This window comes from Perca flavescens, chromosome 7 (genome assembly GCF_004354835.1).
Source record: "Perca flavescens isolate YP-PL-M2 chromosome 7, PFLA_1.0, whole genome shotgun sequence".
Lineage (NCBI taxonomy): Eukaryota > Metazoa > Chordata > Actinopteri > Perciformes > Percidae > Perca > Perca flavescens.
Genome location: NC_041337.1, coordinates 3069263 through 3131662, shown reverse-complemented (window position 1 = coordinate 3131662; position 62400 = coordinate 3069263). Strand labels below are relative to the sequence as shown.

The 62400-nt window shown below is 43.3% G+C and overlaps 2 protein-coding genes and 1 long non-coding RNA gene across 3 annotated transcripts; 2 read left to right on the top strand and 1 right to left on the bottom strand.

The window, feature by feature from the left end:
• The first annotated feature begins 15069 nt into the window (after window positions 1–15069).
• LOC114558173 (uncharacterized) lies at window positions 15070–27071 on the top strand. The gene is made up of 3 exons (XM_028581963.1): window positions 15070–15184; window positions 16231–16535; window positions 26527–27071. The coding sequence occupies exons 1-3, from the start codon at window positions 15070–15072 to the stop codon at window positions 26905–26907; spliced, it is 801 nt and encodes a 266-aa protein (XP_028437764.1). The 3' UTR covers window positions 26908–27071.
• A 22901-nt stretch (window positions 27072–49972) lies between these two features.
• LOC114558172 (piggyBac transposable element-derived protein 4-like) lies at window positions 49973–51312 on the bottom strand. The gene is made up of 2 exons (XM_028581962.1): window positions 51120–51312; window positions 49973–51027 (listed from the first exon to the last, which is right to left on the bottom strand). The coding sequence occupies exons 1-2, from the start codon at window positions 51310–51312 to the stop codon at window positions 49973–49975; spliced, it is 1248 nt and encodes a 415-aa protein (XP_028437763.1).
• Window positions 51313–55142: 3830 nt separating this feature from the next.
• LOC114559129 (uncharacterized) lies at window positions 55143–55645 on the top strand. The gene is made up of 3 exons (XR_003693015.1): window positions 55143–55265; window positions 55366–55443; window positions 55520–55645. It is a non-coding gene; the product is annotated as an uncharacterized LOC114559129 (long non-coding RNA).
• Window positions 55646–62400: the final 6755 nt, after the last annotated feature.

The window sequence follows — 62400 nt, the reverse complement described above, 5'->3', positions numbered from 1 at the left end:
CTGGTAAATCTATCCATTAAACAAAGTTTTTTTTCCCCAATGCCTGGAAATCAGCTGTAATAACCCTTATTTTTAAAGCTGGAGATGCAACTAATATAACTAACTATAGACCTATTAGTATCCTCCCTGTTGTTTCTAAAGTAATGGAAAGGATAGTCTGTGACCAGTTGCTAGCCTATTTAAATTAAGGCCATTTTCCACTGCACCCCATACAGTTTGGATTCAGGAAACATGCCACAGAAACAGCTACTTGTTATTTTATTGAGCAAATAAAATCCAGCCTTGACAATGGAGGGGTTGTTGGGGCAGTTTTTCTTGATTTTAAGAAGGTGTTTGATACAGTGAATCATAATGTTTGGTTATCTAAACTGTCAAAGATTAATTTCTCTTCCAGTGCTCTGACATGGATGGAATCTTATTTAGATTCTAGAAAGCAGTGCACCAGGATTAATGATAGATGCTCCTCCTTTGCTAACTGCAGTACTGGAGTCCCTCAGGGATCTATTTTAGGACCAATTTCATTTAGCTTATATATTAATGACCTACCATTGATTTGCCCAGAAGTCCACATCCAAATCAGTGGCAGATCTAGAAAATTTTACATGGGGGGGCAAAGGGGTAGCGAGAGGTCTTGGTAGGGTGGCAGGGGAAGACGGTACATGGAAACCCCCATACGTAAACTGCTATGCCCTACTACGCCCCGCAACGCCCTGCTACACCCTAAACTGCTACAACTATTATTTTTAGTCATAGTTCCATTATCTTTTTTGTTACTATAATTACCATTATTATGAATCATAATTCTCTATATCTGTATATCTGTATCCATCTGTATCTAACCGGCAGCGGCCACCAAGACCCTGGATCTGTCTGATGTTTCTGCTCAAAAGGAAGTTTTTCCTCGCCACTGTTGCACCAAATGCTTGCTCTTTGGAGAATTGTTGGGTCTTTGTAACTTAAAGAGTGTGGTCTAGACCTACTCTATCTGTAAAGTGTCTTGAGAAGAGTGAACTGTTGTATATGTAAATATTTACATATCTAACCCTATAACATATACAACAGAATAGAAATAGCCAAAAAAAAAAAAAAAAAAGGTCATGTCACGACATGTTATGTTACTATACTGCAATTTATATGTAAGGAGAATATAAACCAACCATATGGCCCAGGGGTAACTGCAGCCTCCTCTTCCTCTCTGTCATCTTCATCTGCCTCCTCCTGATCACTCTCTGCCTCTGTCCCTCTCTCTGAACCTGCAGCCTCCTCTTCATCCCTCACTGTCAATTCTTCCTTTCCCTCTTCTCTTTCACTCATTTCTGCAACCCCTTCTGTGGTCTTCTCCTGCTCTGACCTGCCTGGTCTCTCCAGTTTCCTGTCTTCTCCTTCTTCATTTCCCTCCTTCTCTTCCTCCTGTGCACATCTCAGGATTTTCTTGGCTGGCAATATCCCCACTTTTAGGCTTCAGCTAATATCTCCAGCTACTCTGGCCTGCAAAAGTCAAGATGTGAAAAGCTCTTGTTATTCTTCTATTACATTACACTGTATGGCCCTGTAGCTAATATAAGTAGCCTAAAAAACATAACATCAGACGAGATTTATTACATGCACACATCAGTTATGTTTAGACTAGCCTTCTTAATCCCGTTGTGTTTGTTGTTTTCCCAGTTTGACAGTAAAGGATGTTGCCTGGTTTAATTTGTGCAGCGTTATTGTCGTGATATGTGAGAGGAAGTGGATTTTATAATACTCCTTAACTAATCATATACAAATGATCAGTCTCAGCAAGCACTGTGTAGCGTGTTGTAACGTAACGCCACCGAAACGGCGACCCTCTGTAAATGTTATGAATTCAAACATGCCAGTTTGTAATATTTTGTATTATGCTCTTCTTGTCTTTACTGAAATCAAACTAATCAAACAGCAGAATGCGCTTACAAACCAGGAGGGAGCGATTTGACTTTTGGCTAACGTAATGGACGCGCTGTTGTTGATGCTGACTCGCCTTTAGCAGACATTACATTTATTACAAATTTAACTTTAGATGAAACGTGTGTTTTAACTTCACCTGGGGAAACTGACTTCACTTTCCGAGGCTTGGCTCGGTCGCTCCAGTCTTTGCCGGGATGCAGGGCCACCACCCCGCAGCAGACTCGCTGTGTGCGAGCCAGAATGTGCGAACGCCTCTCTGGACGTTTGATGCAGGGACGTAGCTAAGTATTTGAGGGTCAGGGGGCTAAGATTACATTTACAATTATTATTTTTTATGAATATAAATTAATTGTTTGTTTCAATGTTTTAAGAAGCCTGTGCACATAGTGACAGTTTCTTTTTACAAGCAAAGTTTTTTGAACACCAAAGTTAGGGGGGCAGCTGGGGGGGAAAGGCCCTACAGTGGGGGGTCAGCTGCCCCCCCTTGCCACCCTGTAGATCTGCCCCTGATCCAAATGTACGCAGATGATACAGTTATCTACCCTGACAAGCCAGACCCACATCCAGATGACGGAGCTCGATCCGAGAGGCGGGATAAACGGTTGTCTTTCAAATTCCCTCTGCATGCAATAGGATAGCGCTACAACCAGGCAGAGCAACGAAGAAGGTAGCGGAGCTAGTTGATAGATTAAACTTTTGCCATATCCGGTCGGCAAAACTCCTAACACATCTTCCTTTTTTAAGAATGATTTCTGTGCCGTTCTTTGTTCTTTTATCAAAGAAAAGCTGAACTCCAAGTCTTCCAGAAGTCCGCTGTTCCCAGCAGCAGCAGCCATAAGGCCCACCCACCAACTCTATACACAATGTGATTGGCCTGACCAAAATTTGTTTTTTGCAGCTTGAAAGTCAACGGAGAGTGCCCAAATAAATTTGCTGCCACTAGGGGGAGTTTAGATTTCTAGGCTAACAGTTATCTATACCCATGCAAAAACTAGAGAACTAGCTGCAACAAAAGTTGCAGTTCTAACCAAAATATCAGACTGGTTAACTCTCAGTTGTCTTACTCTTAATGTAAAACAATTAATAGCAAAACAGTGGGTATGTATTTCTCTATCAAGAGGAATGTTACACAACATCAGCCCGATATCTGTATTATATGTGAGGTGATACATATTGTTGATCTGGGCATAATTATTGATTCTAACTTAAGTTTTAAAAAACACAAAAAAGATCTCCAATTGCATTTAATGATCTTCTCACATTTATCTTACTGTTCTACAAGCTGGTCCCAGGCAGGTAGGACGACACTAAAACCTTTATGTACCCTTTACAAACAAGCTGTGAAAGTTCTTGACAAAAAAACAAGAAACTACCACCACTGTACCATCATTAAAAAATACAACTTATTAACCTTTGACAGTTTTCTCTGTTTTGCAGAGACCCATGATCTTGCACCACCCCCACTCAAGCAATGTGTGTCATTTTGCAGAGATAATGTAAGGGTCACCAGGGCTTCTGTAAGAGGTGACTGTTACACTCAATTTAGGAAGACTAAATTTGGCCAATCAGCTTTTTCATTTACTGTAGTAGAAAAGTGGAACTTAATTCCACTTCACATTAGAGATTGTGTAAGTCTCAGCAGTTTTAAAATGTCTTGGCTGAAGGCGAATCAACTATGTGATCATTGATCTTTTATAACATGGAATGTATATTTGTATTTTGAGCTATGTGTGAGTACTGCTTGTTACATGTTGTTTGTTGTCAGGTTTTTTTCTGTTTTGATGGTATTGTCTGTATTGTTTATATTGTCTATAATGTCCTTTTTTCTCCCTTGCCCAGTGACCACAGATGTAAATTAGCTGTATAGCTAACTCTGGTACAGGTCCTGAACTGTGCATGGTCCCTGACAAATAAACTAATAAAAAAAAAAAATAGAGTGATGGGTGAAGACATTGGTACTCTAAGCCGCCATGCTCCTCCCATCTATGAACAAATATATGTGTTCATATTGTAGATGTGATGCTTACTCTTATTGACATGCCATGGGTCAAAGTCATGCCTTATGTTGGTGTAGCTGTCCATTATTTTTTCCAATGGATGGAGATCTGTCTGTTGACATGACTCCAACATCAACTCCCTTGGAGATCAGATGTTCCAGGCCTCTCTTAAACCCTATTGCCTCCATTGCTACAGAACTGGATGTTTCTGTGACCTATAGAATAACATTATCTTATTTGTCAGAACATGTGCATATAATCCAAAGCAACCAATTGCTTTTTCATAGCCATGCTAATGTCATTTCACACAAGAATCATGCATTCCTATTTACCTGGACCAATTCATAATGGACAATTTATTTTGAGGCGTCATCTTGGAAAGAGTAGGTAGAATATTTACTGCTGAAACCTGTTGGAAAATAAATACATTTACCTTCAATAAATATAAATGTTTATAAGCCGGTTTAATAGTCCAACCAAAATTCAATTAGTGATCCTCCTTACCTGGACTGTCACACGTTGGATCGCCACATAAGTCAATCTTCTCTCCTGCGGCAGACAGCTGAGTGAGTCGCTCTATGATTTTTTTTTGCTGTTGGTCTTTGTAGGCATAGTTTATGGCAGGAATTAGATATTTCGATGTTGTAGGCATGTTGTAGTACTGTGTTTTTCCAGGAATCGGAATGTTCATAAGATCCGCCCAGTCCTTTATGTCAGTGTATGTGGCTCCTGTAAACAGTGTTGCCGCACAGGTCAGGAGATTGTTTTGTCCCAGGTCTCTTTGGTCACGACATGATGCCCACTCCCCTGAATGTCCACGCAGGCGTGTCCAGTAGATTTTAAGTTGGCTGGCGCGTGGCACCATCCTTTTCTCTTCAATTGCTGTACCACATGTGTGGCAGTCTTGAAGAGCTCCAGCAAGTTGGACTCGTCCACTGTCCACTTTTTTCCTGCCCATCCATTGGTTGTCCGTTGGTCAGAAGCAGAGCCTGAACCTGATCCTGGGCTGGAAGGAGTAGTGTCACTCAATGGCTGAAAGCTGACATAAGCAGGATCTTCCTTCTCCATCTCCCCAAAGCTAACACTCAGATCATGAATAGATGCTCCTGAACCTTCCTCCATGTCTTCCTGTTTGTGTGACATGACATAGTTAGGTAATTACAGAAAAGAATCAAGCTTTTACTTTGGAATGTAATAACATTATTTTCAAAGCCAAGAGTACATGAAAAATATATACAGGAAGCCATTCAACTCACTTGTGACATAGTTCCACTGCCTGCATGGGTAGAACTCCAATGTGATGCTGATGCTGCACCCATATCCTGGCAATTTTAAAAAACAATGTTACTTCATTGTTGCCATGGGTGAATGTCAACCCTTCTTGAATATCAACTTGATGCAGAGCTTACCTCTGATAGTTGCTATATTGTAGGCAGCGCGAGATACATTCCAGAGGACGTTGGTGTTCTACATGGCCTGACTGAAGCATGCTCAGGAGTTGACAGCAAAAGTCTGAAGGCAGGTAGTTGACCGGACCTTCTTGACTGAGCTGCTTCTACACTATCTGTGTGTTGGAACCTCTTTGGGGTAGACTGTTGTGATGAGCGATGTGACAGTTACCGAGGCGTCGTACGCTTTCTTGTCAAAAGCCAACTCCCTTTATGTCTTCCTCTCGATAACCCCCGCATCTACTATGCCCTCTTCTGCCGTACGGTAACACCAGTTACCGTCATCGGAGCGGATGTTTTGATCTATATTAAAAGGAGTTATTTCAGATACTTCCCTGTTTGTTAGTTTATTAGAGAGTGTGGTGTATGTAGTATCAATGTTGTAATGTTGTGTGGAGAGGAATCCGCTGACAAAGTTTATTTACATCAAAGAATTCAGCATCAATTTATAGGCTCTGAAGAACCCGGAGAGGACCTCACCCCGATTCTCTGAATGGTCTCTCTCCAGTTCTTTGTGTGGAAAACGCATATCTATGCTTCATAAATTGGGTGGGATCAATAATTGACCAATGGCTACAAGCCAACTGGCCTTCTTTTCAACAAAGACATCTCTATCTTGGTGGCCCCACTGATAACACATTCCAGATGTTTCCTGTGGCCATTTCCTGTAGAAATGTGATAGAGTTCATTTGAATCCTCATACATATAAATAGTTAAGATATAGCTTAAATACAAGTTATAAAGACTGGTCAGATACTTCAAAAGACACACACGCCCGTATTAGAGGGGCTTTGATTACCACCCTAGATGTCCCCAACTCACGGGCTCTTATCCCCCTGTGTATTAAAAGCACTGCCCGAGGGATCTTTACAACCAAATGATTTTTCTCACGGTTTAAGGCCGCTCCTCCCAGGATCACTAACTCTCTCTTCATTTTCGTCTACAATCGTCTCTACTTTTTCATCATGAGATAGAATATTCAGCTCTTACTAGGGTTGGGTACCGAGACCCGGTGCTATGGCACCGACAGGTGCCTTAACGACTGTTATCTACCGGACCGAATAGCAACGCGGATTTCGGTGCCACTTAAATGCTTGCGCTTCTCTCTGATGCTCATTAACGGACGTTAGAGTCAACCGAAAAATCGCTGAACGGGACGCTAGTTAACACTACACTTGGCAGCAGGTAACGTTAGCCTACTGTTAGCTAGCAGCCTGTTAAAATGCTGACAACTAAATGGTGTAAAAGTTTGTCTGTATTTCACTGTGTAGGATTCCAACAGGGGGACGTACGATAGTCTGCAGCTGCCGTTGTCTGAAAAACAACACATGTTGCGTTCACTTGAAATACGCCTCGCCAGCTTCGTGCTGCATTCAAAGTTATTGTAAAATATCCTTTTCCCATGCAGTGGTTGTTTTTGTTGTTTAACAGGAATTTACTGGTGAAATAAGGAAGAGGCTCAATATTTATATAACTTTATATAATTTATTTATTTGTATAACTATTCTACTGAAATGGTTATCAGAAATAATTTATTTAAAAAAGACTAAAATGTTTTGACTAAAACTTGACTAAGATATATTGAGTTCTGTTTTGACTAAAACTAGACTAAAATGATGAGACTTTTAGTTAACTAAAACTTGACCAACAAAAAAAGAAATGTGAATGACTAAATATGACAAGGACATTTGGCACAAGACTAAGACTAGCCACGGGCGGTTAAAGAGGAGTCTGAGCTGTCCCCCGTGGGGGTGGCCCTGTGTAGAAAAAAAGAGAGAAAGTCTTCCAAAAAAGGCAAAAAAGATTCACAAGGTTTTTTGGTTCCCTAGCGCAACACAAGCTCAGGTATTTTTATTTTATTTGAAGCAGAAAATTAAAAAAGCAAATAAGCTCAATTGAAAGAAAATGAAAAATGCACTAAGCCCCAAACCAAGTATGTTTGATGAATAATTCCTCTGAATGCTGAGGTACTGAAATCCTTGCGTCCGTAGCACAAGGTGCCCTAACTCGATTTCCTGCCGGCGAAGCTCCCCTATTTATGTACAGTTTTTGGTTCACTTGGCGCAGCAGGGTTTGCTTCACCATTTTTTATGACCTTATAAGGTGACACAAGTTAATGCAGATACAAGTCAGAAACCACATGCAGGAAATTTCACATGTGACCATGTCCCGTCTCTATGCATTACACAATCTAACAGCCCAGTTCAGGGTCAGGTTAATGCACATACAGCTCTACACATTACACAAGCTAATGATAATACAGTTAAATCATGTATGACTGCCCAACTCCGTCATAATGCAATCCACACACATTTCTACGCAGTGAATATAGTAATATCAGTAATATAGTTTTAGCATTCTTACATGTCTAAGCAGTAATATAGTTTTAGCTGTTTGAGTGCAGCTAGTTCTGATATATTTTCTTGACCAGAGGGGTCAGAACCACTTGCCTAAAATGTGTAAAAGTACATTGATCAACACACATCTGAATGCACTTACTCACTTACAATATAAAGCATTGCAAATGAAACTAATGTACGCTACACATACCAAGATACTACAGATGTTGAAAACCTACACAACTTATTTCAGGATAAACTAATGGCATGCTTGGCATAAATGCTCCAGTTTAGCGTCATAGGATTTAGACCAGCTGTCCCAATTCAGATCAACTGATTGTGGCGAGTGGGACTCTTTTTGGTGTGGAGCGCCTTTTTGGCCCGCTCAACACCCAGACCCAAGGAAGACACCGGCAACGCCACACGGGGAATTTCACCCCGAGAATAGGATTTGACTAGTTAAATAGCTAAATCACCAAAACACAGAAAGCACACAGGTTCGATTTATGCACGAAGCCAGAGACGTAGTTCCGTTAAGACAATGATTTTATTAATACAATTACTAAAACATCAAACATAAAGTACTATTTAAAATACCGGACACACTAAATGTGGGAAAAAAGTGCTGAGGCCTTACCGGTGGAGGGACAGGGTCAAAGGGTGTGGGGTCTCAGGGAAGGATCACCCCAGTCACATGTGAACACACACACACACACACACACACGTGAAAAACTCAAAATAAACCAAGGGGGAAAACACAGCACACAGGAGGGAGACACCACCACCGGGACACTGACACCACCACCTTCGGCACTCAGCACCTATGGGAGAAGAACATTCTGTTATTGGGGGAAGGGAAAATGAATCAAACCAGCGCAAGCAAAGCAATTTTACAACCCTGGCGTGCACAAACAAACCAAATTCAGTGACTGTTTATGATTAAAGAAAATACACGCGATGCCACTGATATACATACATACATACCCGTCAGGGAGCTTCGCACCAATACACCGACAGTGCCGATAGTACAGCTACACAGAGCCTACAATAAAACGGCAGATTACTTAAACACTCATTTATTAAAATATTCAAAGAGGAGAAAGATTTGTCCAACCTACCAGCAGCAACACTCAATCCGGTTCCGTTAAAGGAAAGATCGGGTTTGTAACAGGGATACACTGCAAAAGACAATACACGCTGTAATGCCCATCCCAACACAACTGAGGCCTTTAGGTAACAAACAAATAAAAACACAGCATTACCTGTTGCACAACCGTGACTGCACCACGAACGCGAAAGGACCCAGAGCGGAAATGTGCTTCCAGCAACAAAGAGTAAAGAGGTCAAACCCCCTGCCTATATAGCATGCAGTTACTTCCTGATTGGTCCAGAGAGAGTGAGTGTGATTGAAACCACCTGCGACCAATCAACCTGCTACACAACCATCCACCACCCACACCAACCAACTACACAACCCCCCCAAACTACAAACTAACCTCAGCCACACTCCTATCACAGCACAGCCAGGTTAGCTCACCTGGACAAATTTTCCAAGAACCTTCCCCTGTCCACGTTCCCCCCGTTTATTTACACAGAGGCAATGGAAATGCAATCAACTAAATGTACAGTTTCAATTAAGGCATACCTACAGCTTTACTAGTGATGGGAAAACCGACTCTTTTACGGGAGTCGGTTCAATCGGATGGTCGTTGGTTAGCCTACCGAGTTAATAGATTCGGTCACCGGTTCGCGTGCCCTCGGCGGCGGGGGGGTGGGTGGGGTGGGTGATCGCGTTTAACTTTACATAACTATCAAGATAACATTACGTGTATTTGTATGATATAGGCCTAATACTTTCCCCTTGGTAATGTAGCATATGAATTTCCATGAACACAATTCTAAAATGCACGAGACATAAAGGCTTCTGCTATCGGTTGATAAATCAAACTTGCCGAGAACCTAGACACCCGTTTGATTACATGACTCATGCGTTAGGCACGGTTACGGTCTTGTTCAGTAGCCTGGTGCACGGTCTCCTGGTGACAGCCTACCTACCACGTAACAAACATTTAACTTAACATAACTCCTAAGATAACATGACGTGTATTTGTATGTGATATCCATCAATAATGTAATCTATTAATTTGTATGTACACAATCATCTAAGATGCACGAGAAAGGCTTCTGCTATCGGTTGATAGCACCCGTTTGAATATAGACTCATGCAGTACCCTCGGTTACGATCCTTACGGTCTCGTTCAGTAGCCTGGTGCACGGTCTCCTCATGACAGCCTAGCCTAGCTACCACGTAGCAACATTCACTTCTCTAACATTTAACTTATCATAACTACCAAAATAACATGACGTGTATTTGTATGTGATGTACTGTACTTCCCCATCGATAATGTGTAAATTGCCGTGAACACAATCCTCTAAGATGCACCAGAAACAAGGCTTGGTTAATAACTCAAACTTGCCAAGAACCAAGACACCGCTTGATTACATTACACTCGAGCGGGCCGGCCGGTTGCATGGTTACATTAGACTCGAGCGGGCCGGCAGGTTGCACGGTTACATTCGGTCTCGTTTGGCATAGGGTCTAGGTAGCTCATTTCCTGATTGATTCTACCACCACCACTCCAGTCCAGTGGAGGCGCTAATGGGCTATTACTACACAGTAGCAGAAGAATACCAGCTACACAACGGCCAACCATTGACATATATATAATGCCAACGGCACGAATGAAGTAAAAGAAAAAAACAGGAGTGAGTCAGTTCATTGACGTATGGCACTCGATTCTCCCGGCTCAGTGACACGAGTCGGGTTAATTAACCGGCTCTTCGGTCAGTTCGTCAACACTAAGCTTTACTGCAAAAAGGCTCAACTTTAGCAACAGCAAGCAAATTAAGTTTAGTGTTGCACCTCCCCCACCTGTTTCTACAAATAAACGGCTAGTTTATACAATTCCGGTCTAGTAGATCTATGTCCAAACAAATTCACACATTACCTCGTCCAGATTATCCACAACACATCTCTCGGCTCTCGGTACAGGACTTTTCTTAAGGTGATTCTTCTTTTCTGGGAGGGTTGGAGGCTCATCATACATGAAGTCATCCTTGTGGAAATGGTTACTGTTACTGACAGGTCGTCCATCTCTCGCAGCGTTTCTACCGGTGTTTCGACATCAACGTGTAATAATGACCAGCCACTGCTTCAATGTATCACTGTTCTGCAGAGGATGTCTGTGAAAACCTTCCCGGACTGTAGCGTTTCATTTTCTTATTGCAGCAGGGAAAAGCACAAACACGAACCATTTTCTTCTCTTCTCTTCTCTTCTCTATGCACACGTACTGTTCGCTCACCTTCATCACAACTTCTGATTCATTCACATCTCACGTGTACAAGGCTCTTGCTTGCAATAACATTTCATGCTAGATTCACTTGACATCTCAGAATGAAAATGCTTGAGCTATATTATTGGTAAAACTATTTAAAGTATGGGGACCCCTTCGTCCCTTGTAGTTAGTCACCCATATATTTTAATAAATAGATATAATTCATTCATTTCCATGTAATTAGATTTCACAAACGTAATTCCTATCGACCCATTGGGAAACCATGGACCACGGGAGATTTCAAGTCACAGTTCAGCTCATGAAGCACGGCGTTTGTGGTTCGACTGGATGAGATTGTTTTCCCAAGATGGTGCCTGCCTGTATACGTGAACAGTATTGTCTTTATAAACTATCTTTTTAATAAACTGTCTGTACAAGTTCTTCAATGCTCTTCAATGGATTACATGTAGGGATCCTCATTATGCTACCGTGGAAGTGTGGTGCTATTTTGAGCCTTGTAAGTGGTATAGAAATAGCGATTTCTTTTTAGTTTACCCGTGCCCCAACGACTAGCGTTATAAGCTAATTAGCGGTTTGTGCTAAAACTGGTCACATTCGATTAGCGTGAAAACATATCCCAGAGAACGGTTGACTCGGTCCACATGTGTTGTTAACCCCTAGGTTCATTCAAACTTTGAATTTAAGCAGGCAACTTTTAAAATCCTTGCTCGTTATGAGCTCTTTCCATCTTGGAAAAGCCACTCCAATATTAACTTTGGTTGCGTTGTTGTTGTTGTTGTTGTAATTCTCTTTTTAACTTCCTTGGCGACTCCATTACATGTCCTTGAGGATAGGCGCAATCCTCCATTTTCAGCAGGCTTTCAAATCTGCTCTATAGAGCTCAACGGTGACCACTTTTTGAACGGCTAGTTCTGGAAGTAATTTTCTCCATTCAATATGTTCATTGACGTTTATTTACATGCTGATATAAAGAGTTTTGAGCCTGAAACCAAGCCAACCAGCTACAAGATGAATCATGACCATATAAACATTTGATTCGGTGCAAAGAACCTTTTTGAAAACGTCAATAAAAAGGCAAAGGTACAGGAACAATCAAAGACTTCAATGGTAGAAGCTCGCTCTAGCCATATATAAGCAGTTATTTACACAATGCATTTAGCCTTGCACACAACACAATTATGATTAATAAGTGCATGGTTTGGTGCAGTACAATACTGTACAGTTTGTAATATAACATAATGAATGTAATTATTGTGTGTGTAGAGTATTTACTGTCTGATATTTGGTTTCAACGGTTCCATGCATAATAATAATAATTTTAAAAGAATGTCAATTTTACAACCTTCGTGGTGGATCAGCTGGTTACTTTTTATATAGCCTATATGAAGTAAAATCTATGGAACAGGTGACTTTCCACAATAGCCTAATTACTAATATATAGGCCACTAAACTAAAATACTTTCTTATAACCATAAATAGGTAAATTTAATCTGAAGCAACAGGCAACCAATTAATTGGCAAATGGCCCTGTTCTTCTGGCAGTCACACACTTTTATTTTGACAAGTAAATGTTACTTCCGGTTTGGCGCCCATTCATTTAAGTCACCTTTGAGCTTTACCATGTAAGACCACAAGGACATTATACTAAACCAAAACGAGACATTTGTTCCATCGGATTTTTAATGTGTATGCACATTTTAAAAATGAGTGTGTATTGTCTTTGTTGGTTTAATACGGAAACATTAATACAAAAATAACAAAGAAAAACTAGCCGTTACAGATTATTTTTATTTTTCATGGACTTGGAAAAATTCCTTTCATTTCTTCTACAATCTCTCTTAAATTAGTGAGTACAAGGGCTGTGGATCGTTATTTGGTTTTGTTTTAATGGGGCAACTGAGTCCAGAACAGTTTAGTTAAGGGCAGTAAAAGAAGCAGAGGTAAAAAGTTTAGAAAACGTAAAAGCAGAGAGATGGCCGCTCACCTTGGCCGTAGGACCATCCTGGCAGGCGGTGGGCATTGAGCCAGCCAGGGAAGGGTGGCCGCAGATGCTGACACTACCGCGACCCTGGTAGAGGGCAATATGTCAGCAGGGATACAAAGACTAGAGAGCCACATGATGGAAATTTGTTTTGACTGGGAAGCTGCTACGGAGGCAAATCCTGCAATCAGCTGATCCTTGTCTCGAATTTCAGACTTTAGACGGTGCATATCCTCCATTAAAAGTGAGTACTGAGATTTGCAGTCTAAACAGTCATTTTAACTTAACAAATGTGTTTTTCCTCCTATGTGCTGTATGAAGTTAGTCTTCATAAGGCTCCTCCATCTTGAGTTTTGATTTGAACCTTATTCTTGTCAAGAAACTACACAGGCAATTGGATGATAGTGACATCTATTGGACAAATGAATTAACTGCTTTGTCAAATTAAAACATAGTTAGGCTATCATAAAAAAAATGCATTGTTTGCATGATAAAATGTAATCAGGTAGGCTAATCCTCAACAATGTAAACATTTTTCATTGTAATCCGGGTTGATTATAGTTACTTGAATTTTGTAATCTGATTAAGTCATCCAGATGAAAAAAAAACTATTAATGAACACATATGGAATTATGTACTTAAAACATGTCTTATATTTTAGATTCCTAAAGGAGTGGCAACAAGCAGAAGAGATTTGTTTGGGCCAAGAAACACAAGGAATGGCATTAGACCAGTGGAAATCTGTGCTTTGGTCTGATGAGTCCAAATTTGAGATCTTTGGTTCCAACCGCCGTGTCTTTGTGGGACGCAGAAAAGGTGAACGGATGGTTTCTACATGCCTGGTTCCCACCGTCAAGCATGGAGGAGGAGGTGTGGTGGTGTGTGGGTGCTTTGCTGGTGACACTATTGGGGATTTATTCAAAATTGAAGGCATACTGAACCAGCATGGTTTGGGGTGAGCTGGACCGCAGAGTGAAGGCAAAAGGGCCAACAAGTGCTAAGCATCTCTGGGAACTCCTTCAAGACTGTTGGAAAACCATTTCAGGTGACTACCTCTTGAAGCTCATCAAGAGAATGCCAAGAGTGTGCAAAGCAGTAATCAGAGCAAAGCGTGGCTACTTTGAAGAATCTAAAATATAAGACATGTTTTCAATTATTTCACACTTTTTTGTTAAGTACATAATTCCACATGTTCATTCATAGTTTTGATGCCTTCAGTGAGAATCTACAATGTAAATAGTCATGAAAATAAAGGAAATGCATTGAATGAGAAGGTGTGTCCAAACTTTTGGCCTGTACTGTATGTGTGTGTATATATATATATATATATATATATATATATATATATATATATATGACATACATGATATACATGACTATTTTAAATAAGCTTACCCGGCTCAGTCTGTCCAGAAAGGGCCTCAGCTTGGTCCCGATGACATGCCATCATCAGGCCGTCAATAAGTTTTGTTCTGTAGTGGATAGGATTCTCTCTCTTGTCTCTCCAACTCTAGAGTTTCGTTAGTTTCTCCACTTGGATGTGGAGGAAGGTAGTTCACCTCTGCCCTCTTTGGTCGCTTGCAATTTTTGGCAGGATTTCTCTCATCATGGGGTTTCCTTTTCAAGGAGTTGATATCAAGCTCAGGGCAAAGAACTTCACCCCTTCTCACTTTGGAACGGTAATTAGCCATCTTGTAGCTAAGATGCTGCTGCCAACCGTACATGCCTGAATATGATGTTGCAGGCTCTTTTAGGCATGGATGCTTTTTTAGCAGAGCTTCTACAACTGCCAGTATTTGGAGACCAGAGGGATAGGAAGTGTAGTGGAATATTGCTTCAGCAAGTTTCTCAAGTACTGTATTTCAGAGTTCATGCTTGGATTTTGAAGGAGTGAGCCATCAGTTTCATAGGCCTTATTTCCTGCTTGAAGGGGCAGTTCAACATTATATGAAAAGGTGGGTATCTCAAAGATAGTTGGCCACGGTTCAGATTGAAACTCTGGGGACCTTGGTTAAATGATGGTGTCGGATGAATTAACCGAGGAACCGTCTTCCTGGAATGCCAGATCCAGTGGTACTGAAGCAGAGGAGGCAGCATCCTCATTGATGAGAGTCAATGTGAGAATAACAGAAGGTTAATTTCTAACAAGTTTGGTTGTGTCTTTCTTCTTAATGATAGCTGTTGACGTTAAAGTGAAGAACTGATTATCTAAATCTTTGTCCATGTACACAACAGTGAAACTCCCTTGGAGTTGAAAATGATTCTGTGCGGCTGCCAAAAATTTGTCAACCGTGCTAGGGATTCCATCTGGTAGGGTTAACTTGTGGACTTGGGTCTCTTCAATGATAACACGTAGTTGAGTTGGGGCAGACATAATCACAACCGTGGGCAAGTACAACTGCAAGAAGAAACAAAGACATGATTCTATTAGACAAGAGCAAATAAGATATCTCCCCACAAGAGCCTATGATTAACGCATGCTCTATAGATCAGAAAAAGTATACAATTAATATGTTTAAAACTGTTATGGGAGCGGTTGTGTTCTCCCGTCCTGTGTGTGTTCTCTCTCTCTCTCTCCCCCCTTTTCCCTGTCTGTCTGTTTTGCTGGAGCGGCTGAAAGTAGGTCAAGGGGCGTGGCCGGGCGATCTACCTACCTGCACGGCTGCCGGCAATCCTGCAATCACCTTCTGCTCAGCTGTTACGGATTCCCCTGATCACGGCTGCAGTATTTAGACTCGGTTGGAACCTGTCTTTGGCGCCAGATTGTTACAGCTACCAAAGTGGTAACTTGGCGCCCAGTTGCATCGTAATTTTTTCCGTGCTCGTATGTTTGCCTCGTGTTTTTCCTCGTGCTCCACTTACCTGTGTGTTTCTTTTTTGTCCTCTGATCCAGACCTACGCCACCCGACCTGTTGCCTTTAGACTGCTGGTCCGCCAGCCTTTCGTTTCTCAGACCTTCTATCTCCCTGCTTTGATTCCTGTGAGAGTTTTTTGGACACGCTACACTCTGCCCACACCCGCTGCAGTCCTGTCTTCCCCACCTGCGCAGCTAACTGTCCCTGGCTGCTTTGTTTGTCCTGTGACGATCATTAAAAGACTTTGTAAACGTCCGTGTTGTGATACTGTGTTCTGCGTCATAGCCACAGCCATAACAGAACTATCCGGCCATGGACCCTAAGGAGGCATCACTCACGGTTCGGGGGATGGCGTCCAGCACGCCATCCAGTCCCACGGAGCTCTATTGGGACAACATGATCAGTTAATCCGTTCACTACTAGACAACAACCAACAATTACTAGCTCAGGTCATCAAGCTAACTGCTGACGTTGCTACTCTGTCAGCCTGGAATCATTCTCTCCCTTCTCCTCGGCCTTCCAGCCCTCCTCCTGTCTCCGGATGTGGTGACTACACCTTCTTGGGAACCCCCTGTAACCTCGCCCAAGCTTTTCACTGGAGAACTGGATGGGAAGGCCAAGGAATAAATGTAGTATATTCGCTGCTCTGGAGGCAAGGCTTAGTGAATTTGAGTCACGGCTCCGCACCGTGGAATCAGAATCGTATGCTTCCGTAGCTAGCCAGCACCATGTGGTTAATGCGGACCACCATACTGTAGCTTCTCTAGCTGCTTTAGCTTCTGCTAGCTGTCCCCCATCAAACCCCGAGCAGCCGGGCGAGTGGGTGACTGTCCGAGGGAAGCGTAGCGTTAGATCTAGACCAGGGAGTGCACATGATGACGGTCGCTCTAAACCGGAGCGTCTTCGCCTCTCTAACAGGTTCTCCCTACTCAGTGATACACCCGCTGAGAAGCCAATTCTGGTTATTGGGAACTCTATACTGCGATATGTGAAGCCGGGCGCCCCAGCGGCTAAAGTACCCACGGTCATATGTGTCCCCGGGCCAGAGCGGGCGATATAGAAACCCATCTAGAGCTGCTGGCCAAAAGAACCGTAAATACAGTAAGATCATACTTCACGTGGGGGTAATGGTCGTAAATCAGAGATCACTAAATTGAATGTTGAGTCACTTTGTGCATACGCAAAGACTATGTCGGACTCAGTAGTTTTCTCTGGACCCCTGCCAAACCTGACCAATGATGAAATGTACGGCCCGTCGTCATCCTTCCACCGCTGGTTGTCGGGTGGTGCCCAGCTAACGATGTGGGCTATGTGAATAACTGGGGGCGTTCTGGGGAAAGCCTGGTCTGATGGAGAGAGACGGCATTCATCCCACCTGGGACGGAGCCGCTCTCATATCAAAAAAAATCTGACCGAGTTTATCAGACATAAACCATGACAACCCAAGTTTGATATTAGTAATCAGGGGTGCAGTGCAATACACCCCCTGTGCTTCCGTTGGAGCAGTCACCCACTCATAGTCTAATAAGCACGGTGTCTGTTCCCCGACTCAGATCGGTTAAATCAAAGGTAAACAAAAGATGCGCTATACTTAACAACCTAATTGGAATTAAAACGACTGCAACGATGGAACAAAATAAGAAAATTAGATGTGGACTATTAAATATTAGATCTCTGTCTTCTAAAGCATTATTGGTTAACGAGTTGATATCAGATAACAACATTGATTTATTTTGTCTTACTGAAACCTGGCTGGGCCATGAAGACTGTCAGTCTAAATGAAGCCACTCCTCCCAGTCATATTAATACTCAAATTCCTAGAGGCTCAGGCCGAGGAGGGGGAGTTGCAGCCATCTTTGATGCAAGCCTGTTAATTACTCCTAAACCTAAATTAAATTATAACTCCTTTGAAAGTCTTGTTCTTAATCTTCAACATCCAAAATGGAAAACATTACAGCCAATTATATTTGTTATTTACAGGGCTCCAGGTCCGTATTCTGAATTTTTATCTGAATTCTCAGAGTTTTTATCATGTTTAGTCCTTAAATCAGACCAAGTACTTATTGTAGGTGATTTTAATATCCATGTGGATGTTGACAATGATAGCCTTAGTACTGCTTTCAACTCATTACTGGATTCAATCGGTTTCAGTCAGAGTGTGCACAAGGCGACGCACTGTTTCAACCACACCCTCGACCTTGTGCTGGCATATGGTATTGAAATTGAGGATTTAATAATATTTCCAAGAGAATTCGGTATTGTCAGATCATTCTTTAATCACTTTCGAATTCTTACTACCTGACTATATTAAATTAGATAAAAGCTTCTACACCAGATGCCTATCTGACAGTGCTATAGCTAAATTTTTAAAGAAGATATTCCAACAGCATTCGACTCTATGTCATGCCTTAACATAACCGAGGACCTCTATGTTAACCTCAGTCCCTCTCAAATTGATACATTTGTAGACGGTGCTACGACTTGCCTACGGACGACCTTAGACTCTGTTGCTCCCCTGAAAAAGAAGATGATGAAGCAAAGGAAATTAGCACCTTGGTATAACTCCCAAACCCGCAAATTAAAACAAATCTCGCGAAACCTCGAATGTAAGTGGCGTTCCACCAAAGTGGAAGAATCCCGTTTCGATTGGCAAGAAAGTCTGAAAACCTATAGGAAGGCCCTAAGAAAGGCCAGATCAGACTATTACTCATCACTAATAGAAGAAAACAAGAACAACCCAAGGTTTCTTTTCAGCACTGTAGCCAGGCTGACAGATAGTCACAGCTCTACTGAGCCATCTATTCCTCTAGCTCTGAGTAGTGATGACTTCATGAACTTCTTTAATAATAAAATTACAACAATTAGAGATAAAATTCATCACCTTTTGCCTTCAACCTCTAACGGTTCACCTTTAAACGCAGAGTCGCTAGAAATAACGACTAGTCTCGACATATACTTAGACTGCTTTTATCCTATAGACCTTCAACAATTAATATTAAAGATATCCTCAGCATCATGTGTCTCCGTGAACCATCACCTTATCGTGGTGGAGAGGTTTGTGTGTCTCTGTGAACCTGAGGGCTGTGTTGTCTGGAGCTTTGTGCTCCTGGTAGGGTCTCCCAAGGCAAAGTGGTCTCAGGTGAGGGGCCAGACAAAGAATGGTTCAAAAACCCCAATGAAAAAAGCTAAGCAGAGATGGAGTGACCCTGCCCGGAGGAAGCCCGGGGCCCCGCCTGGAGCCAGGCCCAGACGGTGGGCTCGTCGGCGAAGCGCCTGGTGGCCGGGTTTGCCACGGAGCCCGGCCGGGCACAGCCCGAACAAGCTACGTGGCAACTCCTCTCCATCCCATGGGCCCACCACCTGTGGGAGGAACCGTTGGGGTCGGGTGCGATGCCACATGGGTGGCAGTGAAGGTCAGGGGCCTCGGACGGACCAGACCCGGGCAGCAGACGCTGGCTCTGGGGACGTGGAACGTCACCTCTCTGTGGGGAAGGAGCCGGAACTGGTGCGGGAGGTGGGCGCTACCGTTAGATCTGGTGGGGCTTACCTCTACGCACAGTCTTGGTTCTGGAACCATACTCCTGGATAGGGGTTGGACTCTTTTCTTCTCCGGAGTTGCCCAGGGTGTGAGGCGCCGGGCGGGTGTGGGGATACTCACAAGTCCCCGGCTGAGCGCCGCTGTGTTGGAGTTTACCCCAGTGGACGAGAGGGTCGCCTCCCCACGCCTGCGGGTTGTGGGGGAAAACTCTGACTGTTGTTTGTGCATATGCACCAAACAGGAGTTCGGAGTATTCGGCCTTCTTGGAGACCTTGACTGGAGTCCTGCATGGGGCTCCAGTGGGGGACTCCATTGTTCTGCTGGGGGACTTCAACGCACACGTGGGCAATGATGGAGACACCTGGAGGCGTGATTGGGAGGAACGGCCTCCTGATCTAAACCAGAGTGGTTGTTTGTTGTTGGACTTCTGTGCTAGTCATGGATTGTCTATAACGAACACCATGTTCGAACATAGGGATGCTCATAAGTGTACCTGGTACCAGAGCACCCTAGGCCGAAGGTCAATGATCGATTTCATAATCGTTTCATCTGATCTGAGGCCGTATGTTTTGGACACTCGGGTGAAGAGAGGGGCAGAGCTGTCAACCGATCACCATCTGGTGGTGAGTTGGGTCAGAGGGTGGGGAAGACTCTGGACAGACCTGGTAAGCCCAAACGTGTAGTGCGGGTAAATTGGGAACGTCTGGAGGAGGCCCCTGTCCAACAGACTTTCAACTCACACCTCCGGGCGGAGCTTTTCGTGCATCCCTGTGGAGGCTGGGGGCATTGAACCCGAGTGGACAATGTTCAAAGTTTCCATTGCTGAAGCTGCAGCGAGGAGCTGTGGTCTTAGGGTCTTAGGTGCCTCAAGGGGCGGTAACCCACGAACACCGTGGTGGACAACGGTGGTCAGGGAAGCCGTCCGACTGAAGAAGGAGTCTTTCCGGGATATGTTATCCCGGAGGACTCCGGAGGCAGTTGCAGGGCACCGAAGGGCCCGAAGGGCTGCAGCCTCTGCCGTGAAAGAGGCAAAGCAGCGGGTGTGGGAGAAGTTTGGAGAAGACATGGAGAAGGACTTTCGGTCGGCACCAAAGTGCTTCTGGAAAACTGTTCGCCACCTCAGGAGGGGGAAGGGAACCATCCAAGCTGTGTACAGTAAGGATGGGACACTGTTGACCTCAACTGAGGAGGTAATAGGGCGGTGGAAGGAGCACTTTGCAGAACTCCTGAATCCGACTAATACCCTCTATGTTAGAGGCAGAGCTGGAGGATAATGGGGGATTGTCGCCGATTTCCCAGGCGGAAGTCACTGATGTAGTCAAACAACTACACAGTGGCAAAGCCCGAGGGATTGATGAGATCCGTCCAGAAATGCTCAAGGCTCTGGGTGTGGAGGGGCTGTCCTGGTTGACACGCCTTTTCAACATTGCGTGGAAGTCTGGGGCGGTGCCAAAGGAGTGGCAGACTGGGGTGGTGGTTCCCCTTTTTTAAAAGGGGACCAGAGGGTGTGTGCCAATTATAGGGGTATCACACTTCTCAGCCTCCCTGGTAAAGTCTACTCCAAGGTGCTGGAAAGGAGGGTTCGCCCAATAGTCGAACCTCGGGTTGAGGAGGAACAATGCGGATTCCGTCCTGGTCGTGGAACAACGGACCAGCTCTTCACTCGCAAGGATCCTGGAGGGAGCCTGGGAGTATGCCCAACCGGTCTACATGTGTTTTGTGGATTTGGAGAAGGCGTATGACCGGGTCCCCGGGAGATACTGTGGGAGGTGCTGCGGGAGTATGGGGTGAGGGGTCTCTTCTCAGGGCCATCCAATCTCTGTACAACCAAAGCGAGAGCTGTGTCCGGGTTCTCGGTAGTAAGTCGGACTCTTTTCAGGTGAGGGTTGGCCTCCGCCAGGGCTGCGCTTTGTCACCAATCCTGTTTGTAGTATTTATGGACAGGATATCGAGGCGTAGTCGGGGTGGCGGGGTTGCAGTTTGGTGGGCTGGGGATCTCATCGCTGCTCTTTGCAGATGATGTGGTCCTGATGGCATCATCGGCCTGCGACCTTCAGCACTCACTGGATCGGTTCGCAACCGAGTGTGAAGCGGTTGGGATGAGGATCAGCACCTCTAAATCTGAGGCCATGGTTCTCAGCAGGAAACCGATGTAATGCCTTCTCCAGGTAGGGAATGAGTCCTTACCCCAAGTGAAGGAGTTCAAGTATCTTGGGGTTGTGTTCGCGAGTGAGGGGACAATGGAGCGGGAGATTGGTCGGAGAATCGGCGCAGCGGGTGCGGTATTGCATTCAATCTATCGCACCGTTGTGACGAAAAGAGAGCTTAGCCAGAAGGCAAAGCTCTCGATCTACCGGTCAGTTTTCGTTCCTACCCTCACCTATGGTCATGAAGGCTGGGTCATGACCGAAAGAACGAGATCCAGGGTACAAGCGGCTGAAATGGGTTTCCTCAGGAGGGTGGCTGGCGTCTCCCTTAGAGATAGGGTGAGAAGCTCAGTCATCCGTGAGGAGCTCGGAGTAGAGCCGCTGCTCCTTTGCGTCGAAAGGAGCCAGTTGAGGTGGTTCGGGCATCTGGTAAGGATGCCCCCTGGGCGCCTCCCTAGGGAGGTGTTCCAGGCACGTCCAGCTGGGAGGAGGCCTCGGGGAAGACCCAGGACTAGGTGGAGGGATTATATCTCCAACCTGGCCTGGGAACGCCTCGGGATCCCCCAGTCGGAGCTGGTTAATGTTGCTCGGGAAAGGGAAGTTTGGGGTCCCCTGCTGAAGCTGCTCCCCCCGCGACCCGACACCGGATAAGCGGACGAAGATGGATGGATGGATGGATATCCTCAGCAAAGCCATCTACCTGTCTCTTAGACCCCATCCCAACGAGGCTACTTAAAGAAGCGTTACCGCTGTGATAAAACCTCTTCTGAAAAAAACCCACCCTCGATCCTGAGGTCTTAGCAAACTATAGACCTATATCTAACCTTCCCTTTCTCTCCAAGATCCTTGAGAAGGTGGTTGCTAATCAGTTATGTGATTTTCTACATAGCAATAGTTTATTTGATGACTTTCAATCAGGATTTAGAAAGCATCATAGCACAGAGACGGCACTGGTGAAAATTACTAACGACCTTTTAACTGCTGCAGACAAAGGACTTGTCTCCATTCTTGTTTTACTAGATCTTAGTGCTGCATTTGACACTATTGACCATTCAATCCTGTTACAGAGATTGGAACACTTAATTGGCATTAAAGGAATTGCTCTAAGCTGGTTTAAGTCCTATTTCTCTGATTGATCTCAATTGTTAATGTTAATGATAAATCCTCCAAGTACGCTAAAGTTAGCCATGGGGTTCCTCAAGGCTCAGTGCTTGGACCAATTCTATTCTCCTTATATATGCTTCCTCTAGGCAATATTATTAGGAAACACTCAATTAACTTTCACTGTTATGCGGATGACACCCAATTATACTTGTCAATCAAACCGGACGAAACCAGTCAGCTAGCTAAATTTCAAACATGCATTAAAGATATAAAATCCTGGATGACCTATAATTTTCTGATGTTAAACCCTAACAAAACTGAAGTTATTGTACTGGGACCTAAACACCTCAGAACCTCATTATCTAAAGATATAGCTACTCTGGATGGTATTGCCCTGGCCTCCAGCACTACTGTCAGAAATTTAGGAGTTATTTTTGATCAGGATATATCCTTTAATGCCAATCTACAACAAACCTCAAGAACAGCCTTTTTCATCTTCGTAACATTGCCAAAATTAGGAATATCCTGTCTCAAAACGACGCTGAAAAACTAGTGCATGCATTTGTTACTTCCAGGCTGGACTATTGTAACTCCCTACTGTCAGGTTGCTCAAATAAGTCCCTTAAGACTCTCCAGCTGATCCAGAATGCTGCAGCGCGTGTTCTCACAAGAACTAAGAGAAGAGATCATATTTCTCCTGTATTAGCTTCTCTGCACTGGCTTCCTGTTGAATCCAGGATTGAGTTTAAAATCCTTCTATTGACCTACAAAGCTCTAAATGGTCTAGCACCATCATATCTAGAAGAGCTCCTAATACCTTATTGTCCCACTAGAGCACTGCGCTCCCAGAATGCAGAGTTACTGGTGGTACCTAGAGTCTCTAAAAGTAGAATGGGAGCAAGAGCCTTCAGTTATCAGGCTCCTCTCCTATGGAACCAGCTCCCGATCTGGGTTCGGGGGGCAGAAACTGTAATCGCTTTCAAGAATGAACTTAAAACTCTTCTATTTGATAAAGCTTATAGTTAGGGGTGAGGAGTTGCAGTGTTCACCTAACTGGCCCACCTGCTTCTCTTCATAATTGTTAGATTAATAATACATAACAAAGTAGAGGGAGGCAGGCCAGCCAAGCCCGATCCGGCAGGGGAGAGTTCTAAGCCGAAAAAGCTACCTTTCCTTATGACCTGTCTCTCTTAGTTACGCTGTTATAGTTACGCTGTTATAGTTCTAGACTGCCGGGGGACTTCCTTCCTTCCCTTTGACACACTGAGCTGCTCTCTCCTCTCCCTTTCTATTACTTTTACTATTACTATTTGTGTGTATCCAGTCCCAGAAATGCTTGTTACTAATCCTAGCTTCTGGGGAGTTTACTCCCCAGAGTCCTTATGTTTTTTCCCCCAGCGTATTTCCTTGGAGAACGTTGGCACCAAGATCCTGGTTCCAGCTGTCGCCGTGGTCCTGCTGCACTCCCTGCCGAGCTCAGCGGTGCCCTGGAATGTCATGCTTCTTCCGGCTGAACCCTGCAGCTTCCCGCTACATCCAGTCACTGTTCCATTATTAATGTGACTATTATTGCCACTGTTCATCACACCCCCAACCGGCCCGTCAGACACCGCCTACCAAGAGCCTGGGTCTGTCCGAGGTTTCTTCCCAAGAGGGAGTTTTTCCTTGCCACTGTCGCACTGCTTGCTCTTGAGGGAATTACTGTAATTGTTGGAATTGTTGGGGCTTTGTAAATTATAGAGTGTGGTCTGGACCTACTCTATCTGTAAAGTGTCTCGAGATAACTCGTTATGATTTGATACTATAAATAAAATTGAATTGATAAGTGCCGGGGATTTTTGCTTCAGTGTGGATTGATATTCCAACAAAGACCGCTGTCTTTCACTACCGACTCTTCCAAGGTACATTACACTCTAGGGTTGCTGAGAGGGAGAGCGTTGGTTTGGGCAGAGGCGGTCTGTACCAATCAACATTTAGCAGGCATAACTTTTGCTGATTTTTCTGCTCAGTTGAATTAATCTGAGACAGGGCACGGGCAGTGTGGCAGAATACTCAGTGGACTTTTGGACTCTAGCAGCTGATTCCAAATGGAATAAGGAAGCATTACAAGGAGTTTTTGTCAATGGTTTGAATCAGTAAAGGACGAACTAGCAACCAGATATGAACCTAGTGACATGTTTTGTCTTGTTTCCCTGGCTATTACGTTGGACAACGGGTTACGGGAGAGGCGCCAGGAAAGGAGCGGCCAGTCGCACAAGTCTGGACGAGTGGTTGCACCTCACCACTCCAGAGACGGCTCACTTCTCGAAGCCCCGAGAGGAGCCTATGCAACTGGGTCGTGCTCAGCTTACCCCTTCAGAGCGGTTGCAACGCCTCCAGGCTGGTGAGTGTTTGTACTGTGGGGATGCTTTCCACTTTTTGGCTAGTTGTCCCAAAAGACCAGGCTCGCTAGTCAATGTGGGTCAGCTAGCGAGCCCTGACTCTGATCCTGTACCCACTAATCTCTGACTTCAAGTCCCAGCCACTCTTCAACACCAGTCTTTGTCTCTGCCACTTTCTATCCTCATTGACTCCGGTGCTGAGGACAATTTTATTAGCCAAGAGCTAGTTAACCAGACCAACATTCCCATTGAGCAACTCCCTGAACCCCTCCGTGTAATATCCTTAGATGGATGCCTCCTAGGTACTGTTACTCATCAAACCGTACCTGTTACGTTAACCCTGTCAGGCAACCATCATGAACACGTCTCAAGATAATGTCCCCTGCTACCACTCCAATCATCCTCTGTTACCCTTGGATTAGTTTACATAACCCTCAAATCGACTGGACACACCACACCATTCATGGTTGGAGTGGTCACTGTCACGCAGAATGTTTGGGTTCAGCTGTGCCACCTACTAAGGGCGAACCTGTGTCCCTAGTAGACCCCCCAGACCTGTCATCTGTTCCTGTGGACTATGCTGACGTGTTCTGTAAGGCCAAGGCACTTTCACTACCCCCCCCCCCCATAGGCCATATGATCGTGCCATCGAGTTGCTTTCTGGAACCCCATTCCCGTCTAGTCGTCTGTATAATCGGTCACGTTCTGAAAAAGATGCTATGAAAAAATGGAAAAATACATTGGTGGCTTGCATTATCCGCCTGTCATTGTCCCCTTTGGGGGCTGGGTTTTTTTTTTTTTTTTTTTTTGTCGACCAGAAGGACAAGACCTTACGTCCCTGTATTGATTTTAGAGGGTTGAATAACATAACAGTCAAAAACAAATATCCCCTGCCGCTAATCAACTCGACTTTCGAACCCCTTCAGGGCACAACCATCTTTTCCAAACTGGACCTTCGTAACGCCTATCATCTGGTTAGGATTCGGCATGGGGACGAATGGAAGACCGCGTTCAATACGCCCTTAGGACATTTTGAATATTTGGTTATGTCCTTTGGTCTGTGCTGATTAACCCTGACCCTGCCTTGCAGTTCATTGTGGAGGTGGACGCTTCAGATTCTGGGGTGGGAGCTGTCCTCTCCCAGCCTTCCCCCTCAGATCAGAAGCTTCACCCATGTGCTTTTTTCTCTAAGAAGCTGTCACTTGCCGAGAAAAACTATGATGTGGGTAATCGAGAGCTCCTGGCGTTAGAGGAGTGGCGGCATTGGCTGGACGGGGCAGAGCAGCCATTTGTGGTCTGGACTGACCATAAAAACCTGGAATACATCCAATCCACTAAGAGACTCAACTCCCGCCAGGCCCGTTGGGCTCTGTTTTTCAGCAGATTTAATTTTACCTTGACATTCCGACCTGGGTCCCGTAACATTAAACCTGACTCTCTGTCCCGCCAGTTCACGGATTCTGAGGAGGCTGGCAAACCGGAAGCTGTCCTGTCCCCCTCCTGCATTGTGGCTGCAGTCCAGTGGGAGATTGAGTCCCTCGTCAAAGCTGTTCAAGCAACAGACCCGGGACCAGGAGATGGACCCCCGAATTGTCTTTTTGTCCCTGAGGCGGTAAGGGCTCTTACAAAATTACCATCTGCCAGTGAGACAGCGGACCTCATTGTCCAACATGTATTCCGTCCCCATGGAATACCTGTAGACATAGTTTCTGATAGAGGCCCACAGTTTATATCGTGTGTGGAAAGTGTTCTGTGCTGCTCTGGGTGTGTCTGTCATCAGGTTTTCATCCTCAATCCAATGGACAGACGGAGAGAGCAAATCAGGACCTAGAGGAGTCTCTTCGCTGTGTGGCGGCCCAGCATCCGACCTCCTGGGCTGAACTCCCGTGGATAGAGTACGCACACAACTCCCTTACCACCTCTGCCACTGGCCTCTCTCCCTTCGAGGTAGCCTTGGGCTACCAGCCCCCCCGTCTCCTGCTCAGGAGAGGGAGTTGGCGGTCCCTTCTGTTCAAGAGAACTTGCGCCGCTGGCGTGAAGTCTGGAACAACGCCTGTGAGGCCTTGCTGCGCACCTCCGAACGGAACAAAATGGGTGCGGATAGACACAGGACCCCTGCACCCCTGATTCAGCCTGGCCAAAAGGTATGGCTCTCCAAGAATATTCCTCTCCGGACGGAGTCCTGCAAGTTGTCTCCTCGGTTTCTGGGGCCTTTTGAGATCGAGGCCATTGTGAATCCTTCCGCAGTCCGGCTGAAATTGGCGCTGGCTATGAAGATTCGACCGACCTTCAATGTGTCTCAATTGAAGCCCGTTTCCACCAGTCCTCTGTGTCCCCCTGCAGATCCCCCGCCTCCTGCTCGGCTGATAGATGACCATCCAGCCTACACGGTTCGGAGACTCTTGGATGCTCGTCGTCGGGGTCTCCAGTACTTGGTGGATTGGGAGGGGTATGGGCCCGAGGAGAGGACATGGATACTGAAACGCTTTATTCTGGACCCTCAGTTGATCAGGGACTTCCACCCTGATAGACCTGGTGGGGTGCCAGGAGGCGCCCGTTGGGGGTACTGTTATGGGAGCGGTTGTGTTCTCCCGTCCTGTGCTCTCTCTCTCTCTCTCTCTCTCTCTCTCTCTCTCTCTCTCTCTCTCCCCCTTTTCCCTGTCTGTTTTGCTGGAGCAGCTGAAAGTAGGTCAAGGGGCGTGACCGGGCAATCTACCTACTTGCACGGCTGCCGGCAATCCTGCAATCGCCTTCTGCTCAGCTGTTACGGATTTCCCTGATCACAGCTGGAGTATTTAGACTCTGTTGGAACCTGTCTTCAGCGCCAGATCGTTACAGCTACCAAAGTGGTAACTTGGCTCCCAGTTGCATCGTAATTTTTTCCGTGCTCGTATGTTTGCCTCATGTTTTTTCCTTGTGCTCCACTTACCTGTGTGTTTCTTTTTTTTGTCCTCTGATCCAGACCTACACCACCCGACCTGTTGTCTTTAGACCGCTGTATTTATTTATATGTACTATGTTATTTGTGTATATTTATAGTATTTATTTATTCATAATGCCATTATTGTATTTATATATATATATATATATATATATATATATATATATATATATATATATATAAACATTATTGTATTTATTTATTATCATTATCAACCAGGAAGAAAGAGAGCACAAGAAATCAAAACTCAATCAAACTTTATTTATAATTAATGTAACACAATGTGTTTCGTACAAGAGTGACATAAAATGTTCAGTTATACAGAATAAAATGCATACAAAACCTGTATCGAGCATATGCACACACACACACACACACACACACACCCACACACACCAAAGATCAACACTGAACTGCGACAAACTCAGTATAACACCACACAAATCATTACCTCCAGATCATGTCGAAACGGTCCCTTGCCATGGCCTTGGGGACGTTGGTCTGGTACAGCCATTTAGTCTGCCTCCAGAAATCCCTGCGTGCTGGCAGCTTCAAAATACCGAAGGCGAGACACAGCCCGACAAATGTCTTCATCTCCGTTTTGGAGACAGGGTTCCACTTCGAATTGGTGGGGGTCTGACTGCGCGTCTGTTCAGCGTACCGATTAGTTTCAGTCACCAACATGTCCCAAAGATCATCGGTGAAAATACGCGAAAAGACATCCAGGGGGCTAGCGTCCACGGGGATCGGCTGTTTCACCCCCGGTTTGCGGGTGAACTGCTTCGCCTTGCGCGGCTGATAATCCTCGGTTCTCCAGTCTACGTGGAATCCGTGAAAGTTATCCTCCTCCTCTCCTTCTGTGTCCCACACATCCCACTCCTGTGCTCTATCAAACGGATCATCTTGCATGTTTTCATCAACACCATCCTCCTCCCTCTCAAACTCCTCACTATCTTCCAACTCAATGTCACTGCCTTCGCTGTCAAAATCCTCCTCTGCCGTAGCCATTTTCCCGCTCGCTCAAAAACAAATGCACGTGTATGTATGATTGACTGACGTGACTTTCAGCCAACCACAATACATTTGGGTGGTCACGTGGTCTTTAAAAAAAATCAACAAGACCCACCTCATGTGTATTTGAACCAATGACAGTGCGTTCTATGCTGCACGCGTCATGAAAAGGATGACGAATACCAAATGCTGCGCCACGCAGCAGCCGGCAGGAGGTTCAGAGTTGCGCAACGCAGTAACCGGCGGTAGATGTAATGTTTCGGTGCGCAGCATCCGGGACAAATGGGTTAAAAATGGGAAAAAAATAAAGAAATGGGTCCTGACAAGGTATTGGATAATAGAGGAACAAGTCGGTTACAAACAATTATACTTTACCTAGTTTGACAAGCAGATGTGGTGGTTCAGAGATACCATGCGATTGCATTTCACTGAATAGGTAGCCAGTGGGTATGTGTCAGTGAGTTGTGGCTGCGCAAGTATTTTGACTAAGCTTGTGGACTCCCACTTGAAACATCTAAAATGCTCACAGTACCATGCACTTTGAAGTTTCACTACAAACACCAAGCTGTCACGAACAATGATATTTGTAGTATTTCAGCACATTCAGGCAACCCACCAGAGGAGCCATATACCAACAACATGCCAATGCCATAACTGGTTCCCTGAAAGTCTACCTTCTTTGTCAAATGAACTGTCTCTCCAGGAAATTTGATACAAAATTTTGTATTTTCTCATTTACAGCCTCTAATGGCACTGTTGACCTCTTCGATACAGAGATATCAGTTTTTTGATATTTGAACCATGGAGATGGTATGCAATTGTGGACTGGTGTTTTTTTGCCATTGACTTCAAAATGTTACGGAAGCAGCTAGCTTGTCTCACTATCGTCTAAAAGTAGCGGTGCTTGGCTTCAAACCTCATCGTCCAGAAGGACAGAAGTGGGTGGAATGCTTTAATGAGCTGCAGGTAATGCTCTAAAAAAATGATGCTTTGGAATCAATTTCCCTTGTGAAAAAATGCTGAAGAATCTGTCTATGCTCAGCAATAAGACTATCTAGGTGACCAATGCTTTCATCTGTGTGGGTAGGTGACATAACCAACTCAACATCTTTGAGTGTCAACAACTGCCATGCCTGTTCCTCTTCCTGTACTTTCCAGCCAACCATAAGTGGAAGCGACCTCAGTAGGCACCAATTTTCATGTGCGTTACCACCAATGGTTTTACGGGAGGCAAAGGTTGCTGGTATACCTTGGGGACAATTTGTCTTGTCTTTCCACTTATATGGGAACTGTTTGACTCTGTTTTTCTTTATCAAGACAGCTAAACACAGTGCCAACTCTACAGGTACAATGCCCTTAAGTAAATCATAGCAGAATATTTGGAGGATAGCCTGTTGTCACATGAAAATGATTTAATCTTTGAGTGATCGCACAATGCCATTTTACTCTGTGGCTAGGGGTGTTGCTATCCAGCACTACTTCAACGTCAAACTTGTGTTGCAGCTTTCTCCTTGTCCTGTGCTGACTTCAAGTTCCTGAAACTGGGACCTCTCTCCAATACAAAATCTGCAAACATATGACCCACTGAAACTTTCAACAAACCCTCCAACTGAGTGGGCACCAAGATTATCTGCAATCACAGAAAATACAGTGCCCTTTATGATTTTTCCCAAAAAGGCCACACAATCATCCTCTTCAAAGCTTTTCAAATCACTTAATGTCTCAAGGACTCGGGGATAGCCAAATTTCTTAATGTCATCAGCCTTGCACAAAACAGCTAGGCAAATTGATGATACATGTAGCTCTTAATACAGTGGGAATATCAGCCAACACCAAATAGACACCTGTTACCTTGTGCTTCTTACAAGAGGTTCCTAAAGGATTGCATATTTCGAAATCATCAGAGTATAGTAGAAGTGAATTGGAAAGTCCTTCCCTCTTTTGCATCAAGTATATACTCCAACGGTTCAACAATAGAGAAATTTTCCTTTAAGTACTGATTTCTCTTATATGCTGTGCCAAGAGGACCTTCTTCACTAAAGGCTGCACTAATAGGATTTAACTGGCAAATGCGTTTTACCAAATCTGTGATTACAAATTCTTCAACAGTGCAGTTATGGTTTTCAAATGTGTCATGTACAATGCTATTGATAATGGGTGCAGATGCTGAACAAGTAATAAATTGAAGCTCCTCTACAATCTCATTTGCATCTACTGGGCACATTGAAGATGCAATCTAATTTAAGTAATAAGGAAAAAAGCTCATCAAAAATGGCTTTACCTAAATCTTCTCCCTCTTTCACAAGCATTACATCAGAAGTAACTTCATTTTCAACCAGCTGTTATCTGCTGCTTCCTGACTTGAATGCGTCTGAAATACAGTATGTTTAAAATCTTCAAGGCAGTGAGGATTGTGCTTCCTACTTTTATGTGAGGCAAAAGTTGAATATATATTAGTATTATAGTCACAATCTTTAAAAACACAATGAACAGTTTTGTGCTTTTTAGATGACTGTTCAGTTTGTGTATGATCTCTGGACAAATGTGTGCGAAGAGCACCCCAACCTTTAAATGAACAAGGACAGTCTGTGTACAAGCAGGGCAGTGATCGGCCCTCCAATCTCTTCCGTTCTTTCTTTGTAAATGTGTGTTTTGGCTCTGCTCACCCATGATTTTAAGAACCTGCCTTTTAATGTTTTTACCCTATTTTAATCTTGAGTTGAAATTTAGAGAGGTCCTAGGCCTCCACTAAAACCTAGTCGGCCCCACACATTTTTAACAGTAATATTTTATCCTATCCCCCTTTCCCCTGCCTGTTACAAACACAGTAAACACAGAAATTTCACCTCTGTTCACTCTCATGTCTTCCATGTTTGCTGCCGAACACTGGAGAAACATTCTACTGTAATCATCCATTGTGCGTATGTACAACAAATTTCCATCATATAAGTTTGGGATTGCCATCTATGTGCCATATACAGCTTGGAAAAGGCACAGTGTGTACTCGTCTTTGTATTGTTGTTCTCCTGGACTCGACACCAGCACCATCAACTCTTTTTACATAGTCTCTGACACGTCTCTGCACCACAATGTTCTGGCACGCAATTGTCTATTGGGCATTAACTTCTCTTGTATGATGATGTTCTGCTTTTCTCTCTTTTATGGTTGCATCCAATACCTCATCAGGAATGTTACAAAATTGTGTGCCTTACAGTATGTTGTATTTCTGCAAGAGCTAGTATAATGTGAGTCTGGCAATCTGCAGGACAGAAGCAGCAAACCTAAAAATATAACTTGTCATTTTGCCATATATCAAGATGGGCAACAGCAGAACTGTTAGCTTAAAGCCTCTGAACACCCATAAAGGTGTTTTTAGTTCTTCTGGCTGATTAGACTCTGCTCAGGTTGAAGGTGGGCCAGAGCCCTTCCAATACCAATAAGAATGATAAAGTTTTCATTTGTCCAACAGCACCAACAGGGGACTCAAGAAGATGTCACTCAATCAGTCTAACCACACCAACACAGTCCTGGGAAGAGGTCTAATCAGCCACATTAATTGAAAACACCTGTATGAGTATTCAAGGCCTTTAAAGCTTGAAAATGGAACCGAACCCACTAGGTAGACACAGGCAGGTTTAATCGGTTTATTTACAAAAAAAGGAACAAAGGAGAACAAAAATGGGGATAAACGGAGAAGCAGGGCATGGAAGCACTAATGCGCCAGTCAGGGTTAGTGAGCGGATGAAACTATGTTCGTCTCCTTGGTTATTCTAAATATATACTTCAAACTAGTAGCATAGAAAACATTGTGGCAGAGTTTCCTTTGCTTTTTGTGATTAACCTGGTGAATATTAAAAAGTCTTTGTGTGAACTGATCATTTTGTTGAGTATTTATTAAATCTATTAAAGGGGTGATAGAATGATTATATAGAGTATTTCACACTGTTCCTTATGGTCTCCTAATGGGGTATGTAACATTGGTTGGGCTGAAAATGGCCTGGTTGATATTTTATTGGCCCTTATACATCCCTGTGTTTTGGCCCTATTTGTAACAAGAGCTTTTCTTCCAAATATGGTATGCTCGTGAATATTTAGATGAGCTGCGCGCTGATTGCTTGAGCGAATCCCCAATACACACTCATTAGAGAAGCGACAGAATCTCATATTCCAGACACTGCAATGTTTCATTACCAAATTCACTTCTGAGACTTTTTTATGTGAGAAATCAACTATACAAAGCTAAATGGCCTGTTGTGTGAGAGTGAGAGCGCAGTCAGCGCGCTTGTTACACCAGCAATCTCTTACCACATGTTACACACAAAGTCACGCCACTTAGCTATACAACATCTAAATGTCTTATAAAGCTAACAACGGTGTCCGATGTCAAGTTAATTAATATTTGTGAAGTTTAGCTAGGTGTTTTGTTAGCTGCGACTGTCACTTCAATCCTATCTATGTGTAGCTACAAATCACGGATAGTTAGCTTCATTTTTGGTCGTAATTCGAGTATATTTACAGTTTGAATTTCGTCACGCCACTTACACAACATCTAACTAAATGTTTTAGAAAGCTAACAACAGTGTCCGATTTCAAGTTAATGAATATTTGTGAACTGTAAGGGTTTCGTTAGCTGCGACTGTCCCTTCAATCCTATGTGTACAGATTGCGGCTAGTTAGCTTCATTTTTTGTCGTAATTCGAATATATTTACAGTTTGAATTTTGTCACGCCACTTACACAACATCTAACTAAATGTCTTATAAAGCTAACAACTGTGTCCGATTTCAAGTTAATGAATATTTGTGAGCTTTAAGGGTTTCGTTAGCTGTGACTGTCCCTACAATCCTAGCTATGTGTACAAGATTGCGGCTAGTTAGCTTCATTTTTTGTCGTAATTCGAGTATATTTACAGTTTGAATTTCATCACGCCACTTATACAACATCTAACTAAATGTCTTATAAAGCTAACAACTGTGTCCAATTTCAAGTTAATGAATATTTGTGAGCTGTAAGGGTTTCGTTAGCTGCGACTGTCCCTTCAATCCTAGCAGTGTGTAGCTACAAATCACGGATAGTTAGCTTCATTTTTGGCGTAATTCCGAGTATATTTGCAGTTTGAATTTCATCACGCCAGTTATACCACATCTAACTAAATGTCTTATAAAGCTAACAACGGTGTCCGATTTCAAGTTAATGAATGTTTGTGAATTCCAGAGGAATTCTAAGGGGAGGCTAGTTAGCTCCGTCCAGCCGCAGGCTCTATCAATGAGACTTGCGGACAAGAGGCGTGTATTTCCCCAAGCGTTTGTTTAAATAACTCAACACATTATAATTACACACATTAAAAGATTAACTGGAACCTGTGGTAACAGATTGCTGGCGTAACAAGCTCGCTGACCGCGCTCTCACTCACATACACCGGGCATTTAGCTAGCAGGAAGAGGGGAGTTTCAGGCCCTGGAGCTCTGTCAGAGCAGGGGCATTTAGTTGTCTATTGCCCCAAGAGACGGTGACTTTGCGCGGGTATGGAGTGCTGTGGGCTGCCAGTCGTGACGGAGCTCCAAGTACCTCATAGCAGGCCGGGGTCTGTGAAGGAAGGCAGGTTGGGCGGCAAGGCAGCCACACAGGCAGCACCGGCGCTGAACTCCGACACACACTCGGACAAAATTTGCAATTAGCCATCCATTTTCGTAAAGTGGCCCATAGTTGAGCTTTACATAGTTGATTTCTCGCATAAAAAAGTTTCAGAAGTGAATTTTGTAATGGAATAGCAGAGATCTGCATGACCTAGCTAGATTCAGAAGACTACCTGATCTCAGGTCAGTTGTGTAGCCTATGTAAATGTTGGGGCGTGACCATTCTCTTAATACACCCATGGGCTGACAAAGGTTCCGGTTTTTGGGAGGTTGACGTCAACTTCCAGAGATTCGCCCGTTTTCAGCGGCAGTTTCAAAATATGAGATTTTCATAGTAAAGGGGTGTCAGTGGGACTTTGAGCTTCTATGTATGTCCTATTTACCCACCGTCGTTATTCAACTATGACAGGGTGAAATCAGTTTTGCATTCTATCACCCCTTTAAGCAACTGGGTTAGGGAAATAAGATAAATAGGTAAGGTAGTCAGAGTTGTGTTAATATATAGTGTTTTGTTTGAATTTAATATAAATAATTATGTATTAACTATTAGGCCTTTTTTTTTTCCTTGAGTCCCTGCCACCAAAAATGTCTCTGCACATCCCTGCTAGGACAGAATTAATGATATCTTACTACATACGACAACTTTACTTACTAATCTTAGTGATGTGATGGCTACACTGGAAGTGCCCTGTGGTGTGGACATCTGAAATAAAAGCCCGTATTTTAAATGTCAGATATGGCGGCAATGCCCCCTAACCTAATGTGGCGAGCGAGCAGGTGAGCTAACTTTAGCTAGGAAAGTTAGCTACCTATTAACCACAGCATAGCAGTGACGTGCGGTCAAAGGAGGCAGGGAAGGCAGGGACTCACCCTATCATAATCCAATAAAAATAAATAGCTGAAAGAAAAATTTAAAAATTATATAGTACATATAAAGATAATTTTTGTGTAATTCCAAACGTTTTTATAGTGACAATGCACGAAAATTCTAAATTTGCAGTGCTCCGCTGCGCTGCAAATAGCCTACACAGGGAAAGAGGAGGTGAGGCAACGATTAGCTTAGCCTCTCCTCTGATTGCGCAACCCCAGGGAAACTGACCGTGGTGAATTTAGTTTGATGTTGGATATTCGACAGACACTCGGATATTCATTTCAGGTTCATCAGTAGTTCCTGCTGTGCTTTCACTCAGTCTTGAAAGAAAACAATAGGACACCCATTTGCTCCTAACTGCTTGGTTTTTACCTAGGGACCGTCAATAAATTACGTTCTGAACTTCATGTATTTTTATTTCCAATAGCTTGTATATCAGATGTTCTAAACACCCCAGACCAATGCAGAGCTGTTCTGCTATGTGGTACTAATGAGAAACCTCTCACTATAAATTAATATTTGGCACCTACTATTTTATTTTAATTTTTAAAAGAATCCCAATCATTTCCTATGGAAAATGGCTTTTTGCTCAATAGCGTCCAAGTTATCGGACTAAAACACCCCAGACCAATGCAGAGCTGTTCTGGCATATGGGTAATTATTTAATTAATGGTATTTTGTTGCACCTACTATTTCCAAAGTTCCTACACATTTCAAAATTCCATACTGTTTCCATACTCAATTATTTTTTACGTAGTGGACATCAGCGCACATTTTTTTAAACATGTAAACATCCAACTGTTAAGGACCCATAAGGTAGGCCTAATCTTAAGCATTCCAGTTAGAAATGTATCAAGATGGTCATCATTAAGACCAATACCAAAATCAACTAACTACATAAAAATCAGTAGTAGAACACAATGCAAATAAAGTAGCCTTATTGTATGTTGGTAAGTAGTTTAAAATATTTTTTGATATGTGATGAAACTATGGCGGAGCAAAGTAGAATATAGAGGTGTGGGAATCGTTGAGTGATCACAAACTTTTTCCAAACCTTCACAATATTTTTCCATACTTTTCCACACCTGTAAAATGCTAAATTCAAATTCCATACTTTCCCATACTTTTCAAGACTGCGTAGGCATGCTGTATTTCATTTAAAAATTTAAAATAAAACACTTCTTCCAGATTGCAGAAAACAGATTTTTGCTCTATAACTTCCACTAGGGGCATCAGCAGAATTTCTAAGGACAACAAAGCATTGTTTCATGCAGCATTTTGTTGCTCTGTTTTTCATTGACCATTTGATTATGTGAACTTACCCAATTGAGTTTTAAAAGTTGTATTTTTGCTTCAGACCTTCCTGTTATTTGTCAGATTGTTCAATACCAAGTTTATTTGCCTGTGAGAGGCCATAAAACATGGCGACAAAGCCACCAAACAGAAACTATGTACATCTCTCAGTAATGAATTGACATATCAAAACAAAACCTGGCACTTGGACAAAGCACAATGTTCCAATCTCTGACAGCAAATGATATGCCCCTACACAGAATGCTTTAACTCCACCACCAGTTCAAACTAATTTAAAACCAAGACAATCCAGGCCAAAGCAAATGCCAAGCCAAACGAAAGGCCAAAGGCAAGCCCAAGCCTGTCGAACTACTTCACCCACACATTGCTTTCTTATATCTGAAAAGAAAGAAAATCCATTAATTTCCAATGGAATTTTCTTTTTCCTCAACCTTTTCATCAGCATAACACACACAGCCATTTCCTTTTCTTGAATTCCTTTAACTTCTTGTTGTCCATTTCCAAGCACAGGGTATGGAACCACCGGTCACATTTATCACACTGGATCTGTTGAATTGAAAAAAGAATTAATGATTTATTAATGTACATTATTTTGTCAATTGGCAGGACACTTAAGTTTAACTGTATGTCACCAGCGTTGGGGAAGTTACTCAAAAAAGTAGTTTATTACATATTGCTCGTTACTTCTCAAATGTAATGAATTACTTTACTTTGTTACTCCCAGTGCAGAGTAATGTCTTACGTTACTCGTTACTTTTGCGTTACCTGACCCTCCAGGGGAATTGAAATGTCCCCACGGGGAAATTTGGTTCACAACAGGTGAATAATAATAAATTACATTTATATAGCGCCTTTCTCAAACCTAAGGTCGCTTTACATAGTAGAAAGGAAAATACAACAACAAACTAAAGGAGCATAGGAGGAAAGATAGAGCTATGTATTGGGTGTGGAGGAGAAGTGATCATTAAACAGAAAGGTCTTGAGATGGGCTTTGAAGAAAGGAAGAGAAGAACAGTTACAAAGATTTTGGAGGTGTGAGTTCCAGAGTTTGGGGGCCAAGGCACTTAACTGCTGCTCACAACAGCTCACCCAGTCTGTAACGGGAAGTGCATGTCCAGCGGGCTTCAGCTCCACACATTGAGCGTGTTTCCTCATCAAAGACTGAAAGAAAGTGTATTGGCATGACACATTTAATCTGAATATATGTGGAGTGCCTTTAAGTTATTCAAATATGTTGTATGATACTGTATTGTATACTTGATGCTTCATTTTGGGGAACTGAGGGAAGGCTTCCATCACTGCTCTTGCCATCTAAATTAACAACACTGCAGTTATTGAAAATGTCTCTCTTTTAATAGATAACTAAACCACTTTTCAACTCATGCTTGACAGGGAGTATTTATAGAAATCTTGTATGTGTACAGAAACACCCAAATAGAACCTTATTTCCACCACCGCAAACATGAAAGAAACATCAAGTTTCCTCTATACTACATAGATCAACTTACTTTGACAACAATCACACCACAGCTGCAACCATCCCTTTGCACTGGGTGGGGCATTACTCCTCCTTTCCACTGAACATCCACCCAGGCAGTTTTCCCATGACTTGTTCTCCTCATCTTCAAGTATTCTCTGGAGAAATGTGATACTTTTCTTCAGGTGCTACCAAAACGTCCATTCTCAGATACATTTTAGCAACGTTTTTATTCAATTATAAGGCATATGGACAGATCTTCAAAAATACCACTGTCTGACTTCCTACAATCAGCTGCCATTGTTTAATAAAAGTAAACGTGATTGACTTAAAATGTTTAGAATCCTAGCTTGAATTTACTGTAGTTTCTGAGCAGCATGTGTGGAGTCCTCAAGCTCAGAGGATGCTGATGAAGGATCCAATTGAAACACTGTGCCAGACTTTGCATGAATGTACTGTGAAAGAAGAGAGGGTATACTATAATTAATACTTTATTTTAGGGATGCACGATGATATCGGCACGACATCGGTATCGGCCGATAAAAGCTTAAAATGACCATCATTGGCATCGGCAGATATGAATATTTCTGCCGATGAGCCCTGCCGATAGGGTGGCGTTTTTACTATGCGCGCATGACGACTGTGAACGCAGCTTGAGCGCCAGAAACTTAAATTTCCAACATGTCGGCAGTGTGGAAGTATTTAGAGATCTGTAAAATGGATAACAAACTTACTATTTGCAGTATTTGTAAAACAGAAGTGATGCGAGGAGGCGTGAAACAACACTCATTTAACACTACAAATATGATTACGTATCTTAAGAGCTGTCATCCTGAGCAGCACCAAGACTTTTTGAAAAGTAAGAAGGAAAAAACGCCGGCAAAAACCCATCAGCAGCCTCTACTTCAGTCCTTTGACAAAGCTAGAAAATACAGCAGCGACCACCCAAAGGTAAAAGAGCTTAACGACAAAATCATTGAATTTATTGCTCTTGATAACCAGCCGTTCAGCGTGGTGGAAGACGTTGGCTTCAGCAGGCTAATGATGTACCTAGAGCCGCGGTATGCTATGCCTAGCCGGCGCTACTTTTCTGATGTGGCCTTACCTGAACTCCAGAGTGCTGTCGCCAGTCACATTGAAAAGTTCCTCGCCGGCGCTAGTCACATTAGCTTTACCACGGACATCTGGACATCAAGCATGAGTCCTGTTAGCATGTTGAGCCTCACTGCCCAGTGGACAGATGAAAAAAAGCTGTCCTACACTCACAGGAAGGCTCCGGTTCTCACACAGCAGCTGCAATTGCATCCGCATTTGATAATATGTTTGGGAAATGGAAAAAAGAAAGAGAACGAGTGCATGTCGTGCTACATAACAATGCCCGTAACATGGCTAAAGCTATGGTGGAGGTTGGTTGTGGCAAGTCTACCGTGCATGGCACACACGCTGCAACTGGCGGTGCATGAAGTTGTCCTGTCTCAGCGCAGCGTGGCGGATGTTGTGGCCATGGGAAGGAGAATAGTTGGACATTTCAAGCACTCCCAGCTGGCATACAGTCGGCTGGAGGATGTACAGAAAGAACTCGGAATGTCAGTAAAACGACTTCAACAAGACGTCGCTACCAGATGGAATTTGACATTTTATATGATGCGAAGCTTGATTGAACAGAAGAGAGCACTAGGTGCTTATGCTGCTGATTTCGAGCTTCCTGCAACTTTGACGGCAAATCAGTGGGGAATTCTAGAAAATATGATCACAGTTCTCGCCCCCTTTGAGCAGATGACCAGAGATGTCAGTTCTGCAGAGGCCTCTGCAGCTGATGTTATCCCCGCGGTTGTGGCACTGACACGACTGCTTGGCCGGCCGAGTGACACGGACAGAGGCGTGCAGACCACCAAAACTACCCTGCTGGAAGCCGTCAATCATCGCTTCAACGGTGTGCAGTGTGAAGCACTTTATTCTGGTGCAACAATGCTAAATGCCTGCTACAAAGACCAGTACTTTGACGTGGAAAAAAAAGAGTGCTCGCGACCTGTTGCTTAAAGTTTTGGATGACATGAGCACAGAGGATCCCCCAGAGAAGACGACCCGAACAGGATCACTGCTGGATATGTATGAAGAAATTCTGGAGGAGAATGTCATGTTGGAGCAAGACAAGACCGGGGTCACGTCACAGGTAAGCATCTAAAAATTGCACAAATGTATTTTTTTTTTATTTATTTATTTTTTTGAATATTTTACTTTAGACCAAAAGCATCCTAATTAATAATGCTACTTTCTTGATTATTATTCTGCTTTGTCCTAACATAGATAATAGCCTATTTATCATAAGTCGGCCTGTGTATTAATAATACATGTGCAACTAATAAATCATATGATTTCTGGAGAAAAAAAATGTTAGGGCTCTGTTAATGCCTAAACAACATAAAGTAAAAAAAAAAAAAAAAAAAAAGAATCAGTAAGTGATATTTCGGTATTCTGTTACTTCATAGGTCATCTCATACCTGGCCGAACCCACAATTCCCAGGAACGACAGTCCATGGGAGTACTGGAAACGCAACCAGGCCCGTTTCCCTGCCCTTGCTCCTGCTGCACGCAAATACCTGTGTGCGCCCTGCACGAGTGTTGACAGTGAACGGCTGTTTAGCGTTGCCTCTGATGTGATAGACGAAAAGAGAAATCGAATGGATGGTGAAAAAGCAGAGATGCTAATTTTTGTGAAGAAAAACCTAACTCTGGTATTAAAAAAATAGCTGAACCGGTCAGCTGAAGTTGTTACCCTAGTTAGTTGGACTGAAAAGGTTTGCACGACTCAAGTTCAAGTGAAGGATAAAATGTTCTTGTATTTTTTTCGATCGCACTGTTTGTCACTGAGTTGTTACAGCACTGTGTGTGGCTCACAAGAATATATTTTAGCTTGGTTTTAAAGTTTGATTATACTTTGAAGTGGGTCCTAAGGACTGAAGTGTATCTGGACTACAGCTGCTTTTTTGTTACCACTGTAAGTTTCAGTACAATGTCAACTATTATGTCAGGGAAGCATTTGGCAGACCTGTTCATGTAGGAGATGGATGTACATTTTTTATTTGAAAATGTATTTTTTTTAATCTATTTTACTCGTAAGGACTGAAGTTTGAAGTCTGAAATAAAAAATAAAATGTGGCACTGACATATCATTTATTCTCTTCCAAGTGAAATAATTTATCTATTTTTTCAGGGGTGAATATCTGTTTACATTTGTAAAATGATACATTTATGGTAGAATTAAATGTTGCTTGTCTTGTGAATTGCCATATCTATCACACATGAGTGTAATAAGGTAAAGGTAGTACAGTGTAATAAGGTAAAGGTAGTACAGGAGAAAGACTTGGATTTCTCTTCAGTAAAACTTAAGTGTATATACATCAGGGGGAAAATGTTTATATATCGGTATCGGCCAAAATGAGTTTGAAAATATCGGCCAAAATCCAATATCGTGCATCCCTACTTTATTTCACTATGTGAAAACAAACATCTGAATGAATGAAAATTAAGAAAGCAACAAACCAGCATGTTCCAATGATTATTATTCACATGGACGAATGACAGAATTGCATCATAAATTTCAAAGTTTACCTACAGCATGAAAAAAAAAACAATGTTTGATGATGATTTGATTAACATGTTAGTTAGTTGTTTACCTATGACAAGTATAGTATCATAATCTTTTGATAGAAATGTTGGCATGGACAAGTAAGCTTTCAGACAGTGAAAATGCATAGTGCTTCCTTATGAAGAGGACTTGAAGATTCTCATCACAGCTATTTCATGCACTATAGTGAATCCCCATCACACAACATACCATCAAATGCACAAACAGACACTGAACATATTACCTTAGGTAAACGTTGGCAGTGTATTGTAGCTCTGTCAAACTAAATCACACCTGCAGTGTAATGGTCCATCAAGTAGATGGTGTCCACCATGTTGTATGTATAGGCACTGAGATGCATCAATACCTGAATTATCTGATATACACAACATAATGTTTGATTAACATTAGCATACAGCATCGCCATATGAACGCTAAATACTTTTTTTGGCCATTGAAATGAATAACGTAATTCTGGCATATATTGTTGGCCTATCATGAGATCACCACTCACTCAGAGTAGCAGCTGTAAACCAACCAACCCCTTTCGGTAACACTTTACTTGAAGGTACCTACGTAAGCATGACATGACACTGTCATAAATATGACTTGTCATGAAGTTGTCATAAACATTATATTCAAATCATAAACATTTATGACTTTGTTCATTAAGTGCCACTCGGTTTTGTTCATGACAAGTTGACATTCTTTGGGTTGTCTTGATTATAACAACTTGATATTAATCAAAGTGACATTACCAGAAGTTGTCTTTGACATGACAAGTTCACATTAAATTAGTTTGGGATGTCATTGTTATGACAACTTGATAATAACCAGATATCTTAATGACACATCAAAATGTTACCACTTTACTCAGGTCTAAAAATGTATTAATTTCACTGTCATAGTGGTTTCATGACAGCCAGTTTTGTGACATATCCTGTCACACATCTATCTGACCAAGTGCTAGAATTGGTCTGTAACCTTATTCATCTAATTATAATTATCATTATGTCAACATGTCATTAAAGGATAATTCCACTATTTAGCACTTTGAAATAGAGTGGTTGACACCGAAATTTTGACGATTGGTCCGGTCTCGGATATTTGGCTAATTTAGAATCCCCCCTAGCCTGCTTAAGAATGGCTGGCTATGGGCAATCTCAAACCTGTCCTTAAAACCACCAATGTGCAACTCAACGAGTGGTTAGTGGTGTTCGTTGATGTTCCAAAACAAGTAACATAGCGAAATACAGTTTCTGTCATGTTTTATTTAGCATTTTGTATTTTGATACTACTCTGATTACCTGTATCCACCCTTTCTGAAGGAGGCTAGGGGCGATTCTAAATGAGCCAAATACCCAAGACAGGACCATTGTCAATCACTTTATTTCATCCTAGACAATCCAAAAAGGAAGGTCAAAGTGCTAAATAATGGAATTATCCTTTATTACAAAAAGAGGTGCATTTTCCATTTATGTCAAGTTGTCTTGACAAAGACATAATATGTTAATGTCACTTTGATTAATGTCAACTTGTCATAATCAAGACAACCCAAAGACTGTCAACTTGGCATGAACAAAACCTAATGGCACTTAATGACAGAAGTCATAAACGTTTATGACATGTTTATAATGTTTGACATTTCAAGTGTCATGCCATAGTTATGACAGTCATGCTTATGTAGGTACCTTCAAGTAAAGTGTCACCCAACTTTCTTTTATAACTTATAACCACTATAAAGGCATTAGGAATAGGGGACATTAAAATGCACCCCCCATTTCCTCTGTATTATGGACAGTTCAATTTGTATAATGTATTAATACTGTATTAAAATGCATTGGTTGGTAACATCAATCCATTCATGGGGTTGATATAGTAAGTCTGTCCCATAATTGTCTTCGTTAACATAAATTTTCTGCTTTAGTTGTGTGTGTGTGTCTTTACAAACAAGACACTTAGACAAGCAGGGAGAGGAAGAACTTTTAATATGCCTACCTCTCCTGTCAACCACAGGTGGGGTCGTAGTGACCGTAGCTCAGTGTGGTGGATGAAGATGCTCCGACCCTTCACTTGTGATGGCAGTACTGCAACAATCATCTTGCCCTCTTTTTCCGAAGCAAGGTTAACTGAAAGTAAGGATTAACATTGAAAGCCATGCAGGAATTAAGGTATATGATCTATGATTTAAGTCTATAATGTCAAATGTGAGCTGCTATAAAACTCCAGTAATTCTATTGCATCGTCACTGTCTCTACCCAGTGCAATGAGGAGGAAAAATAACCATAAACATTTACCTACTCATCTATTTCATGTCCTTTATCTTACAATCTGTCATTTATAAAACTTTACATTACTTACATGTGCATCTTCAACCTGTTGGAAAATGAAAGTTGAGCAGTCAACTTTCATTTTCTTCTTGGTCTTGGGGTTTGGAAGATGTCTTGGAGGATTGAAATATTTGGATTTGGGCTTTGAGCTGCCAGAAGAGGTGTCCCTCTTACACCACTGCTCTTCTGGGTCATCTTCTGGCTTAACAGAGCTTTGAAGGTTTCTAGCCAGTATTTCAATTGGCAGGATATGTTGAATTATATGTTCAACATACCTTCCCTTTACTGAGGCAAACATTTCTGAAACAAACTCTGCAGGTCTAAGGTATTTCTTTTTACACAAGATGTTGTGTTTCACCAACTCAAACCATAGTTCAACATGACAGTTGGTTTCCCGCGTTTTGCATGTTCCTCTTGTGACAGATTCTTGACAATGCCTTGACAGATCACCTAGTAGTACACCTATCCACAAGGGAAAGATCCCCATGTATGTCTTAAACAATATTAATTATCCCTGGGCAGTGGTATTGGTTGCTTTTGTCTGCTGTGTCAACAGACAGGACATCACATGTGGCTTGCTCCCTTCTTAGTTCAAAAGCCTGAGTGAATGGGGACCTTGCAAGAATACCCTTTGATAGGGTCACTGGAATCACTGGTCCTGCTCCCCTCTTGTGTTTCTTCAATATCCATGTCTCGACTCTTTGAAATGCAGTTATCCAGGTACCTTGCACTGATGTTGACTGAGTCTTTGAGCTGTTCTGCATCAAATTGCACACACGTGTGATAGAAAACCTCAAGGGCTTCTGGCATGCTTGCACAGTTCAGCAGGTATGCAAAACTGTATGTTGCATACTCCTTTATACCTCTGCCACTGGTTGTTCTCCCAAAGGCCTGTGAGAATGCCTTTAGTATGTGTGCAGAACACAAATGGAGCACCGTGAAATTTGGATTTTCTTGGTTTTGTCCCGACAAAATCTCGAATGCTCTGCAAAGGTATGCAGAGACATCCTCTTGGTTAAAAGAGATGAGCACACTGTTCATCAATGCCCAGCTGTAATCTCTATTTGTGCAATTTTTCCCCTGGTAATGTGGGACAGCCTCCTCTTGAACTCCATAAGCCAGTGGGATATAGATGGAACACTGTGGCAGTGACTTGCAACACTTCTGATCTCGGAAGATATTTTTTTTCAGACATCCTTTGTGAGGCTTCTGGTTATATTACCAGCCATGATCTCTTCCACAGGTGTGTTTTTCAACTATTCATAATAGCAGTTGCTCACACCACTTTTTACTGCTTTCGCGATCTTTCCTCTCCGTAGGTATCTTGCAGGTCTACATTTTCTTTCTGACTGTAGGTGGCTAACTTCTCCAAACCGTGTCACCATGACAGTAATATTTCTTGCCTTTGATTTTGGTGGTCTTTTCCTAGTGAAAGTATCCACTGCCTCACAACCTTCAAATGTGCACTGGAGGTATGGCAAAATTTTTTTCCGGCTGTCACGTGTTCGAATATATTTTTATATTTAAAAGCTAATGTGCACGATGAGTTACTTTTTCTAAATTACTTGTAAAATATGTCCCTCCATGTAGGTCTCAGTTTTCTTTGTCCTTTGTTTGGCTTTATTTTGTTCCAATTTTTTCTTGGTACCTTAAATTTGAAGTTTTTTGGTCCTACTATGCACGTCCTGTACGTGTCTTCTTTATCATTTTGTTTTGTGTGCTCTTCTCTCTTTTCTGTCTTTCTGTCCCCCATCTTTGTTTCCTTCCCACATATTTCTGAGCCTTTTTCGGCTTCACTGTCATCCTCTGTCTCAGACATTTTTTTTGTACTTTCAGTTACATCATCCAGTAAACCTTTTTTCACTTGGTACAGACCTTTGTGTGGATGTATTGGACAGTTCACTCCCTTCAGTTCAACTGTTGGTGGTGACTGTGTTGTCCCTGTGTCATCTCCTTCAGTTGTGCTATCACTGTCTTCAGTAGAGTGAACAGCTGTTTGTAGTTTTCCTTTTCTTTGTCCCTGAATTTTGTTCATCTTTGCTGTCACTTTCCCTGTATCCTTCAACTGTTGGTGATGACTGTGTTGTCCCTGTGTCATCTCCTTCAGTTGTGCTATCACTGTCTTCACTAGACTGAACAGCTGTTTGTACTTTTCTTTCCCTTTGTGTCTGGATTTTGTTCGTCTTCACTGTCACTTTCCCTGTATCCTTCAACTGTTGGTGGTGACTGTGTTGTCCCTGTGTCATCTCCTTCAGTTGTGCTATCACTGTCATCACTAGACTGAAAAGCTGTTTGTACTTTTCTCTTCCTTGTCTTTGTCTCTGACTTTTGTTTGTCTTCACTGTCACTTTCCCTGTATCCTTCAACTGTTGGTGGTGGCAGTGTTGTCCCTTGATATCTCTGAACATTGACGTCTGTATTACCTGTCTCTCTCTCATTGTCTTCTCTCCCTTAATATCATGATATCCAAACAGAAATTCAAAGTAATGTTATTCATAAATATTAAAAGTTTCAATGTCATTTAAAAAATAATAAAAAAAAAATATATATAATTAAACAATATGTTATTTTAAATGCTGTCAGTTAAACGCGTTATTAACGGCGTTAACGCAAACCCATTTTAACGGCGTAACATTTTTTATCGAGAGATTAACGTTCTTTTTGGCCTAGCAACCTTTGTAGTTTTTTCACATGCTGTTGCAACAACTAGTAACGTTAGAAAAACTACAACACCACACAGGATCTAGTTAGCCCGGACACAAAACAACAGGCAAGAGTACTAGGCTAACGTTACGTTTTGAGTGGATGGCGAGCGCGAGATGCCGAAATGGATGCCACTAAGATTCTGAATGGAAAGTTTACTTTTAAAAAGTTGCCAAATGGTTCCATTGAGCAATTTCTGGAGCTCTACAAGGCAGAGCCTCTTACTGGCATGGATGACTGTCCCAAGGAATGGTGGTCCACACATGAAGGGGCACACGGTCAAATGGCCTGCCTTGCACGCAAGAAATTAGCGACACCGGCCACATCAGTACCTTCTGAAATGTTGTTTTCACTGTCTGGGCATGTTGAACAAAATAAGCGAGCTTCCCTGTTGTCTGAAAATGTCAACAGGCTTGTCTGTTTGAGTAACTGGCTCAAAGCAAAGAAGTAGTAGGCTCACCTTTTATTGCTAACCGTTACTGTTCATTCTTTCTGAAATAAGAGGCTCAAATAAAACATTAAAGCTGTGAGCAGCGTTGGACGGGCCCTCGCGCCTCTGCGCTCATTGGGGTTACTGGCGAACGCCGCTACTTGCGACAGACACTGCAAATCTTCACCAATGAAAAGGGAACTCCCTGCTGAGTTCAATGATACCTCACACAAGACTCTACGTCATACAGTTCATTAGCTGTGAAAGGGGGTGTGGCCAAAGCACAGGGGTCGGGGCCACCCTTTACCAATAAAAAAGGAACTCTCTGCTGAGTTCATTGATACCTCACATAAGACTCTACCTTAAACGGTTCAAATGTTATGAAAGGGGAGCGTGGTTAGGGGCGGCTCAGTATCACATGTAGACCATACATTAGAAGTTTCATGTAAATCGGATGATGTTTGTATGAATATCTATTTTTGCCGATTGTCTGCTTGTTCGTAATCTAAAATAAAGATTTCGAGATTGAAAAAAAAAAACAAGAAACAGGCTTGACTCAAGAGCAAGAGGTGGAGGTCAGTTGAAGGCTGCGTTTTTGCTTGTTAAACTGCAGCCAATCACAACGCTGCTTCCCCTCCCCCACTAATTTGCAGTCACCTGGCCGTGGCTCATGGACATTAAAAGAAGCCGTGGCTGCATGGTTCAGCACTCCTTTGGTGGCGGACGGTGCATCATGTCGAGTCGAGGTCGAGATTACGTGTGCTATGAGAGACAGATTTAATGGTGTAACTGAAAGAATTCAGAACAGACAGGAGCAGGCGAGTTCTTCTGAGAGTCTTGTAGAAAGGTAAGTACTTTAAGTTATCTGTAAAGGACCCCAAGTGATGTACACAAGGTTGAAGTTTGCGTTGCTATTGTAACATTATTTATGTTCAGTCTCTTTAAGCTAACCAAAATAAACCATTGATGAAGTAATTTAGTCTTATTTAAGTAATGTTAATAAAATATTCCGTGACGTTGTCTCAGTGAATTTGTACATTGTAGAGACAAGTTGGGATTCTTATAACATTAATGCATTCATGGTTGAAGTGTGTGCTGAAGTGTTGGCTAACGTTAGCCTATTTAGCAAGTTAACTTGGCAAAAATGCCATGTTTGGAAACGACACGTTGGATAGAAAGATTTCAGCCATTTAAGGTTTTATAAAATGGAGGGCTCGACTCACGCCATTTCAGCAGCTCTATTTGTTGATAGCAGTAAAATTATAGTTTGACAGTTAGGCCTACGTTTCAGGCCCAACCCTGCCCTATTTCGTGCCCTAGGCAAGATTTTAGGTGGCGCCCCCCTTGCATCGCAGTAAATTCCAGTGCCAGTTACATACATACATATATGCATGCAAGAAACTGAATTGTCTTTGATGTTTTATTTTATTTTTAGAGAAACCAGTTGACAAGAAAATTGTGATGCTATGGACATATCTGTGACCTGTTTGCTTATTTCGGTTGCCTGTATTACTGATTTCTGTGGGTTTCCTGTGATTGTATATTCATTCTGTGTATTTCTGTTCCCGGTTGTATTGATGTATCCTGTTTTGTGTATTGTGGTCTGTATTTTGTGTTCAGTGTTGTGATTATCCCTGGTTGTGTTCTGTTTCTAGTTTTATTGTGATAGTCTGGTTTTCTGTCTTGTCCAGTTTACTTCCTGTGTTTTCCCTCCTTTGTTGATTGTCCTGCCCCGCCCTGATGTGTTTCACCTGTTGTCTCACCTGTTCCTAATTTACTCATCCCCTCATGTATTTACCTACTATGTTCAGTGAACCAAAGTCGCCTCCATCAAACGTCAGTTGTCAACAACGCATCACCAACTGGGGAACTCGGGTATCAAAATCCAGCCCGAGTTTCCCACCTCTGATTCCCACAGGACGTTACGTGAATGGTGACGTTTTCACTCGGAAAAACTGTAGATGGCCCAGGATTTGCAGGGGGTGGATTCAGATATTTAAACAGCGCATCTGAAGAGAGGAGTAAGTGACACCGTTGGGTGTTAGTCTAATAATAAAATAAATTATTTCAAGAATAAAATTAAATAATAAAAATGAAAAAAGATGAAAAACTTTCACTGATGTACATTGATATACATTGCATTTCAGTATATGAAATTGATTATTTAATTTGTCATTATAGGGAAATGCTGATTAGTGAGAATGCGTTTGAATGTAAACTGCAGTAATCACAATTAATGATGTGCACTTTAACATGGATCATAAACATAAATGTTTATGACTTCTGTCATTAACCCTTGTGTTGTCCTTTAGCCCTTGCGATAGTGAGGTACGTTTGGATGTAACACAATCACAATCACACGGCCGAGGGTCTCCGTGACCCACGGGAGGAGGTCTCGAGCCGCGGCGAAAATACGATCGTACCCAAGGCGGGGTCCGGGGGACCCCTGCCGAAAGGACGAGAGCGAAGGTAGCAGAGAGAGAGAGAGAGAGAGAGAGAGAGAGAGAGAGAGAGAGAGAGAGGCAGGCAGGCATGCAGGCAGGCAAGCAAGGCTTTCTACGGGTCCACGCATTCCGGGCAGTAGGCCCTCACGCAGCTCCCGCAGATGTATCTCTCGCAACCGCAGCACACGGTGCGGGTTTTGCGGTCCTTGCTCCTGGTACAGCGCTGACCTCTGTACCTCTTCCGCTTGCCGGGCCCCGTAGGAGCGGCGGCGTCCGGTTCCGCGCGCCCGGGGCCGTCGCCATGGTCCTCCTCAGCCTCCTCCTCAGCCTCATCCTCCTCGGCCTCAGCCTCGGCTGAGGCGGCCGAGGACCTCGCAACCGCCGCTTTTTTGACGAGCGCAGCGGAGGCTTCCGTGCGAGGCAGACGCCGGCGTCTCTCGACGAGCGGAGTCACGAGCTCCCCGCCCAGCCGCTCGAGGAAGGCCCTCCTCTTGTTGAGCTTGCCGCGCATCCACTCGGGCCTGAGCTCGCGCCACAGCACGAAGGCGTTGTAGGCGGACACGTTGAGGACGTTGTGGAACACGGCGAGGGGCCAGCGCCCGGTCTTCCTGCGGCAGCTGTACGTGCCGACGAGCTTGTCCAGGTTGTCCACGCCGCCCTTGGTGGCGTTGTAGTGCAGGATGACGTCAGGTTTGGCGCGCCTGCCGGGGCCGAGTCGCGGGGGCCCCGCGTGCAGGGTGCTCAGCAGCAGCACGTTCCCGTTCCTCTTGGGCACGTAGGAGACGAGAGCGGCGGCGGGCGTGAAGGCGAACTTGGACGAGAATACGGCGCGGCCCTTGGCGTCGAGCAGGGCGCGCGGCAGCTCGGGCTTGTTTTTGCGCACCGTGCCCACCACGGTGAGTCCCCGCTCGTCGAGGAGCCGCCGGGCCAGTTCGTAGGAGGTGAAAAAGTTGTCGCACGTGATGTTGCACGGGCCGCTCAGCCCCTCGGTCAGGTCCATCACTACACGGGCGCCCTGGTTCTTCTCCTTCTCCGAGGCAGAGGAGGACTTGCCCGTGTAGATCTGCATTTTCCACACGTAGCTGGACTCGGCGTCGCAGGCCGCCCACACCTTGAGCCCGTACCTGGCGGGCTTGCTGGGCATGTACTGGCGGAAGGAGCATCGACCTACGGCACGGGCAAAGAGAAGGATGAGAATGGGAGAAAGAAAACACACACACACACACACACACAAACATAAAAACAACGCAGACACGCACCGCGAAAGGCAACCAGCTGCTCGTCCACGGTCACGTCGGGGCCCGGGTCGTAGAGGAGAGGCAGCCGTCGCGCCCACTCGTCCCACACGTCCCGTATGGCCGCGAGTTTGTCCGAGGCCAGTCTGGCGGCCCTGGTCTCGCGGTCGTCAAACCGCAGCATCCTCGAGCACTCGTGGAACCGTTTGATCGGCATGGCCCTCGTGCCACAGGCTCTCCGCGGCCTCGTTCCGGGACCTGTACACGCCCGCGAGGATCGTCGCTGCCAGCGCCAGGTCGATCATCCGCGGCGTGACGAACAGGCGGAATGCCGATGGTATGTCCACGACGCGCGCGGCCGCGTACTCCGTGGGCCCTCGCCTCGTCGTCGTCGCCGCCGCAGCGCCTAGACTCGTCCCGGACCGAGGCGCGTCGCTGCGGCGGCGGCGTGGGTGATGTGTTTCCGAGGACCATTCGATTTTGCCGTTCCTTGACAGGAACGTCTCCTTCTCGGCCGCGGCCTCGTGGCCCTCGCGCTCTTTTTCGTCATCTTCTTCTTCTTCTTCTTCTTCTTCTTCTTCTTCTTCTTCTTCTTCATGTTCTTCTTGTTCTTGTTCTTGTTCTTCTTCTTCATATTCTTCTTCTTCTTCTTCTTCTTTTTCTTCATATTCTTCTTCTTTTTCTTCTTCATATTCTTCTTCTTCTTCTTCTTTTTCTTCTTCATATTCTTCTTCTTCTTTTTCTTCTTCTGGGACGTTGTGCGCGGCGCAACGGGCCATGCCGGTTTCGCACCCCGCACCGCACGGACGGAACCCTGAACCGAAGAACAAAGGTTCCAACCGAAAAAAAAAAAAAAAAAAAAAGCCAAAGAACAACAAATATGATAAATGCGCAGAGAAGTGCTTCCGAGACGGACTAGTGCCTCGAACGTACGCGCGGGGGCGGCTGTGGCCTCGGGGTCTCAGGGACCCCAGAACTCGCTTTTTTTTTTCGGACAAAGGACGACGAGAGAGTAGTTGGAAGCAGGCAGGCAGCCAGCCAGCCAGCCAGCCAGGAAGGCAGGCAGGTTGATTGGTTGGTGGTTAGGTAGCACGGGCGGGCGGCTGTGGCCTCGGGGTGTCAGGGACCCCAGAACTCGCTTTTTTTTTTTTTTTTTCGGACAAAGGACGACGAGAGAGTAGTTGGAAGCAGGCAGGCAGCCAGCCAGCCAGCCAGGAAGGCAGGCTGGTAGCTAGGTACTCGAATACACTCCACTCCACATACATAGCGAACCGGTCCCAATGACCCGAAGGACAACACAAGGGTTAATGTCAAGTTGTCATTACAAAGACAATCAAAAACTAATTTAATGTCAACTTGTCATGACCAAGACAACTTCTGGTAATGACACTTTGATTAATGTCAAGTTGTCATAATCAAGACAAATTTAATGTCAACTTGTCATGACCAAGACAACTTCTGGTAATATCACTTTGATTAATGTCAAGTTGTCATAATCAAGACAAGCCAAACAATGTCAACTTGTCATGACAAAAACCTGAATGACACTTAATGACAGAAGTCATAAACGTTTATGACTTGTTTATAAGGTTTATGACACATAAACCTTATAAACACACAATGACAGTGTCATGTCATAGTTATGACAGTGTCATGTCATGGTTATGTCGGTACTGTCAAGTAAAGTGTTACCTAACAAACAAGGCTTACAACTGTCAACCGTTAGCTAACCAATAAATAAAAACTTAGACAAATGTAAACACCTGCTGACTAGATCTAGCCTAATCTTTACAAAAGTCCCTTAGAAATATAAGGTGGGAGTTTCATATATATTATAGGCCCCTCCATAACATGAACTGATGTTAAAACGCGCTAACTCTATTTATTAATTAGCAAACCGTGTTTGGCCAAAGGTTACTATCGTTCTGCAACAGACAAATCATTTCATCACATTATCTTTACTGTACCTCTGTCTTTGTTGCTTTTTTTTCTCCTTTTCTTTTACCTTCCCTGGTCACCGGAAAGTTTTGGTCGTTTTGACATAGTTAATGGTTTCTGGGGTCATGTCAGAAAACTCAACCATCTCTCGGAGCAGATAGAGTCTAATCAGTCAGGAGAAGGGGGGTGGGGGGCTTAATAAAGTCTTATTGAATAGAGTTTGCTATGCAGTTAAATTTTAATGTGGGTTTATTTATTTTTTTACTAATAAATAATGCCACCAACTACTTTTGGTATAATATTTAAAGCCAAACCTTTTCTTGGCTAATTTGGCTTTGCGTTTACGGTCTGCACATTTTGTAACTTTTTCAGGTTGAGACTTTTCAGGGAAAATGCTGCCTCCAGTAGAGGGCCAAGGAGGAGGGTGCAAACAAGACTTGCCACTTTCAGAGTTGGTCTCCTCCTCCATCCTGATATGGAAACCTTCCACCCACAAAAAGGTATGTTACAATATGTTTAATTATTCATAGGCTACATTTTATGTTCCTGTAAGAGAATTTTGCACAAATTACTTGTTTGTAGTGATTTTATTTTATGCAATTGCATTGTAGCGGAAGCTTTGAGGAAAATAAAGGTGCCAGTGTTTTTGTCAGCAGAAGAGTTCCATGCTGTCCTCAGAAATGTGTTTCCAAGAGTGGGCAGCACTGATTTTGAGTTGGCAAGGGTAGATTGTCATAAAAAAATTACAAGACTTCAAGTTTCTCCACTTTCACCGTCTGTGTTGAAAGCCAGCAGAGAGCTTAATCGATTGGCTTTATATTTACTCCCAAAGGTTCTGTACATTGACATACCTTGAGCTAAATGACCTGTTAAATTGTAAACTGAATTTTTAATGTGTAAATCTAATTTTCACTGTATTGGCTTGACCTGTTCATGTGAACTTGGTGATTCCTATTGATGCATACAACAGAACTATGTTCTAGTAACATTTACTCCCTCCTTTTTAAAGGAGAGTCTGGCGGAGCAGGTCCGTGAACAGCAAGATGGGTGTATGTAAGAATGTTTTTTTTACCACTTTACAGGTCTGTGAAAACCAACATTTTAGCAGTATATTGTAGGTGTTACCATTCAGATGATCAAATAACCAATACATTATTTGGTCTCTTTAGGATGCAGAAGAAGTCTAGGACTCTTGCCAAAGCCTGGACCAAGATGACCTTTTATCAATACCTGTGTAAGCTCCATTTTTAAAGGCAGTGTTGGTAACTATATATATATATATATACATATATATATATGAAATTGCTCCCATTTACGAGCCCGAGCTCAATTCTGCATTGATAACCGTAGTCATGTTTGTTTTAAACATTCCGTATGATATTCGGTGTTTGGTTACCAGTGAATGAGACATGAAGTAAAATTGCAATCCTTTTGTGCGTGTTCATTACCAAAACTGTCTTTTTAAAGCTGTTTCTAGGCTTATTTTATACATCATATATAATTGCATAACTTGCCAATGAAAATGCATCAAAGAAGCCAACAAGACAATTTATTTTGTTGATCAACCATTACAAGTGAAATCCCTGAGAGACGTTAACAGCCATAGCTGACTGATTAGCTCGGGGCGGTGCACTGAACGCATCCAAAAGGTGTTTTTTTAAAAACCACTAATATTGCTCAAAATGGCACCAAACCTCTGCAGTACCATGATAAGGGTCCCTACACATAAAACAAAGCACCAACAACTTGGTTAGCGAACCCAGAGTTTATTAAAGGGTTTTACAAGTCTACAAGCCTTGGCAGTAGGCTAGGTCCATAATGACAGGCAGTCCATACAAGTTGACTACCAAATGCACTGGAGTTCAGTTCAAAAAGGAAAGTATTTAATGCCATTTTGGATGCGTTCAGTACACTGCCCGAGCTAATCTGTGTTAGCCATGTCTGGCTATTCGCATCTCTCAAGGATTTCTCCCTTAATGGTTGATCAACGAAAGAAATTGTCTCGATGGCTTATTTGATGTATTTTCATGCAGAAAAAGACCATGGGGTCAATTTACACCGGACTTACACTTCAAGACAATAAATTGTTGACATTGCTATATCACATTTATTGTGTTTCAGGATGCTTTACAGGTTGTACAGGAATCTCATGACCCAGAGATGGTGGAAGTAGCAGATGATGTAGTGGAAGTAGCAGATGATGTAGTGGAAGTAGCAGATGATTTTGCTGATGTAAGCTTTTGTCTTTTATGAGTTTCATACAAGGGACTTTGAATATAAAACAATCCTAAATAGATTTAATGTTTTTAAATTAATTAATGTTGCCCAATAGGATTTACATGAGTGGCGTGCACTTCGTGCAAGGTAAGATGAGGAATACCTTGAAAGTCTGCAGACTAAGCAAGAAAGGGTAAGCACACTCAGCCATTAGATAGATAATTAATTAATTAATTAAACTAATTTGGACATCTCCTTCATTCACACAGGGCCAGGCACAGCGCAGAGAAGTAGACGTTTCCAGAAAACGCAAAGAGGCATAGTGTAACTCATTTGCTTTTTTCAATTGAACCAAGCATAGACAGATTTATTTTATTTCTTGTTTTCTTTTGACAGGCTTTGGGACAGGATGGGACGCTGTTGACCTCAACTGAGGAGGTAATAGGGCGGTGGAAGGAGCACTTTGAGGAACTCCTAAATCCGACTAATACGCCCTCTATGGTAGAGGCAGAGCTGGAGGATGATGGGGGATTGTCGTCAATTTCCCTGGTGGAAGTTGCTGAGGTAGAGTAACAACTCCACAGTGGCAAAGCCCCAGGGATTGATGAGATCCTTCCAGAAATGCTTAAGGCTCTGGGTGTGGAGGGGTTGTCTTGGTTGACACGCCTCTTCAACATTGCGTGGAAGTCTGGGACAGTGCCTAAGGAGTGGCAGACCGGGGTGGTGGTTCCCCTTTTCAAAAAGGGGGACCAGAGGGTGTGTGCCAATTACAGGGGTATCACACTTCTCAGCCTCCCCGATAAAGTCTACTCCAAGGTGCTGGAAAGGAGGGTTTGGTCGATAGTCGAACCTCAGATTGAAGAGGAACAATGCGGATTCCGTCCTGGTCGTGGAACAACGGACCAGATCTTTACTCTCGCAAGGAGGCTGGAGGGAGCCTGGGAGTATGCCCAACCAGTCTACATGTGTTTTGTGGATCTGGAGAAGGCGTATGACCGTGTCCCCCGGGAGATACTGTGGGAGGTGCTGCGGGAGTATGGGGTGAGGGGGTCCCTTCTCAGGGCCATCCAATCTCTGTACAACTAAAGCGAGAGCTGTGTCCGGGTTCTCGGCAGTAAGTCGGACTCGTTTCAGGTGAGGGTTGGCCTCCGCCAGAGCTGCGCTTTGTCACCAATCCCGTTTGTAGTATTTATGTACAGGATATCGAGGCGTAGTTGGGGTGGAGAGGGGTTGCAGTTCGGTGGGCTGGGGATCTCATCGCTGCTTTTTGCAGATGATGTGGTCCTGATGGCATCATCGGCCTGTGACTTTCAGCACTCACTGGATCGGTTCGCAGCCGAGTGTGAAGCGGTTGGGATGAGGATCAGCACCTCTAAATCGGAGACCATGGTTCTCAGCAGGAAACCGATGGAGTGCCTTCTTCAGGTAGGGAATGAGTCCTTACCCCAAGTGAAGGAGTTTAAGTACCTTGGTGTCTTGTTCGCGAGTGAGGGGACAATGGAGCGGGTGATTGGTCAGAGAATCGGCGCAGCGGGTACGGTATTACATTCAATTTATCGCACCGTTGTGATGAAAAGAGAGCTGAGCCAGAAGGCAAAGCTCTCAATCTACCGGTCAGTTTTCGTTCCTTCCCTCACCTATGGTCATGAAGGCTGGGTCATGACCGAAAGAACGAGATCCAGGGTGCAAGCGGCCGAAATGGGTTTCCTCAGGAGGGTGGCTGGCGTCTCCCTTAGAGATAGGGTGAGAAGCTCAGTCATCTGTGAGGAGCTCGGAGTAGAGCCGCTGCTCCTTCGTGTCGGTGGGCGCCTCCCTAGGGAGGTGTTTCAGGCACGTCCAGCTGGGAGGAGGCCTCGGGGAAGACCCAGGACTAGGTGGAGGGATTATATCTCCAACCTGGCCTGGGAACGCCTCGGGATCCCCCAGTCGGAGCTGGTTAATGTGGCTTGGGAAAGGGAAGTTTGGGGTCCCCTGCTGGAGCTGCTCCCCCCGCGACCCGATACCGGATAAGCGGACGAAGATGGATAATTTGGACATCTCCTCCCATCACACAGGGCCAGGCACAGCGCAGAGAAGTAGAAGTTTCCAGAAAACGCAAAGAGGCATAGTGTAACTCATTTGCTTTTTTCAATTGAACCAAGCATAGACAGATTTATTTTATTTCTTGTTTTCTTTTGACAGGCTTTGGAAAGAAGACGGCTTAATTTGAGCAATCGCGCCGAGCCACAGGATGGCATTCCACTGCAAGTGAAATATCCGGATGGTCATGTTGTAAGGAGGAGATTTGACCTCACGCAGCCAATTCAGCTACTTCAAAATTGCGTTTAGATATCAGATACCTCCTGAAGCGTTATTGCTTATTTACTGAAATCGCCCAAATTTTGGTCAATGTTCACTTTTTTTTTGTTCTCTTAATTTTATAAGAACTTTAAACAAGGGCATTATGTCTGCTCATCATTAATATATTTAGAAATTTTTGTTCTTGTTTTGAAGTACCTATTTGACTTTGTCGGCTCAGATGACATGGCAACAGAGGTGTTCTCTATTCAGAGAGCCAGGGCATCACCAATAAGAAGTACAACAACGGGCAAAATAATTGATCATATCAATGAATCCTGCACTGTTTATGTAACCTGGGATGATGTAATGGACACAGACATTGCTGTGAGACTCCTTTTATTACTATTTAATTTAAACTTCATTATTTCATGGTAATTGAGTTTATTCAGGTTTGAATTTTTGTTCTTTGCCAGGACATTCTGGTTCCCGAAGAAGATAATAGTCCTCAAAACAGCTCATCCGTGCCCGTGGATACAACTGCTGGCTTCCCGAACTTCATTCATGTTAATGACACTAACGAGTAAGTGGTAGTTTCCTACTTTACTATTAATGGATAATTTACTGCGTCTTAAATGAGCCAGGGTCAGCAGGCCAATAGAGTGCATCGTACAGATTACATATAATAATATGGTAATGCAACTGTTTTGGATGTTGCAAAACCCCACCTGCGAAATGGTTCTGTCTTCCTTTACTGCTCATGGAGGACATAACTAGTTACTGTTGTGTGTTTTTGTTCCAGATCTGAAAACCTTACTGACCACTCTATTATCAAAGGTCTGGATTGGAAATACTCCCAGCTGTAATATGATAAATGTATGCAGAGAAAACATAATGGATGGTGCCATCCGAGCCTTTGCAAGGAGGAGTTTCAATCCAGAAGCCAAATTAAGTGTCATATTTATGGATGACTTCATGCAAGCAGAGGGTTCAGTGGATGTGGGGGGCCTTACACAGGAGTTTTTCCGACCGCTTATGATAGCTCTCAGAGACAGCACCCTATTTACAAGGCCACAGAACAGTAAGAACCTGTCCCTGGACAGCCATGGTTTGTACCCACACATGGCACTTATCTAACTTATCTAACATATTGATATTTCTGCGTTTGTTGAAATTTGAGTTTGTAAACCCCTTATACTGCAGATATTTGCCAACTGTTTTCCACTGGAATTTCTCTTGTTCAACATTTCAATGTTTTCAGCGTTACACAGAGGTCTCTACAGAACATAAGGAGTGATGATTGCTGTTGCACTGGTGCATCGAGGAGTGCTGCCTTCTTTTTTTTCCGAGAGGCTCTACCAAAACCTTTGCTCTACACCTACATCACCACCCACTATCTCGAAGTAGCAGATCAGGATTTGCAGTTGAAACTGAAAAAGGTATGTCAATTTTGTCCTCGTTTGATTTTTTTTTTTTTTACAATTGAAGTATCTCAAAGGCCTGCTTCTACTAATGAACTGTCAATGATGTCTTAAAGATCAGTGAGGCAGGTGATATTACAGTGGCTAGAGCTGCCATTGAGGAAGCTGCGGAGAGCCTGTCCTTGTTGGGGTCCCTGAGGCATATCACCACCATGGAGGGAAGGGAACAGTTGGTTCAGGCTGCCACAAGTTTCTATGTGGAAGGAAGGACAAAGCAAGCCTTGCAACAGTGAGTATTTGAGTAGTCCCACAGTTCATCTGTAATGGTGTCTATAAATTGTTAACAATTTAAAATCCTTAAATTTTGTTCATGACAGTGCTACAGCCGTTGGACCAGATTTTTATTTTTTGATAAAAATACTTGGGTGAGCTGGAAAATATTTATTGATGAAAAACAAACCTTCATGGTGCCATATACTGTTTTATAGTGCACTTGCTTCTGTTTGATTGGGCTCAAAGTTTGACTGTTCACAATGTGTTGGGCCTGTCTTTGTTAAAGGATACTTAACTGGGTAATGACTATCAATTGTGTGGCACTCCTGATTCACTTCACCTATGGCAATTGCTTGGTTATCATAACTTTGGTGTGTTGGGCTAACGTGCTTTTCTCTGAGCATGCTTTCTTATAAATCACTTGTTTTTGTTTTCTATTTGTGTGTATTGATAGATCTATCTCCTTAATTTTAGTTGTTCTTTACAGACTTGCTGAAGGACTGAACACACTTGGTCTCCTGGACCTGATGAAAATTCACCCCAGCATTTTCAAGGATGTGTTTTCTTCATCAGAGAGGCCTTTAAAGGCTACAGACTTGATCTCCCTGTTCAAAGCAACGCTGTCCCATCCTGAAAGCAACCAGTGGCGAAAAGAGAAGAGAGTGGAAGGGTACTGGAGAGACTTCCTACTTGATATTGAAAGGTAAATGAATGATTCACTAACAATTGTGCTGAGTATTTTGCGATTTAATTTGAGCTACTCTGACTTTTGCTGACATAATCCTGCATTATCAGCTGTTAATTATTGTATTACCGTACAATTTTACAGATGGTGTGTTTGAGATCACAATGGAACCGATCTTGGTGTTTGCCTCTCAACTCTGACTTTCATTCATGAGACAGGGTGGAAGTACCCTAAAGCCAACACCTGCCTTGTAAATTTGAAACTGCCTATCCATGACACTTAAGCACAATTCACAAAGTTCATGTGTGAGGGCATTATTCAAGCTCCCACTTTTGGTCTGGCTTAAAGTCACGGACATAATTTAATAATGTCTGTGTTTGTTTGGTTATTAAATGACTGAATATGATTTTTAACCTGTTGCCTGTTTTCTTTGTGATAGTATTTCATGTGTATACTACTATAAGCAATGAAAGACTCACTATAGTAGGACATTAGGAAATTATGCACATGGTCAAGTATTTGTCAAGCTTTAGCTGGTGTGCACATCAACCTGATATTGTTTCTGGAACTCTCCTAATTATAAATTTAGGTTATGTCTCATTGTAGGTCTTTAGTTGATGACCTAACACACAATGTGAAAGATCTCTTACAGTTTTTTACAATTACTTACACACTAAAATTAAAACTTTCCCACAATTAGCAAAACCTTACACTCAAGGAGCAAAACACTGGCCTAGATTAGCACAACTGTAAGCACATTGTCAGCTTCACACTTTTTGCAAAACATTACACACAGTAATTTGCAAAACACTAAACACACTTGTATGCATTTGACACATACATTTATCATGATGTCATTTCCTTGCAATTTCAAAGCAAAGGCTTTCAAATGAACACACCATGAACCAATTGGTTAAACACAGCCACCAGGTATGCAAACACATGATTGCTTAATTGTAGACACACCAATCAGGTTTAAGCACTACTGTATATAAAATGCGGCAGGTAAGTTCACCTGCCTTCAACCAAAATGGAAGGAGTCAAAAGAAGAAGACTGAGAGTGAGAGGGAGAATTCACAGAGGAGGAGGAGAAGGACGAGGAGGAGGAGGAGGAGGAGGAGGAGGAGAAGGAGGTAGAGGAAGAGGAAGAGGCGAAGGCCCAGCCAGAGGGAGAGGGAGAGGAAGACCTGAAGCTGGAGAATGTGCTCAAAGAAGAAGAGGACCAAATTTATCTAATGAAATTCGTGCAACACTAGTGGACCATGTTGTGAACCACGGATTGACTGGACTAACAGTTCAAGTCAAAACAGGTAAAAGAAAATCTGTCTACAGTTACATTACAGCTGATTATTGTTTGCACCATATCAGCACTTTTGATAACCCTTCATGTGACATTTTGTGCATTTTATGTATTATTTTCTACATAGGATCGAGGGTCGAGAACGACAAGGAGGAAGGGGGCCCATATTCACGCAAGAACAAGAGAGAGAGAGAGAGAGATCATAAACATGGTTTTGGCAAATAATGCTATCAGGCTCAGAGAAATCCAAGCCAACATTATCAGTGACCATGCCATTTTCAATAATGTCCATCTGGTCTCTCTGTCAACACTGGCACGCATCCTGAAAAGACATCAGGTTCAAATAAAACAAATTTATCGAGTGCCTTTTGAGCGGAATTCAGAGAGGTTCAAAAGGCTGCGGCATGAGTATGTGGAGGTATGTATTGTTCACTTTAGCACTGTGATGTTGCATACTGCAGACATTACTTTTTTACATGTACATTGACCATATACTGGATCCATCCTGCACTACGCAATCTTTTCTTTTACTGTATTTCAGAGAGTTTTACAGATGGATGCTGAAGAACTCCCGCATGAATACATATACATAGATGAGGCAGGGTTCAACCTCACAAAAGTAAGAAGGAGAGGCAGAAATATCATTGGCCACAGGGCTATAATCAATGTCCCAGGGCAACGTGGGGGTAACATCACCCTTTGTGCTGCCATTACACAGAATGGGGTCCTCCTCCGTCATGCCAATATCGGCCCTTACAACACACCTCACATTCTTGCATTTTTGGACCGATTGCACAACATCATCAGAGCAGTTAACCAAATGCACCAGATGCAATACATTGTCATCTGGGACAATGTGTCATTCCGCCGCTCTGCTCTTGTCCAGAACTGGTTTCAACACCATCCACAGTTTACAGTACTATACCTTCCACCATACTCTCCGTTTCTAAACCCAATCAAAGAGTTTCTCTCTGCATGGCGGTGGAGGGTTTACGATCTCCAGCCCCAGGCTCAGGTACCCCTCATTCAGGCCGTGGAGGATGCCTGTGACCAAATTGACGCCGCAGCTGTGCAAGGATGGATTCGACATTCAAGACGGTTCTTCCCACGTTGTCTTGCCAATGAGGATATTGCCTGTGATGTTGATGAAATTCTCTGGCCAGATCCAGCTAGGCGAAGAGATAATGTCTAGTA

Excerpts from the sequence above, each read along its gene's own strand:
- LOC114558173 (XM_028581963.1), top strand. The coding sequence starts at position 15,070 with ATGGTGTCGGATGAATTAACCGAGGAACCGTCTTCCTGGAATGCCAGA. Across the intron at positions 15,185-16,230 it reads CAATGTGAGAATAACAGAAG|GAGGCATCACTCACGGTTCG; the intron begins GTTAATTTCTAA and ends ATGGACCCTAAG. Across the intron at positions 16,536-26,526 it reads GGGAAGGCCAAGGAATAAAT|TTCACGGATTCTGAGGAGGC; the intron begins GTAGTATATTCG and ends CTGTCCCGCCAG.
- LOC114558172 (XM_028581962.1), bottom strand. The coding sequence starts at position 51,312 with ATGCCGATCAAACGGTTCCACGAGTGCTCGAGGATGCTGCGGTTTGAC. Across the intron at positions 51,028-51,119 it reads GCAGCTGGTTGCCTTTCGCG|GTCGATGCTCCTTCCGCCAG; the intron begins GTGCGTGTCTGC and ends CCCGTGCCGTAG.